A 72,089-nucleotide genomic window follows, 5' to 3' on the forward strand; every position below is an offset into this window, starting at 1 on the left:
ACCAGCTTCCAAACATTAAAGAAGTTAAAGCCACATAAAGGAGCCAGCCTTCTTTCAACTTTTATCTTTTTATTTTGGAGGTTCATTTCAGATATAAAAAGTCAAAATTCTTACATCAGTCTTTAAAAGAAAGCCATGCACACAGTTCAAACTGTTTACAACTTAAATTGTTGCTTTCCTTCAATTCTTCTCCCCCAACTTCTCAGAAGCATGTTAAGCAATTGTTTCCAACATTTTGGCAACAAGTGTAGGTTAGCTTCCAATAAGCATCCAAGATTGGCTCTTCGCTCCTATAACCTACGTAAATACTCTTGCTGTGTTTGTATGTCATGTTCCCAATTTTAACTGTAACAAGATTCTACTGGAAAGTCAAGACTTGTCTGTACTTGGCTGACAATGACCCTCTGACCTTGCAAACTATGTCTAGCGAGTCCAAAACATCTGGTCCAAAACATTTATCCCTATGCATTTGGAAAGCCAGCTACACATTCAAAGGTCACTTAGAGGAAAATCAGTCCTAATTTCTACTGCCACAAGAGTGCTTCACGACATGCCTAACTCCTCTACACTTTACTGCTAAATTGAATCTCTTACTGCAGCTATATAGCTGTGCAGTTTTAACTTGGTAGAAGAGGTTCTGGCTGTTATATTACTCACCCTATGCTTCTATACGATGGAAATGAGCAGTGTTCACTTTCCTGGGTCCATTGTCGACTAATGAAATGCAACAACGGTAGCAAGAGCATAGTCATTCCAGTGTTTTGTCACAAGACAGACTTCAGAAATAAATTTGAGCTAAGGGGCTTCACTTCAAGTTGCATAGGCTGAAGAGATCTGTACACCCATATATAACACTGTATGTGGCACAGCAAGTCTAGAGTATTTATAAACTATTGCCTCTGATTTGGTGAGCTTTGACAACTGTACATTTTTACACATTTTACAAATGACAGAAACCCAAGTAACCATGTAGTACCAGTATGTGGCTTCTAAAAGCCTGGCTTGTTTTTAGGTTCCAAAAGCATGAGTTGAGATGAAAGCAACAAACAGAAACCATCAAATCATTCACGCTTGTTCCATCACTGTGACCAACAGCACACTGTTCCATGTTGTTACCATAGGGTTGGTGTGTTAAGAGTGACAACTGGATATTGCATGGGTCTGTAGGGCTGATACACCAACTAAGACCTCATGCTCTGCTTCAGGGAGGAGTGTGTATTTGTTAGGACCCAGCTATCTGATTAGTGTAAAGTTTCACATTTGATGGATCTGCTATCACCAGGGGTGGGCAAACTTTGAACTTTAGGGATCCTTCACCTCTAACAATTGTGTAGGAGAGAGAATTTCAGCAGGCGCAGCTTGTCATCTGTGAGATGACAAGCTGCACCTGCTGAAATTCCCTCTTCCATACAATTGTTAAAGGTCCAGGATTCCTAAAGTTCAAAGTTTGCCCATCCCTGGTCTATAATATGAACTTTTGAATTCAGCCAAACCAGAATATGGAAATTAAGGCTCTTCAAGCACAAAACTGACCTATTGCTTCATTCAGATCTGAAGCCAGTATCACCTGGACCTAAACTCATGGTAAAAGTCTCTCTCATGGCTCTGAAAGAACTTTTGGCTCTAAAGCAATACAACCATTCAAATCTTACTGGCATTCTTTTGTTTAAATATATTTCTATGGCACAATAATTTATATTCCCATGTAGGAAATATGGAAAAGCTAATGGCATCAATGTTTTCTTTAAATTGTAACAGTGCATGGATCAAATTTATAGCGGCACTTTTACACTGTGTTAGAAGTTAGTGTAGATTTGTCACCTTCTCTTTCCCTGACAGGGCTGTGCGAAAGTGGAATTTCCTTAATAGCTGTGTGAAAAGCAGAAAATCTACAGGTGAAGTTCAATTAGGAACAAGTTCCACTTTTTAACATTCTGTCCATTCTGTAGTTAAGACACTAAAGTCCTGGATGGTAACCTAGTTGTGTCAGCAACAAAGTATTTACATTACATTTACTTTCCACTTTACACTATACACTAGTTGGGTTATTTACAGTGGGTTTATGTTACAAAGAAGAGACAGCCTTTGCAATAGAAGCAGTTTCTTTACCTCAACCACAGTTCTGACTCCAGGGAGAAGAGGAAGTTCATGTTTTCAGAGACTTCTGAAACTAGAACTTGTACCATTTTAGCAAGTTTGTGTCCATGTTTTAATGGCAAAGAGTAAAACTGACTTGGAACCCATTTAAGCTTGGAATCTGCCATTTCCTGAAAGCTCAGGACCCTTCTTTTCTAAATACCAATACAATTTGTGTGTTTAAGAAACAGCATGGAAGAAGCACAGATGTCTCCAAAAGTGACACATGCACCACTTCCTGGTATGGCAAAGCAACCCTGACTTTGGTGAGAAAAAGGGCAGGCAGGTTAAGGAACAGGCACATGTGCATTTTTCAGGAATCTGCCCATGTGTCTCAATGATTTTGAGAAAAAGCAGTAAGTATGAAAGATTTGGCAAAGGCAGATAAACTGGCACCTATTCAGGCAAGGACTGCCATGTGAAATACTCAAAGGGACGATTGACACTTCTTGAAGTAGCAGAAGGCACTTGCTGTTGGTTTCCACAGCCTTGAACTCCTCCAGTTAACTCTGTACTGTCAGACTATGCTAAAGCAACATCACACCCATCTATCAGTTTGATTTTTAGAACATTTACAATAAACTTATGCTAAACTCAAATGCCAGATTACAAATTCACTTATCAGGTATTTAAACTTTGAAAAATGAGAGGGCCATTTAAGGCATCTTTAAGAATTCCCTGTATGGCTTTGGTTTGCTGAATTATACACTGCTAAAAAAGGAAAAGGTTTGTTTGAACATATGAAAAGCATTCACACACTCAGGGCACCGCTGAATATACACATAGCATGTGGAAGAGACATCTCCCCTTTGATGGTGTACAAGAAATGAATTCAGAGTTTATCTTACAGTAGAGGGCAGCCCAGAAGTCTGTGCTGAAGTGACATATAGAGAATTGTTATCAGAATGGGAAGAGACCACAGAATTTCCATTGGTTGGCGAGCACCCCAGTTTCAATTTTTCCAAGTACTCTGCATGAACAGGCTTGTGACACTGAAGGACTTTGATTGCATCCTCAACTTTAAACCATTCTCTCTTCCTTCCTAAAGAGAAAAAGTGGGAGAATAGATAGCTTGAACCATGTAATCTATCAACCTGAAGAATCAGTAGTTGCAACAAACACTCATAGTTATATATCTAAAAAGACTAACGGCCCAATCCTAAGCTGTGCTGGTACAGTAAGGTCACATATCTCACGCGATATCCTGTGCTGGATATTTATCCCCTTACCCTGTATAGTGCTCCAGCCTGCCCAATAGGGCTACTCAATTCTGCACCTGCCAAATGGCTGGTGAAAGTCCAAGAAGCCCAATGTAGGAGCCTAGGGTTTGGGGGAGACCTCCTCTCCTGACTCAGCCTTTCCTAGGCTCAATCCATTCCCCCCCCCCATTCCCAACCCTGCACCATACGAAGCAGCTCTTACCTGCTCCAGATTCAGTGCCTGTGGGATGGCACAGGCCTTCCCGATGGCACAACTTGCCGTAAATGTGCTTTACAGCATGTTTGCGGCATCCTAGGCCAGTGCAGCACTAGCTGTGCTGGGTGTAAGGTTAGAATTGTGTTGTAAGCTGGACAAAGTGTGATCTGTTAATATATTCTGGATATTATTCGACTCCTTGGTTGGATTCTTGCCACAAACCTGATAGTTATTTTACTAGTACTTAACTGGAATTAAACACAAAGGACTGTAAGGGGAGATTTTTCCCAGGCTCTCCTCCCTCTCTATAGTCCCTGTATATACTCAAGGGTTAAGGAACAGAAGATGATTTTTTGATACAACCCCAAAACAAGCTACTTCCACTAACTATTCTAAAAATGCCCAATTAGTGTTAAAATAACTGAACTTCACTTTTGAAAAATTCTGAGTACATGTATTCCTTGAGTAGCAGAACAGTCTAAGACAGTTACCAGTTATGTGAAGGCTAAAAATAGCATTACAGAACTATAGAATATTTAGGAAAAAAACCAGCTTGCCTATATTTACAGAATCCTCCCAGTCTTCCAGGACTTCAGTCACTGTGAGAACATAAACATAAGTCCTATGCTTTCGGTCTTGATTCTGCTTCAGTATGGAGAAAAGAGAAAAGTCTTTTAATTCACACACAATCATTAGAAAAACCAAGACAAAACCAAGTATGAATGTTCATCAACCCTACAGAACTACCTCTCATATGCCTGACAAGGTAACAACTAGCTGATACGAGTTCCAGGTAACAAGAAGCAGATAGGGTGGATAAATACAGAAAACAAAAGATCCGAGTTTAAAAGATTATTAATTCCCCATACAGGAAACTTCCTTCACTCCTCTTTGACAGCAGCCTTCCAAAATGCTGGAGGGTTAGGAAAACTGAAGCAAGATGAAATTCAATGTGAGGGAGAGAAACTGGCAAAGTCCCTTCAAGCTTATACTTAGTATGGTCAGGTTATACACTCGGTGTGCACCTAAATGTGCACCTTTATTTGGAAAGTTGAATCTGAATAAACGATTCAAGATCAGCCTCTCTAGGGATTTATGTAGGTAATTTAAGCCAATCCAACCTGCTCTACTGAATGGGTTCTTTTTATTTTTCCTCATACCTCTTAAGCCATTTGCACACAGCAGCATTTTCCTGATCTTAAGTCCCAGTTTGGCTTTGTTCATCACAATGCCTCCAAATGTACATTTGTGATTCAAGCACCTGTTTTCCAGGTACTCTCCCCTTCTGCCTTGTATTGGCACATGTATAAACTAAATTTCACAGACCACACATCTAACATGACATTTTTAGACAGCTCACCTCAAATATTCCAAGCAGCCTGCCTAGTTTTCCTTTCACTCCAGCCTGTTGGGAGAAAGAGATGGTTAGAGTTCCACTTCCTTCTCACAGATGACTCTTTGCTCTTAATTACTAGATTATAAAATCGGAGTTATCAGTATCAAGTGCATGAGATAATGGCTTCATGATTTAACTCTGTGTGCGTCCTGGAATAATCCTCAAGTTTCTTTGCAACTAAAGAACTGCATCTTTTTTCTTGACAATCACTCCCTTATCAACCCTTCCCTAGCTGTGCACAGGAGTGGGTGGCTTGCCCCAGAACTGTCCTTGAGGAAAGAGGCTTCCTCAGCTACTCCTGCCTCCTAATCTCTCCTTCCCCAAATTGTGCTCTTGACCAGCAAGGCAGCTGCACAGCCACGCAGCCCACTGGTGAACCTCTGCCCCCCTGCATTTCCACTTCCAGTAAGGCCAGGTGAAATGCATCAGCTCATCATCAAGAGGACTTCACTTATATTGTGAAGTGCTACTAGTGGTACCAAAATTTCTGCTTGAAGAGGACTGCTCCAGTCATGTGGTTTCGATGCACTGTCCACCTGCAAATCTACAGGGATATTTTCATCTGCGGTTTGATTTTTCACACAGTTGATAAGGTTTCCCCACCCAAACTGCAATTACTCTTTTACGCATGGTTCAATTAACATTTGACAGAAATAGTGCATGGCAATGCATTGTATGAGTTCAGAGGTAGACCTGAGTACCTCCACAAGGTGACAGATACAGACAGGACCCAACTAAGATTTATCATGGATAACACAAATCAAGTCTCTGAACATTTGATTGTACTTTTGAGTTGAAACCTACCATGACACTAATCCCAAGTACATTCTCCAACCAACAACTGAACATTTGTTCTGGCTCTTAAGTCTCTGCTTAAGAACTAGTTGTGTTCTCCCTGAGCATTGAGAGTCACACTAAACACAACACTTCTGTCTTATGTGTTAAGTGATACTTAAATATTACATCCTGATGATTTCAGGCATGGGGCAAGTAAGAGCCCATAAAAGTCGGAGCCTGCAACAGAGTGGGCAGCTATTACATATTGCTTTAAACTCAGAACCACTTTTCTGACCCAGAGCATTTGATTGAGCCATTAAAGACAGGCAGTGGTTCTCATTCAAGTAAGAGACAATCTAGATCTCTTTCAATATGCTACTGCTAGACTTTGCAACCAATACCTCATTAACACTACAGGTTGATTGCCACTGCACGATTTTATGTCCATATACCTGCCTATGGACAGTAGCAATGGTTCATAGGGTAACATGGCTAGTTATCCCAAGTCTACATATCTGACCAAGCACTATCATGTTGCACAGTGAACCCCTGGGGAAATTACTGGACTTTGCAACAGACATTGCCACTAGATACCTGTAAATGAATTCTTAAGTTCTTTTTTTTTTAAAAGCTTGAGAAGTGATGTGAATGGGAAATGAATCACTCATCAGCAATGGGCTGCAAGCGTCACATACTAGCTAACGTGTCTAGGACACATGCATAACTACTGCCTGCACAACACCATCGTTGGCCCTAGGAATCTTATTTGTCTCTTGTCTGAGTACTGTCCACATCCATCTGAAACCCTGGAGAGCTGCTGCTATTCATTGTAGACAATACTGAGCCAGATAGGACAGGGCAGCTTCATATCCTTATTGGAATGTACACACTTTCAGCAGTTTATAGCACCTGGCAGACATGATTCTCCCTGGACTTGCATGTTCTCTCTCTCTCTCTCTCTCTGGCTTCTTCTGCCTAGAGATTTTCCCTTCCTTCCCCAAATCACCCCAGGGTTGTTGTGCACTCCGTCAGGCACGTTTTAGCAACAAACAGTCAGTGCTTCTTGGGTACTGCTGAAGCTGCCACTGCTTGCTGACGTGCAGTACAAGATACCCCACTAAGGGTGCAATCCTAACCCCTTATGTGAGTGCTTTCCAGCACTGACATAAGGGCAATGCAGCTCTGAGGTTAGGGATTCCCTTACTTTGAAGAGGCCTCCGTGAGTGACCCCCAACTGCAGGATGCACCGCACGGCCCATTGGCACTGCTATGCCAGTGCTGGAAAGCACTGGCGTAAGAGGTTAGGATTGAGCCCTAACAAGGCTAGGCCCCTGACCCAGCCACACCCCCCCCAAAAAAACTCAGACCAATAATGTTGGTGGGAGACTGGGAGCTTAACAGAACTGAGCTCAAATCTAGAAAGGGAACATCCACGCATTGTTTCAAGCCAAGAGCAATGGAGTCATGTACCTCTTCATAAACTTCTCTGACCGCAGCACCACCTGGTTCCTCTTCTGGCTCCATTCCTCCACCTGGAACTATCCACTGATCTGGATACCGGCTGCTGCTTACCAACAGTACCTGCAAACATATGTAGTGCCTTTTAACAACCAACTATAAAACCCAACGATACTTTATGAAACCAGATTTGCATTTCCCAAGAACAAATGTTAGCATTTGGAATAAGCTGTGCCTTGATGATATATACCTAATTGATCCAAATCAAAGACTGCAAGGCATTCTATTGATACAGGCATCCTATTCGTAAAGTATTAAAATTTTTGCCTCTAAATATAAGACAATATCAACACACAAATCAAGTGACATTTTCTTCCCCATGACATTTATGTGTTGTTTTAGGTGCCTCCTCAGCAAATCATTCAACCACTAAAAGAATGTTCATCTCGCTGCACTTTTGCCACCAATCTTTACTGTTTCAATCAAATGTGTTGATAAAAGCAGCACATCAATACATTTTCTGGGGTGCATAGAAGCCTTCAAGTATTATGTACTTTCCCATCATAAATGACAGTGGTTCCTAACCTTTAAGAAGCCTGCAGATCACTGAAACAAAAACTGAAATTGTTGTGGACCACATGCAATCCTTCATCCCCTCGCACACAAAAAATCTGATTGAAATGAGAATTGGAATGATTACTTGGCAGAAATTTCACATACTATATGCGGGTATCTACGGTAGATTTGGTAGTCCACAGGGGAGCACTTGGCAAGACACTGAAACTTCCAGTAGCAGATATGGGCAGTTTGTTCTCCAGCCTCCCTGGTGGTCTTTGCCTTCTTGCTGAGTCAGTGCTCCCCCACAGACCACCAGAAAAAGCAGACAGCCCACAGCCAACACCTCAGTGGTCCTTAGGAGACTGTTTGCTCAGCAAGATGCTGGAAGTGATAAAGGCAATCATCTTTTTTCCTGAGACCTCACAGACCACTTTCCAGAGTCCCACGGATCACAGGGTGGGAACCATTGATATATGAGCACGCATTTATTCAGGTTCCAAATAGACATTCCTATACATTTATTATTTCATGGGAATATCACAGCATAACAACTTAAGAACTGATATCAAACTTTTTGCTGCTTCTTTGCTAGCACCAATCCATGTATTATATAAAAATTCTTCAATTTCCCCTTCAGTCCCATCTACTGGCTCTAGATGTGTTAAAATACCCTACATACTTTTGATAAAGTTTTTTTGTTTGTTTTTTATCCATCCATTGTTCAAAAGGAGCTAATATTCTAGAGACATTATACCGTGTCTTAACTACAGATCTGCAAATCCCAACAAAAAAACTGAATAGCTAGATATCTTTGATTTTCACAGTTCGCATAGGTTTCAGACACAAATGCATCATGTTTCAAGTAGGTTATCCAAAATATCTATGTTGTTCATAGTTACCAGATTACAAGATGTCAGCTTTTATAGCACAAACATCCTAATCCTAAAGCATAAAAAAAGTTTATTCAAACATATCTCCTTTTTTGAGAGCTGGATTGTCCTGCACTTTTCAGACATCATTTATTGAACATTAGGCAGCAACACCAGCTACTCCAAACTGCATGGGGATTTTTCTTTACAGAGAAATGCATGTTGGGTCCAATATCCCCATGGTGTCCAATAAATAAAGCTCTGCAAATGAGATCGAGTTCCAAGTTATACGACTGTAACCACAGAAGTCAAACCCAATTCAGATAATCTGAGTTTCCACCAGGAAGTTTAAGAAAGCTACTTATGCAAGCCAAGCAGAAACTATACTACACATTTCTCTTCACCGGCAATCATATGCAGAAAGACTTTCCGTTATATTATTATTATTATTAACAGTATTTATATACCGCTTTTCAACAAAAAGTTCACAGAGTGGTGTACAGAGAAAATCAAATAACTAATGGCTCCCTGTCCCAAAAGGGCTCACAATCTAAAAAGGTGCAAAAGAACACCAGCAGAGAGCCACTAGAAAAGACACTGCTGGGGTATATCAAGGTCTGCTTAGACCAGTGATTTTCAACCTTTTTCAGCTCATCCAAGGCAATAAAATTGTCAAGGCACACCATCAGGTTTTTGACAATTGACAAGGTACACCATGCTCCCATTGGGGGCTCACATCCCCACTGACCTTACTAATAAATGATCTTCCCCCAAATTCCTGTGGCCCACTCACGGCACACTAGTGTGCCATGGCACAGTGGTTGAAAATGGCTGGTTTAGACAATCTATGGCAGCAAAAACTTTCCATTTTCCTTTGTAAGAAGAAAATGCTTTTTATGTGTTTTAGAGTCACATTACAGGTTGAGCCTCATCCAAGCATTCCGTTCCAAGACTGATTTAAAAACAGCCTTGCTGACCTTTGTGATGTAAGATAAGAGTCATTAAGAAGACAATCCATCAATCAGTCCTCCTCCAAGCGCTTACAAAGGCGCTTCACTCAGTTCCTCCCTTCACCAACCAGAAAGTGATCACCTTTCTTTCACCTGCTCAGGGGGAAGGGAGGGGCCGCTGGAGAGAGGAGGATTGATGGATTGTCAGCCAGCTGCCCCCCCTCTCATTAAGGAGGCTACTGTTAAAGGACTGTTCAGCTTTTCAAACTGATTTTAAAAAGGGTGCATCTCTTCCCTTCTCCAGGGATCAGCACATTCGTTCTCATTTGCAGTGGCCATTTGTGTTGAATCAAATCCGTGTACAAAAAAATCCATGTATAACAAGGCTGGACCTGTACTCAATACATTCTGACTTTGTTCAATTTGTTGGGAAAAAAGTTCAACAATGTAGGTGCTTTGGAATCATGCTGTGCTTTCGAGTTCAAGCTAGAGCTAATTACAAGCATTTTTAAAATAACCTTATACAGCTTAAGCTGCTGTCTGAACATCATCGAAGCAAAACTCTGAACATTTAGCTCTTGGAGGATGCTACTATACAATATACTACACACACACACACACACACACACACACACACACACACACACTGCAAATATAGTGCATTACTTTGTGCTGTGTACCAGGGATGGGAACTCAAGTCAAGTGACTCAGACTTGAGTCGCAAAAATGCACATTTTTCACAAGGACTCCTGAGTCATGCAATTGGAAGACTCAGAAAACACTCAAGTCAAGGGCCCCTGACTCAGCACTCATCCCCACACATACAGATTCAAGGCTTGCTCACTGTTTTTGTGGCGTTCAAAACCTCATGAGGAATGACCCTCATTCAGACCAGGCAGGCAGCAGGAAAGTTTCAGCCTGGAGGCAGGGAAGAGTGAATATTTGCTTTTGCATCTAAGCAGGAAGGGGAGGTGGGAGCAAGCTCTTTTGCCCATCTCTGATAGAAGGAACCAACAGGACAAAGGACAGGCATTCTGATAGTTTGGCTGAGGTACAGCAGGAGGAGGAGGCAAGGGTGTCCTTCCCCTATGATTAGCTGCAGAAGTCCAGGGAGGGAGATTTTTCCATAGACAAATGATGGGAGAAGGTAGTTCTTAGCCATCCTGGAGAAATTCATGGCATGGCTCTAGCAAGCTCACTGAATGGCATACTGGTAAGCCTCCCAGCTGCTGCGCATGACCTCTTCTTGCAGTTCATTCCATCCCACCTGCCCTGCTTACAGATGGGCAGGCACATCAGGGAAGTGTTTAAAGAGACCTCTGCCACACATACACAGGTAGCAGCCTTGTTTTTTTCCATGGCTAGTTTTTTAAGGGGGGGGGTGACTAGACTCTAGAGTAGTAAAATGGCAACTCAGAAAGTGCATCTGTTATGACTCATTTTCAAGTTGAGTCGTAGAGGGCCGAGACTAGACAAATCAAGCTATGCTGGGCTTTCCCATCCCTGTTGTGTACCTCTGAATTCCGTATCCATCCAGTTAAAAGAATCTGTTAAAATGCTTTCTGTAGTGCCAGGTACTCCAAGTCACTCATTTTAGCTTTCACATTTCCAATGCAGTGAGTCATTTGTTTTCATTTGCACATTGTTCTCATGTCACTTTCATCCTCATTTTGAGGGTCATGTCAGACACCTTGTTGGATGACTAGCTTTGCCTTACCATTTCCTAGAGAAAATAAGCTGCTGCATTTCTTGATAACGACAGAAGACAAAGTGATGATCAAGAGTTTCAGAGATACATTATAGAAGGGCAGAGCAACAAGATGCAGTTTAAAAGTTATGGAAGCACAAAGTGTCCCTGACATCCTCCAGCATACCTGAATTTTAGATACCTTGCATGTTACTGTAACCTTAAACTGAATGACACTTTCTATTTGCACTGAAGCAACTAGCACTTCACATGTCTAATCATGTGAATGGCCACTATTACAAACAGCATTATTCTTCTGTATCAAAACACACAGCTTAGCAAAATTGTTTCAATCAGCAGTTACCATTGATCACAAGCCTGGACAGAAATTCCAGTTACTAGCACAGGGAGGAAGCTTCAGTCATTGTTCAGTTTACCTGAAGCTTAACACACACCTTTGTATCATTACACAAGATTCAGATCCCACCCCAACATATCAAAACACACTATGTTTTGAGTGACTGTAGCATTAATGGTAGATGTATTTATGTTAGGAGTAGAAAACTGAATTTGAGTTTTGGTCATATGACCAAAAACCTTAATTTTGAAGAACATATTTGACATTCATTAGATGCAGACCAATTTAAACAAATGCATCATCCCATCACAGTTTTCCAATTATTCAGCTATATCAGAAATATAATTGCCAGCTTTTGCAGTTTTTAGGATGAGATAACTCTGTCTACAACCTCAGTATTTAAATGATTTATACCCTGCCTTTCCCTCCAGATAAGTGAAACACTGAAGGAAGAATCAGCACAAGATGAGATGAATATGTCCTTGTAGTTACTTTTCCTAAAGCTATGTCTAGGAATTCATAACTCTCCCAACAGCTTCACCTTCTTACAACTGATGGTAGGAATAACCCCCGCAAACATTTGGCCCAATCACACACATCGTAATTTTAGAACTGTGAATGAGATGTCAACAGCAAGTCATCCCAAATATATATCATCGAATATGTTAGCAATATTACAGTTCTCATACAATCTGTATTTGTTTGTATACACAGGTGCTCACTATATTTGAGTGGTTCTCCAACTGTGGATTGTGACCCATCAGGGGAACCGGAAATGGGTCATTCCCCCTTAAAGGGAGTAGCCCAGTAATGCGTACTCCAAAAGTACTGCAGCAATCACAGCTATTGCTTTTACAGGGGCTTTTACATTTACTGGGGGAGAGGAAAATCACACTGGCCTTTGGCAGGGTCCAAGAGTAGCTCTGTGCAGCCCCAGGGAGGCTCACAGTGGGGGCTGTGAGCCTCTTGAACCTGGCCAGAGGCAAGTGCAATCTCCCCCAGCTAAGTGTAAAAGCTCTTGAGTCACAGCCCCCACAAACACTTACCACAATCTCAAAGTTTGAGTAGGACTTTGGGAACAGCTGCTCTAACTTGTACATCAGTTGCCTACATCCCATTACTAGCCTTGACAGGTTGTCATTTTAACAGGTTGCAACATCACAGCAGAAGTATCTCACCCAGACATTTCTCTTCTGGCTCCGCAACTTTGAAATTCTTTGCGGGGGTGGACGGGTGGACACTCACTTTTTAACCCATACTTGCCATTTTTAAATAGGTCTGAAAAATAGACCTTGGCCCCGAATGAATTTATTCTGGTTTTAACTGATACTGTAGAATATAGTACTGCTGTTTTTTAATCTTTTCTGCTCTTTCAGTATGGATTTCTTGTGTAAAGTTTTATTCTTTTCACTGCAAGCCACTTTGGGAAAAGATGCTTTTAAGTAGCATATTAAATGCATAAGGGTCCTTCTTAAGAGTAAGTGATTGCCACAACTCTGTCTTTAGCTTCTTGAAATGAGGCAGCCTAATATGAGCATGTTCTCTTTGAAACAAACCTGAAAATTTCTGGGGGTGAAGGCGGATCTGAAGGCAAGCAGAATGCCAATGTTATCTCCAGTTATACTGGAGATAGTTTCCCCTTAAGGTGGCAAGGCTCCTGCGCTCTACTTTGGCAGACACCTTCATAATCCTTATGGAGGCCTCTGCCAGCTACTGGAGGTGACCATTGTACAGGCTCCAGCAATTATAAAAAGATCCATACAGCAATTCGGAAACTGAGATGTACCACTGAAAGACCCCATCTCTCCCGTTTTTCATGCATTTCCATGTGCAGATTGAATCAGCCAATTGTTACAAGCATCTCTGTGAGCCAAATTACCTCTAGCAAGTCAACTTGCTAGGTACTTCAATCTTTAATACATTGTCTTAAACCACAATTGTCTTTATGTCATGCCAGACTGGAACAGGCAACTATGACAAACCATATTAGCAGATAGCAGGCAATCAGCCACGGCCAACGTTGTCCTACTTCAGCCAAGGCAAAAGCAGTGCAGAAAGGCCAGGCATACTGCCCTGCATTATGCCATCAACTTGGCAAAGGCATGCACACAGTATGGTTGCTACTAGTCATAATTCAAGGTATAATTCTGGGTCAGAATAGAAGAAGTTTTAGCACAGTTCCAGTCCTCCTGTTGCTCCAGAAATCCACATGCATCACTGATTTTAAGACTCCAAGGAAATCCCTCTGCAAAGGGTCTGTCAACATTTAGGACATCACTCTCTCCTCTATTCCCATAGTCACCACAGGCTTATGCTAACTAGAACACAGCAAGACTCACCTGCAGGACAAACTATCGCTTATCACATAGCTTTGGTCCACTGAAATCAAGTGTCGTAATAAAAACCCAGCTAGATAAAGCCAAAAGCCCATCTAGTCCAGCCTTCTGCATCTCACAGTGGCCCACCAGATGCCTCAGGAAGCACACAAGACAACAGGAGACCTGCATCTTGGTGCCCTCCCTTATACCTGGCCTTCTGAGGTAGCCCACTTCTAAAACCAGGAGGCTGCAAATGTCCATCACAGCTTATAACCTGTGATGGACATTTCCTCCAGAAATTTGTCCCATTCCCTTTGAAAGGCATCCAGACAAGATGTCATCATCACATCACGTGGCAAGGAGTTCCACAGACTAAGTGTCATTTGTATTACACAGCAGCAGGACTCACAAGGCAATTTCTACCCATTACAATGCTTGAAGTCTCATGACAAGCCATGAGACTGAGTCACTGAAAGTATTGAGTACAATACCCACACTTGCCACAAATATTTTTTAAAAAGATGTTTTAATACTTGGGTACAGAAATGCCCGATTCCAGTGATGAGAAAGGAGCTGCATTTAATTCTGCTTAGCCCCGCAAAGGCCAACTGAAAGTCACAAGCAGTCTGCTACTCCACAACAAGGGAGGACAGCCTTGTTCACATGTATCTGTGCATCAATTTGATCAGTAGGTCTGCCAAGCTACTCACCCAGAGGAATGCAGTCTGGCCAAGCTGCAAGATAGCAACTGTCCTGCTGCTGGAAAGTATACTATTCTAGCCTACAACAATTAAGATTTTATGTTTTTGTATGGTTAGAGCTCCCTCTACAGACTCAAAGGTATGAGATAAGCTTAATACATGGAAAAACCATTACAGACCTACAACAGGCAAGATTACTCAAGGGTCCAACAGACTACAATAGAACAGTGTTTCTTCCATACCACTTCACTTGGTCTATCTATTGGAAGTACCACCAGAAGTAACTGGCAATGATATCACCAGCAACTTCTGAATTGGGAGGCCAGACACAACACAACAAAGATGCTCAGGGGATGGGAGGGTTTCTTCTAGCATGCAAAAAACACAAGCTGAAGCTGTGTTCACTGATCTGAGCTTCCTATTGCTGCTTGATGTGTTGCATTGCTGGTCTTGCTGCCAGGCAGTGGGGGTCTGTGGGTCCCACATATACTATCAGACACCAGTGGTACAGTGGTTCAAGTACCACTAGTTGAAAAATGCTGCAGTAGAATGTTCGCCTTCTCACAACACAACACGTATGGTCCAAACTGTCTGTATGACTGGAAGATGTTTTTGAACCAAAATGAAACCAGACTACAGGCACTTAACATCACAAGAGTTGAGCAGTAGCAGCCGATCCCCTGGATGAAAGCTGATAGAAGCTAGGCAGCATCTGGTCTGGACCAAGGCATCCCCAAGAGATGAGGTAGGAATGATCTAGAGCAGTTCTCAAACTGTGGATCACGACCCTATTTTTGGTGGGTCGCAAAACTGACAAGCTGCTAGCCAGCAAAGAGAGTGTATTGAGCCCTATGGAAACAGAAGTGAGCGGCACATGAGCAGGCAACTGAACCTTGGTTCACTTTGAAGGGAAAGCCAAGGGGAATGCAGCAGCACCAGTATGGCCCTGATAGAATAAACACAGCCCCCAACAAAATCTTGAGGGAACCCCCCCCCCCAAATTGATAAGGAAAATGTTTTGAGCCCCATGGAAACAGTCACACTCATGTTTACTCATGAGTAGGCAAACATGCCTCAGGTCTTATCAAAGGCCAGGTGAAGGGGAATGCAAGGCCACCAGAATAGCCCCAATTTGATGATAGCGGAGTTCAACAAATACTCCAGAAGGCAGCACCCCACCCTACTGAAAGGACAAAAAAGGACGAAGACAGATTTGAGCCTCCTGAGTGAAAATCTTTTTTGGTCTTGTAGAGCTAGGAGGGTCCTAATATAGGTGGGTCCTAATAGTGTGTCATTTTTAAAAAGTGGGTCCCAGTGCTAAAACGTTTAGGAACCACTGTCCTAGAGCATCTAGGAGGAGGAAAGATACAATCTGAAAAGTGAGCATGCAGTAGGACAGAATAGGGCAAGAAGTCACATGGGGAGGGGGAAAAGAACATATATAGGTATTGATATGTGTATAAATACCTATATATATGTATACTAAAAGCCTCTGAGCTAAGCTGGGGGGGAAGTAGGAGTGCTTGGCTGCAAAGGAGAACACAGATATAGTAGGCATAATGGAAAGAACCTGTGGAATACAGTTACTCCAGGATACAAATTCTATAGAAATGACAGAACAGGACATACTGGGGTTGGTGTAGCTCTGTATATAAAGTTATAGAATCCAACAAGTTTGAAAGCTGGGAAGGAGCCAACTCCACTGCAGAATCACTGTGGGTGGAAATACCAAATAAAGTTCAAATAATACTGAAGACATGCTACTTCCGTCCTGATCAAAATGCTGAGAATGATCATGACTTGGAAAAGCAAACCAGGGAGACATCCAAAGAAGCAAGTATTGTACTAATGGAGACTTCCATTTCATATTCAGGCCATGACAAAAAGAGAAAATACCTGTGTTCCAAGACAGCTAGTATTGGAACCATTTCTAGACTTAATCCTATGTAGAGCCCAGGTCCTACTGCAAGATGCAACTGTTGTTGAATCAACAGTGAACAGCCACCATAGTACTATCTAGTTCAATATCTGTACCTGGGATGTTTCCAGGGAAGTCAAACATAAATGTGCCTTTAAAAAAAAAAAAGACATCAAAAGTGAGGGAACTACTAAAAATGGATCTGAATGGGAAAGTCAAGAGGGTAAAATCTCTTGAGTGCATAGTGATTTAAAACCACCACACAGAAGCTCAACTAAAAATGTCTACCACCAAGCAGGAAAGGCACCACCAGATCCAGAAGAATGGCAGCATGGCTTACAAACCAAATCAAAGAAGCTGTTAAAGGGTTGCCTACAACAAGACAACAAAAAGGAACAGTCTGACTTAAGATATGCTTGTTGACAATAAAGGGTGCAAAAATATAAGGAACACATATGTAAGACTTAAAGGCAGACCACAAAAAAGAAAAAAGAAAAACCCAGCACAGAGGCACTTAGACAAGTGAATAAAAGGCAAGGTTAAAAAGGACAACAAGAGTGTCCTACGGAAGATGTAGAGCAGATACTCATGCCTCTAGGGGAGGAGTCTGAAATAGTGAGTGAAATAAGAACAAGGTTCTAGAGGATATTCACAAGTGAAACATTAACAAGTCACTGGGTCCATATGGCATCCATCCAAGAACTCCAATGTGAAATTGCTTCACAAAAATACTGTATGTAACTTGTCCTTTAAGTCAGGCCAGAGAACTGGCAGGTGGCCAATGTGACACCAATATAGTTGCAAGCAACCAATGACGAAAGACAATTATGCTATGCTCCCAGCTTATAGACGTCTTAGAGACAACCTGTATGAGAAAGGAGCCAAGATCAGATGGGTCTTCAGCCTGATCCAACAGGAATTTTCTTAGATGCATGAGGATCCACATGAACTCGGTGGATGATCCTAGCAAGGGACAGGACAGCATCTCACAGACCATACGTAGTACCTGTAATGACTGGCTAGTCACTGGGTCCAGAAGGAAACCCACACTGTGCAGCTCTGGGCTTTGTACTGCTCAGTTTCAGCAGTCATATTTTCACCCATTGTTTATTCTCCTTAAGATTGTTTGATAGATAGTCATAATTCAGTTTCAAGAGATTTTAAGTCTAGGCTCCAACAAGTCTGTTTACTTCAACAGTAAATCCAGATTTTCCTTTAAAAGTAACCAAGTTTTACAAAGATGTTTAGTACAGCTGAAGTTAACAAATAAATTGGATTCTCCCTTAATATCAATATGCAGTAAATTTAACAGCTGGAGGCCAAGCAATATTTTGCTACATTTCTTACCACCTGGCAACAACAAGGCTAGTATTCTGAATGCAGGTTTTTCTTTTAATTGGATGGAAGTGGTTTTAAGGCCTGCTAACATTCTAGTCAGATGCCAGAAAAAATCCAATTTTACAAGTGATGGTGGGCCAGGTATGATATAGCACAGGGGTCTCCAAACTTTTTGGCCAGAGGGCCGCATCAAATATCTGGTGTGGTGTGGAGGGCTGGGAAAAAAATTTAAATATAAAATTTAAATAAATAAATTAGAGATGGAACTTAGATGAGTGGATAAATGAATGAATGGGCTCATTCATTCAACCTCTCTGGCCCTCAGAACACCCTCCAGACACAATCAAAGCACAGTTCTGGTCATGTTCAGTTGAGTAGGCCAGAGGCTTTCAAGGGATAAGAGGCTTGCTGCGGGTTACATCTGGCCCCTGGGCCGGGGTTTGGAGACCCCTGATATAGCATATTAATCTGATTGAACTTATGTCAGCTGCTATTACCAATGCTGGGCAGCAGTGAGGGAGAAGACTCTCTTAAGACAGACCTAAAGCTCTGTGTTGGCAGACATCATTCATGGTCACTTCAGTTATGAGTTCTGATCAGGTTGTATGCTACAATTGTCCTGGATACAGTTTTACAACATGGAGCTTGCCATTTAAGTCATTTCTGCCCAACACTGCATATTTGCATCAGGGATCAAATGTGTACACCTGTGGGATGGGCAGAAATGAGTTAATCCTATCCACTTCCAACAACAACAAGATCCAACTGTGCCAAATCACATCACATAATATAGGAGGTTTTAACCGCCTCTGGGTTGTACAAAAGGACTGTCATGTGCTACGGTTGGCGATGTTAAAGCTGAAGATGCTGTGTCATGAAGGCAGGACTGTTGCTTGGTTTTGCCCTTCCAATAGCCACAGCATCTCTGAACAGGAGCAGGCATGCACGCAACTTCTCAAACACTTCACTGCCGGACGTCAACAAGATCCAGACTTCTGTTTATAACCACTACCGGAACAAACCTTGGGGAAAGAGTAATTGCATTCTGTATTCAACTCTGAAGTACCCAGCAATTCTCAGTTATTAATTCTTTCCTTAAAAACCCTTATCCTTATGGACATCAATAGACAGAAAGTCACTATGAACATCTAAAGCCATTTCTGCTCAACATTGCATGTACACAACAGGGATCAAATGTGTACACCTGTGGGCTGGGCAGAAATGAGTTAAGATGCACAAGTTGAAGTCTCAGCAGTGGACTGACAGATCCCTAAAGCGACCGTTAATCCTAACTTATTTCAGTGAATAATTCATTACAATATGAACCTTTGCTACCTTGCTTTGAAGTGCAGGAATCAAATGCAAAAATAAATACCCAACAATAGAAACCCTTTTGTGCTATTAAGGAGTTTCTACAGAAAAGTAGTAGCCAAAGCAGGGTTCTAGTGAAACTCATTTTAAACACTAGTATGGACCTTTCCTCCATTTCAACATTAAAAAAAAAATCAACAATCCTATTAAAAGACACAATTCCATAAATATTTTACTTTTCCAGAGACAAGTATGTGGCATTTCAAAAACCTGTATAGTGCCACCTCCAACAGAACAAAAATTGTTGTTCCAGCCAATGTCGAGATGTCTTAATGTATCCATTTCTGTGTGTACTTTGCCCTACTGTCAATTCCACACCAGACACTTGCTTAAGCACATCATATACAACAGTGGTTCCCAAACTGGGTCATGACCCACTGGTGGGTCACAAGCTGATTTTTGGTGGGTCAACAAAAGGTGAAGGAAAGGTCAGATAACTAATTGCCTCAAGCCCTGTGGCTACTGAAAAATCAGATATAATACTATCTGATACTATAATCAGATACTATAACTGCTAATTACCCTGAACATAAGAACCACCCCACAGATCAGGCCAAAGGCCCATCTAGTCCAGCTTCCTGTATCTCACAGTGGCCCACCAAATGCTTCTGGGAGCACCCAAGACACAGTTTGGGTCCTGGCGCCCTCCCTTGCATCTGGATCTCAGCTTCTGCAGTTGAAAATCTTTAGAGAGGTCAGAGGGCCTTTCCTGGTTATTACTTTTAAAAAAAAGGAGACCTAGAAAGAAATATTAATAAGTCTGGTAAATCCAGGTGGGTCCCTGGAAAACAGTGTTGTTTTCAAAAGTGGGCCTTGGCGCTGAAAAGTTTGGGAACCACCAATACACAATCAAGTTCCAAAAGGGCTTCCTTCCACAGCGGAGCTGTCAGGATTGGAACGCACTAGGCAGACGACTACTACCAGGTGGAGATGCAGAGAGTCATTCCGCACACCCCATCAGGATGAGGCCTCAGCAAGAGCGCGCGCGCAACCAATGGTGTGGAGATGGTTGTTGCAGAGAGGAGCCACAGCAGCAGCCCACACTCCGCCAGCTGGGTGTGTGGCTCTCTTGAGCAGACAAAGTCCCAACACATGGCGAGAGCAACTCGATCTCCGGCGCGCAGGGCGGGGAGGGAGGGCGGGCAGGCAAGCAGCCCACTCGGCTTGCGGAAAGAGCCGGCTCAGTCCGGCTGGCCACCGAGGATGCGCAATGCTCCCTAGAAGGCGCACCTGGCAGGCTTCTCGCCTCACACGCGCCGTTTTCAGGGCGCCGTTTTCAGGCCGCGGCGATGGAGCCCCCTTCAGGCCCCCACCACAAGCAGCCCTCCGGCTCGGGGCCCCCCAGCCTCTCGCCACGCCCAGCCCCGAGGGAGGGCGCGCGTCCCCCCCAACCAAGGAGGCCGTTCGTGTGGGGGCCCCCAGTCCCTCTCCGCGCCCCGGGCCAGCCATGGGGAGCGCGCATGCTCCCCACCCAAGGCAGCTAATGTGGGGGGGGACCCCAGTCCCTCTCCATGCCCCGGGCCAACCTAGAGGGAGCGCGCATGCCCCTCCCCTTCCCTTGGGGGAAGGAAAGGAAAGCGCGCGTCCTGCCCAGCCAAGAAGGAGGCGCTCCACGCCAGCCCCCCCCAGCAGCCTGTGTGGGCTGGGGAGGGAGGCGCGGGAGCAGGTCAGGCCGGCAAGGGGGCGCCCAGCCGCGGCACAAAGGGGTCGGGTCAGGCGAGGCTGGGGGCGGGGGCCTCCCTCCCCCCCCCGTTTCCAGCCAGCCCCTCCGCGCGCCACCCACACCCTGCGCAGCCCGGGCCCGGCTCGGCTCACCTCGTCCTCCCTCTCGCTGCGGAAGCAGAGGCAGGCGGCGCGCTTCTTGAAGCCCTCGCGGTCGTAGGTGCGGGTCTGGTTCGGCTTGAACTTCATCCTCGAGGCGCGAGCGGCGCCGCCGCCGCCGCCGCCCAGCCCGGGCTCCGCCGGCACGCCCGTCTGGGAGGCGGGGAGGGAAGGGGAAGAGCCGGAGGCAACCAAGGAGGCTCCCAGCGCAGGGCGCACGGCCGGGGCGCACGCTCCAGCCAGCCGCGTCAGGGGAAGGCAGCGAGCAGAGCCAGGCGCGCACTCAGGGCAGCCCAGCGCCGCTCAGAGCCCGGGCAGGGAGGCCGTCGCTGCCGGAGGAGGTGCCGGTGCTGCTGCAGCCCTCGCCGCCGCCCAGAGGTCGGCGCCTCCGCGCCATGGAGCCCCCTCTGCGCTGCCCAGCGGGCGCACTCTCCTCTCCCGCCGCTCCACAGGCTGGGCTCCCCTCTCCACCCAGCAGCCTGGCTCAGCCCGTCTCCAGCATCCAGCCCGGGCAGCGCCGCTCCTGCCGGCCGCTGTAGCCACTATTTAACTGGGGCTCACATTCCTCCACCCACCCGCAGCGTCCCGGCCTCTCTGCGGCGCTGCGCAGGCGCTGGGGCCGCCTCTGGGGCTGGGCGAGGAGGGGGAAGGAGGAGGACTGGGCAGCCAGCCAGCCGGCCAGCCAGGGTCGTCTCCGGAGCAGACCGACTGCACAAGCCTCTGCCTGTCTACTCAGAAGTAGGTCCCACGATGTTCAATGGGGCTTACTCCCAGGAAAGTGTGGAGAGGATGACATTCGGAGCCGCCTCTTCCCCCCCACACCTCCCGCAGCGCTGCCCAGACGGAGGCGGCGGCCAAGGCAGCAATCCTAGCCACTCTTTCCTGGGAGTAAGCCCCATTGACTAGAATGGGACTTACTTCTGAGTAGACAGGAATGGGTTTGGGCTCTTCGGCTGCAAGCCTATGCACATTTTCTTGGGAGTAAGTCCCATTGATTATAATGGGACTTACTTCTGAGTAGAGAGGCATAGGCTTGGGCTCTAAGGCTGCAATCCTATGCACATTTTCTTGGGAGTCAGCTCCACTGATTATAATGGGACTACTGAGTAGACAGGCATAGGTTTGGACTCTGACAGCCCAATCCTATGCATGTCTACTCAGAAGTAAGTCCCATTGGAGTCAATGGGGCTTGCTCCCAGGAAAGTGGATAGGATTGGGCTGTCTGGCTGCAATCCTATGCACACTTTCCTGAGAGGAAGCCCCATTGAAGAAATGGGAGTTGCAGTCAGTTCTCTTAATATGCAAATTGACTTACCTGTGAGGTGTAGACTTGCCACCTATGGGCCAAATGCTATCCAATTTTCCAGTAGCTGTGCTAATGGGAGTGCGCTGCTTCCTGTGGTGGGAAGGCTGTAACAGAGGCCTTTTCAAGGTATGGGAACATTTGTTCCTTTGCATTGGGGCTGCACCAGACAGCAACTGTTACCCTGCACATGCCCAATCTCGTCTGATCTTGGAAGCTAAGCAGGGTCAGGCCTGGTTAGTACTTGGATGGGAGACCGCCTGGGAATACCGGGTGCTGTAGGCTTATACCATAGTCTGTCGAGACTGAAGGTTGCCAACCATCTCCCTATACTGAACACTATCTCCTGATCTCATCTGATCTTGGAAGCTAAGCAGGGTCAGGCCCGGTTAGTACTTGGATGGGAGACCGCCTGGGAATACCGGGTGCTGTAGGCTTATACCATAGTCTTTCGAGACTGAAGATTGCCAACCAGTGCTGGAAAGTTGGATAGGATTGGGCTCTATCTCTCTTTGTTCTCATTATCAGCAAATACTGTGCTGGTGCCACATCAAACCAGCATTGGTATTAGCCTGTGGAGAGTCATCAGGCACATTTGTATCCACTTCCAGAATTGTGGCACCATCTTGGGTGCTCCAGCTGAACCTTCACAACCCTGGCAATGATCTGAGACCAATGAAAAGAGGTCCCTGGAAGTACCTGCAGGCTGTCCTGGGGCTGGGTCAAGCCCAAGGAAGGAGCCAAGAAACCAGTGAAGAAGGGTGAAGCAAACCCCCCTCCCCATACTGAACTTTGAGACATCATTGTTGGGCTAGCAACCTTCAACACATCAAGGGATATCCAGCACAGAGAAGGAAGCCTTCGATGTTGGAGACAGGGCCCATGGGGAAGTAAAGGGGATTATTTGTACCCAGGCCCAACAGCCAAAGGAGGAGGTCCAGAAATTTCCTGGGATCTTACACTTTCCATTCTCACCCGCACTCGCTGCCTGTGCTGGATGTGGGGGTGTTACTGCCACAAGCCATATGCACCAGGCCAAATAATGCATATATGACACTCCTTGACACAGTGTCAAAGCTGGCCTGCTACAGTATCTCTTTGACTTGTGGATAAACTTACCTAGGAACTCAGGAACATCTGTGGGGCTACAGCTAAATACAATGATGCTGATTTTTTTGCAATGGAAGGATTTTAGAGAGAAACTTAAAAGATTCCTGAGGGGCCCTGGTTGGAGATATAGATGAGCCCTTGCTATCACCCAGCCCCATAGATTTCAAGTTAAGGTTCAGGTTCATAAAGTTCATAGAGTGTAGGGTGAAGAGGGTCCCCTTGAACCTAACCCCATTTTTCCCATAGGCTCAGTGATTCAGTATCTGCTAATTTGGTATCCATTAGGTGTTCTGGGAACCTAACCCTAGTGGATAACAAAAACTGACTACTTCTAAGTAGACAAACATAGGTCTTCCTGAGTGCCCAAGGAAGCCATCTGTGGCGCATCTTGCAAGGAGCACGAAAGGCAGGTGCAACCACCACCTTTCTGACTAGTTGCTCACCTTACCTCTCTTTCTTTCCCCGGGCAGTGAAGAGGATTGGGTCTGCTCAGAGAGAGCATAGAGCCTAATGTTCATAGGGAAAGTCACAGCTTTGAGATGCAAGTCTGCATATGAGTTGGGTGTGCTGCATTCTCCCGACCATGACTGAACAAATGTGGCTTCAGTATAGAGATACTACACATAATCCAATATGCAACAATGATGTAATGAAGATTTAGAACCCTCTATAGTCAAACAAATCTGTAAACCCTACAAGTTTTTATTGCAATATGAGTGAAGCAACATTTGTCTTGGTGCCACTATCATCAAGCTTTTTTTTTTTTCTCTAGACTCCGAAGATACAGAGTTTAAACATTTACAGACTTAAAAAAAGATCTCGACTGACTTTTGGCACTGAGATAAGTACAGGGTTGAGCATGTATTGGAATTTTAAAAATTCATGTTGCTTTATTGCCATATCATAGGTGGAACATAGTGGAACAGGTAAATATAGTTTGTTCATTTTTTTTTACTAGCTATCCTGGTAAAGAATATATATGCTGTAGTATATATTTCAAATACTGTACATATTTCATTCTGATCATTAAAAGCAGAAATTTGTTTGCTGTTTATATTGTATCTCCACCCAAACACCAAAGGTTGATATCGCATTTCTACACAATGAATCAGATTAATCAATGAGACAAAAGTTCATGAGGCTAAAGTTAGATTTGTATTAATGCAATTTCTTTTAGTCCACAATCTGCAAAGTGTCAAGAATGGAAATGGAGGTTCCCATTCAAATGTGTGTGGGGAGAGATGTCCTCTGAAGGCTGGGCTACCCCATCTCATCCCCATTTTCCTGTTTCATTCTAGACTGTGTTATTCATTATGGGCCAATCCAACTTTCCAGCACTGGTGCAGCCTCAATGCAACCCTGAGGTAAGGGAACACATGTTGTCATACCTTGAGAAGGCCTCAGTGACTGCCTCCCTGCCACAGGAAAAGTGGATCTGATTTGACTCTATATCAGTCTTCTTGGCACAGCACTTACTGAAATGATCTATGCTACCTCAGACAAATATTCCTTTGGAAAGCATTCCACAGCTGGGGGCTTGTCCAGATGTTCGTTTCCTAAGGAGTGATGACAGTGGCAGATAAAGAAAAACCACCTGGAAGAAAGATCCCATTTTGTCCTTGATATTGCTTCCTACACTCAGCTGGGACTGTGGCAAGCCCCTGCCTTAACACGCTTTCAGATGAATGCAGTGATAATGTTTTACAAACTCTAAAGACAAAATTTTGCTTTCAAGCCTCCATAATAAATGTTAGCATCTGTCTTCTGCTTGCATTTTATTGTACATGGGTAGTTCTCCCGGGCATAGTTGTACAAGAGCCAAGACTCACCCTGCAAATCTAATTTTGCTGTCAGTTCAGAACAAGAAGGCACCATTCTTTCTGGATTTCAGCCAAATCATTAAGTGCGCGCGCTCGCTCTCTCTCTCTCTCTCTCTCTCTCTCTCTCTCTCACACACACACACACACACACACACACACACACACACACACAGAGAGAGAGAGAGAGAACACAATGTTTTAAGATAATTAAGTGGCTGTGTTTAAAAACCAAAATTTCTTGCCTGATGGAGAAATTATTTTTCAGGGATTCCGGAGCTGTATAACTACTAGGAGCTGTAGTTAAATTTCACATGACAGGTTATTATGAGTAAATAAAAATCTAAAACTGAAAAACTGGCCAGAAACAATTTTCTGCTATCCATTTCTGATGGTTCTTCACCTCTTCTTTTTCAGACTTTGAGCATTGAGGCAACTTTCCAGCATTGAGGCAATGCAGCTCTGAGGTAAGGGAACAAACATTCCTTTACCTTGAAGAGGCCTTCATGACTGTTACCCAACTGCAAGATGCAGCTCATGCCCCATTGGCACAGTTGTGTCAGTGCGGAAAAGTTGGTTAGGATTTGGGCCTGTGTCTCTGATGATGTTCAGCTTGTGATCAACTAGGCACCTAGACCTTTTTCGCATGCACTGCCAAGCAATCCTGTACTTGTGTCTGTAATTTTTTTGTACCTACATGCAGTACTTTACATTTGTCTCTGCTGAACTCTGTCTCCTTCATATGGACCCGATGACCAAGCCTGTCAAGTTTGTTTTGAATTCCAGTTAGGTCTTCTATTGCCCATAGCTTTGTGTCATATGCAGATTTGGTAAGCATTTCCTCTACCCTGCTAATTGGGTAAGAGGCACTTTTTCAAGTGGGTGCTCCTTTTTTTAGCAGGGGGAGAGTAACTGGCCCACCTCACCCCAGCACTGTCTGTTCTAGTGGCTGTCTGCTGGTATTCATTTGTATCTTTTTAGATTGTGAGCCCTTTTGGGACAGGGAGCCATTTAGTTATGTTATTTTATTTTTCTCTGTAAACCGCTTTGTGAACTTTTAGTTGAAAAGCGGTATATAAATACTGTTAATAATTAATAATAATAATACCCCCTCATCCAGGTGATTTATAAAAATGTTGGAGAGCACAAGGCAGAAACCTGTGGCAGCCCACTTGATACCTCAAGGATATCAGCAGAAACTTTGTCAAATGCTTTGCTGAAATCTAGTTACATTACATCCATCCATTCCTACTATCTATCAGGTTAGTCACTCTTGTCTAAGAAGGAAATGAGATTCATCTGGCATGATTTATTCTTGACAAAACCATACTGGGTCCTAGAAACTGCCCCCTTTCCCAAGCACTCACAGACATTCCTCTTAAAATAATCTGTTCCAGGATCTTTCCATTCTTGGAAAGATTATATTTGTTACATTCTCCTTTTTGTTGCTTATGCCTCTGGGTATTTTAAGTGCTGTTGTGTTTTTACAACATTTTTGTCTTGACTTGATTATATTGTAAGCCACCTTAAGTCCCCAAGGGAGAAAGGCAGGATTTTGAAATAACAATTGATCAAATACACCCATTTGTTTCAGATAAAGTCTGGAATCTCATGGGCATTTACTTGGGAGTAACCCCTATTAAGCTCAGTAACCCCAGCATTAAACCAGCATTCTGTTTCCCACAGTGGCCCACCAGCTGCTTTAGGAAAGCCCACAAAAGAAGAGGAAGCCATTCTTCTCTCCTTCAATTGCTCCCCTGCAATTGGTATTTGAGGCAGCCTGCCTCAGAAGTAGCAATAGGATTCTCTCATGGAAGGCATCCATGAGAGACTTGCTTGAGAACAATTCCTCCTCCTGGATACAGAATTCTGGGCAGGGTTGTCATCACCATGTTCAGTGTTGCTCTTTATCTTCACAGGAACAAGATTTTTCTGCTTTAATTCTTTATTTTCAGATGGTGAAGCCTTGTAGAGACATTCAAAAGATTAGGCGCTACAAGCAAGACTGAGCTCCTGCTGAATGGCATCCAGTTTTCCTTGAGGCTAGTTTCCATTGCAAAGAATTGGGTGTTTTTTTTTTCTTGGAGACTATTCTAATTTTAGAATACACTGTGTGATGATAGGTTTGCCCTTTTTTCCTATGACACCCTTAGACAGCTGTGTGACAGGCAGAGATTCAACAGGTGCAGCTTTTCTTGCCAGTACAGGGAATACATTTGTTGAATTTCTGCCTGTCCTGTGGTGCAGCTATTAACTGCATGGGAGTCATGAGTGACAACCCTAATCATTAATAGAATTCTGTCGCTAAGCAAAAACTGAGGCTTCCAGTTCATGAGCGAAGACAGAGGCATGAAGGTAATTCAGAGGCAGCGGGTACCTCTGATGGAATGTGGAGGACTTTCTACTGGCTGTTGTGAGAGATGTGCAATATTTCCCCAAGCTTCTTACATCAGCACAAATGTGTGTTCTTAGGCTTACCACATGTCAACTTAGACCAAGGTCCCTCAACTTCTCAGTTTCCCAGGGCAAGGAGCAAAAGGTGTGTCCTCTTGATGCCAAACAACATGGAGAAACACAAATCCTGACTGTTCTCCTTGCTCCTGGAGACAATCTTTATAAAGTAAGGCTGCAATCCTAACCACACTTTCCGGAGAGTAAGCCCCATTGAACAAAATAGGACTTACTTCTGAGTAGACCTGGTTAGGATTGTGCCCCAAGTCGTGTATACCTTCTGCAGACCATCGTTGCCATCATCATCACCAGCACCCCACCACCAGAAACACACGCAGTCAGGAAATTTGAAAAGAGGCAGGGGGAAGTGCATCAAGAGGGCCATGGTAGTCAGATAGTTGCACAGTTTCATTCTAAATGGTAGTAGGGTCAGCAATGAGAGTGCTGTTTGGTGGGTAGCAATGTCACTAGGGTCTGCATCACTTGGTGCAGGAGGTCGGAGTGTCACCCCCACAATGGACCTCCTCCCATGCAGTGGGCAGGGCAACACTCCAGGCGGTGATGCACCATTGCCCCGCCCCTCTGGTTTTTTGGCTATAACTTTTGACAGAATAGAGTTATTTCAATGTGATTTATTTCATTGCATTCTGCATGAAATTATGCATCGAATTATGCGATGGTATTTTTCAAAAATACCAAGATTTTAAAAATTTTGGCCAGTAGTTGTGTCACACACATACCTGTGCGTGTCACCGGGTGCAGTCAGCATCCCCTGCACCCCCGCCCCAGCGATGCCACTGTTGGTGGGAGAATCACATTTCTCTAGGCACTGTAGTTGGCACATGTTCCTGGTTTTTCATAGAGCAGAATCATAGAGTTGGAACGGGCCTAATAGGTCATCTAGTCAACCCTCTTCCTTAGGCAGGAAATCTTCTTGGAGTATCTCCAACAGGTGCTTGTCGAGCCTCTGCTTGAGTATTTCTAGTGAGAGAGAGTCTACCACCTCTCTCGGCAATCTGTTCCACTGCTGAACTGCCCTGACTGTCAGGAATTTTTTCCTGATGTTTAATTGAAATCTCCACTCTCGTGGTTTGTCCCCAATGGTTCTAGTTCTATAGTCCTTCTGGGTTTTACTGATTGATTGTCTGTGGAGTTGTGCGACTGTGCTTTTGCTCATCCATGACCAACGAGACTGCCAGGTGTCTGTGTCATTATTTCCATTGTTTGTCCTTTCTGCCACATCACATGACTCTTACCAGGACCACTGTCTCATCTAGTCCCTTGTAAGTCTTTTCTCTCTTAGATGCAGGGGTCTGCTACTATCCCTACTTTTATTTATACTAGAATACACTGTACCTTTAGCACTAAGTGGGAATGAGGCCACTCCAATCCTACACATCTGCAAAGGGCAGGGATCTCCTTCACCATGGGAGGGTTGCAGGAATGTGGTATCTCAGTTCCTTACACCAAAGGAGTGATAATTCCTCTTCTTCTATCAGGCAAAATGTGATTGTTTTTCCATGCCTCTAAGTACATAAGAAGAGCCCTGCTGGATCAGGCCAAAGCCCATCTAAGTCAAGTTCTTGTATCTCACAGTGGCCCACTAGATGCCTTAGGGAGCTCTGAATACAAGAGACCTGAATCCTGTGCCACTCCCTTGCACCTGGAATTCTGAGGTAGCCTACTTCTAAAACCAGGAGGTTGTACACACCCTTCACGGCTTGTAACCTGTAATGGACTTTTCCTCCATTGATCTGTCCAGTCCCCTTTTAAAGGCATCTAGGTCAGGTGCCGTTATCACATCCTGAGGCAAGGAGATCCACAGATTAATTACTGAGAAAATATTTTCTTTTGTCTATTCTAACTTCACCACCACCATGGTTCTGATGTTGTGCAAGAGAGAAAAGAACATCCCTCTATCCACTCTATCCGTCCCATGCATGATTTTATATATCTTAATCCTGTCCCCCCTCAGGCGCCTTTTTTCTAGACTGAAGAGCCTCAAATGCCATAGGAGGGAGGTGCCCCAGCCCAATAGTCATTTTGTTTGCTCTCTTCTGCACCTTTTCCAGTTCCACTATATCTTTCTTGAGCTGTGGCAACCAAAACCAGGCACAAGACTGAGTGGTGTAGTGGTTTGGGAGGTAGACTTAGACCTGGATGATCCAGGTTCAAATCCCCCCTCAGTCACAAAACTTCCTGGGTGACCTTGGGCCAGTCACTTTCTCTAAGCCTCACCTACCTTACAGCGTTGTTGAGAAAAATAAAAAAATAATAAATAAATTGACTGGACTGGGTAAAATGCCTCTGTAAGAAACACTCTGGGCATATTGCACAATTAGCTTCTTGCATGAGGGCTGCAGTCACACTTGATTGTACAAATCCAAACTCCTTTATGCACATTTGGGAAAATGTGAAACAGGTTGCCTTTAAAATTTTGATAGTTGGGGATTTTTGTTTCTTGATGCATTTGGGGATTTCCTCTAATGTTAGACAAATGTAACATGCATTTGAATACAGACTCTTTAGTGGTGATGTTTTACAACTAATTTGTCAGAATTTTTGTGAGAGAAACATGTGTTGTGTTATGCTCAGTATGTGCCATCTGGGTTTCAGATATCTTTGATTATTGTCCCACCTCCCCTGCCTCTCCATGTAATTTAGATCAATTCCAGTCTAAAAAGGTGTTCTTGAGGGCATTTGTGAAAATAGTCTGAGGTCTTTTGTGTTATGATGTAACCAAGGAAGAGGAGCTGGGGGCCAAGTGTAGCACCAAGTCTTCTGCTACAGCAGAAGCAAGGATATCCTTAGCAGGAGCGCTCAGCGGTTGCCTTTGAAATTCTTTTTCAAAGGAACTGAGCTGAAAAGGTGCTTTGGACTTAACAGAGGAAAACTGAGACATTTGCCTAGGGGCATATTGACCAGTTTGCCCTGTCCCCAGATACTGATGGATGGTAGGAAATAGGACTGAAGAGGATGGATGGAGGTTGGGAGAAGGTGAGGCAATCATGCCCCCCAAGGTGAAGGGAGTGAAAGCTTGCTTACTTCATTTCACTGGATGAGTGTTCCCAGAAGACTCAGAGGGTGGATGTAAGTAAAACTTCTGAATAAACGCACATAGAATGGCACTCCAATATACCTTTTACATTTATTTGCAAAATTTTAAACAATAATAATCATACTTATACATTGCTTTTCAACAAAAAGTGACCATCAGTGGTCATTTTGGGAGCACAGGCATATGAGGCAGTAGCACTCCCAGTCCACCAGCGTATTACCAGCCACCTTCCAGAGCAGGTAAGGTAGTGGTGGGGCAGGGAGGGGGCATGACTGGGTGTGGGGAGGCTGCAGGAGGGGGTGCATGTGGTGGCAATGGTGCATGCCAGATCCTATCCCTCTTTTCAGCAACCTCCTTGCACCCTTTCTCTCTTTGGATCATAGCTGGTGCAGGTTCACGGAGATACACTACTGGTTGGGAGGCTTACAGAGGTTTAAGGGGATTTAAATTCCCCCCCCCCCAACTGATACAGTGCACCTGTTTTTGGCTGCACTACTGGGGAGGAAGGGAGGGAGAGAAAGGATTGGACTCTGCATTTCAAAGTACAGGTGGTGCCTCAGTATCCTCAGGGGGTCTATTCCCAGATCCCCTGCAAATACTGAAATCTGTGGATAATGAAGTCCGCGGATTTGGCACCTTTAACCCTCTGAACGTGACTAGAGTAGAACTCTGGTAATGTCCAGAGGGCATTCTGAGGGCTGGGGAGGCCACACATGTCCCTCAGTATGACTTCCAAGGCCTTGGGGAGGCCTTAGAACATCACTTCCAGTTCTCGGTGGAAACTGGAAGTGACATTTAAAGGCCTTATAAGGCCTTTGGAGGGCTGGGATAGCCCTCACCAACTGTGACTAGAGCTCTCCCCAACCTTAACTGACCTTATAAGGCCTTTAAATGTCAATTCTGGTTCCTGCCCAGAATTGAAAGTGATGTTCAAAGGCCTCAAGGCCTTCATTCTGAGGGCTGCAGAGGCCATGCTCGGCCTCCCTGGCCCTCAGAATGCCCTCCGGACATGAACGGAGCTCTGCTCCAGTTGTATTTGGAAAGGTATAGGTCGCCCCTGATCGGGGCTCATTATGGATCAGTGGACCCACATTGAGCCAAATCAGATGATCAGACGCGACCAATAGAAGCAGGAGACTAACTCTTAAGACATTTTAAGATGATTTCTTTTGGTGTTCAAGTGGGGTGTGGCTATGGGGGTTGTCATGATGAATTCCTGTACTTCAAAATTTAACACCACACCAGATGTACGTATGCTGGATGTAACCCAGCTTGAAGGTAATTATGGAGAGTCAGAGTCCCTTAAAGAGCAACTGCAGAAGCTTCATTTTTGGAGCAGAAATTACCTTTTCCCATGCTATCATCAGAAAGGCTAGAGTACAAGCCACAGAGCAGACTCTGTTCCCTACCCTTCCCACAACTGCAGGATTGAATAAATTATGGCAGCTTATCTGGCAGGGACAACATTTGCACCCAATGCACTCTGCCCTTTGAGCAGATGCTGTTGCAATGCTGAGTATGTTAAAAACTTGTGATAGTAGAATGGAGATTATTTGGGCCAAATTCCTGTCTCAGTTACATCGGCCAACTCCCTGAACTCCAAAGAGTAGCTGAAACAGAAGTTTGATTCATAAATGATAGGGTTTGATGGCTGTCGCTGAACACCTTTTCTACACATTTTCCTTGGGATCAATACGGAAGTTAGTTAAGCCAAATTCTTCCGAAGGACTGGCAATAAACACGTTCTCTTTGGATGAAGACAGGCACGTGCATTCCAAAGGCCAAATGAGACGATGTGCCTGTTGCGTGATTGGGGACTGTGCATTTGTTTGCTAACGTGTCAACAGCAGCCATGTGCACTCCCAATCCTCAAGGTGGCAAATTCATGTTTTAAAGAATGGGCGCAGAGATATAGAAAGCACATGGCCAGTCAATGAAGTGCATTGAAAAGTCAAGCTGCAAGAGCTTCTTTCCCCTTCCCAGCTGAATTCTAGCAAGTAGAAAGAGTACAGTTTCCAAAACTAGGTATCTGAGTATTGTGGGAATGGGGATTTCCGGGTCTGTTAACCCATTTTCCTTTTACTGATTTGTTTGCAAGAAAGCTTACTTTGTATGGCTGAAAGTGAGAGCAGTGATGGAGGAACTGATCCACGGTAGCTAGCAAGATAACGAAGAATAGAGGCTTGTTGAAATGCACATCTCAAATAGCTTTGGCCTAGTTCTTACATTCGTTTTTTTGGATGTACTGTCCACACTATTCTTACCTTCCGTGACAGAGTAGCAGTGTGATGACTTTTCCATAGCACTTTCACATGATGAACCCATGCAGAGGAGCTAGTTTGGATTTGAGTCAGCATGATGGACTAGTTAGATTGTTGGGGCGCAATCCTAACCCCCGCAAGTCACTTGCGCCAACCTGGGGGTGTCACAAATGTGCCATAAGGCACATTTACACTGACTTAGGAGTCAGGGAGGCCAGCACAAGGAGTTGTGCTGGCCTCCCTACACCGGATCCAGGCCTGGTGGGGTTAAGTTTGTGTCAGTCGAGCTTGACCAACAGGGGTCTGGGGGGGGCGTGGGGAGGGCAGGGAAGAGGCGTTTTGGGGTGGGGGAGGGCGGCATTCCCGGGACAGGGTGGGTAGGCAGGGAGTGGGAAGCAGCGCCAGGATCTGGCAGTTATGCCGGATCCTGACCCTGTTCCCGGGCAGCATGGCGTGGCCCCTGGCTGGTGGCGCAGATCCAAGTAGACCCATTGGGGACAGTGCAGTGCAATACAGGGTAAGGGGAAAATTTTCCCCTTGCCTTGTGCTGTGATGCTTTTAGCCCCAAATTTGTGCTGGATGCAGCACATGCCTGCTGGCCTTCCTGCTCCAGTGCAAGTTAGGATTGGGCTGTCTGAGTAACAAAACTCTGGTCTCTGCTCTGCCATGAAGCTCCCTTGGAAAACTTGCTTTCTCTTGACTTAACCTACCTTATTGTGTGAGGGGGGGGCACTCCCTATGCAGCCCGGAGGTCCTTGGGGAATGGAGAGGAATGGATTAAAATACAGTCAGTTCTTGCTACCTGCAGATTGGCACCCTGTGGATTAGTTTATCTGCAGGGAGCAGGATTGACACGCACCTCGCTTTGTTCATTGTGTGCTCTCAGCTATCCACAGTCTCTGCTGCCTTCAGAAGGACTCTGCTGCATTCAGGAAGCCAGTACTGACCTTCAAAATGGTGTCCACCAGGATATTTTAAAGGGCTCTGCGCTAGTTGTGGGTGCCATTTTGGAAGGTCTCTGCTGCCTTCCTAACATCTCTGATGTCTTGCAATAGTCTCTGCTGGCTTCCTGAGGGTCTCTGTTACTGGTCACCACTGGAAATTGAGGTTCTCCTCTGCCTGCAGGTAAGCTTTCCCTCCCTAACCCCTCCCACTAACCCCATTGATCCCATTGGATCAATGGTTCACTATCCGTAGATTCACTAACTGCTGGGGTTTTTAGGAACCTTACCCCAGCGGTTAATGAGAACTGGTTGTATAGGAATAATTACTACATCATGGAGAATAGATTTTTGATCCCACCACAACAGGGACATGATACAAAAAAAAGATTCTCTACAAAAAAAGGGGGGAAGGATGATGCCTAGTGGTGGGTGTTTTACCATTACAAAAATAATTGTAGAGCTAAAGAGAAACTTTAGCTAATTTAGGTCCAAATCCTAACCCGTTTTCCAGCACTGTCATAGCTGTGCCAATGGGATGTGTGCTGCATCCTGCAGTTGGGGGACACTCATGGAGGTCACCTCAAAGCAAGGGAATGTTTATTTCCTTACCTAGGAGCTCTTGTTGGCATCCTTCAGTCTCGGAAGACTATGGTATCGCACTCTGAATAGTGTTCTGGAACATTGTCCTCTCCAGTGCTCGAACCCTGGGTAAAGTAGATATGGAGGATAGACTGTTACCCATGCAGCAAATCCCCCCTCTCCACGTCGCTGAGATGGTCCAGTGGAAAGACAGAAGCCAATACGGTTGGTTCCAGCGGCGTCGCAGGAGTTGCCAGAACGTGACTGTGTTCAGCCATGAACTGCCTCTGGATTTTGCCTTGAGGTTGACTCCTGAAGCCTTTTCCATAACTGGATGTAGCCGCAAGCCAGCGGAGGTTTGGGATCAGAGTTTTCCTTCTCACAGATGAGCTGCCTTCCCAGGCTAACGAGTCCCATCTACCCGGTACCTAAGGTATCTAGGTAGATAGATCTAGATCTACCTAGGGTATCTACAATGTACCTAGGAGCTACATTGCCCTTATGTCGGTGCTGGAACATGGATTAGGATTGTGCCTTTAATTGGAGTTCTTGCATCATTTCTCTTATTCTTCAAAAGGGAAATGTATTTGGATATATGATATGCACATTGCTCTTCCTGGGCAAAATATAACTGGCATCTCAAGAGGTCATAGTCCTATATGATCTGCATTGCTCTATGATCTCTCTGTTTTAAGGGTTTCCCACCTTTCATCTTCTCCAACTCACAGATCCCATGAAAATGGATTGCCAGAGGAGGAGGAGCCAACAGTGGATGAACAGACATGTCCCCAGGAGCTCCTGGGAGACAGTTTGTTTTCCCCCAAATACTGCAGGTCTGAAGAGGACCTGAAGATCTTTGTTAGGAGAGACAAGATCTTCATTGGTGCAGGTATATGTGAAACTGAAACTTGGGAGGGGGGTCTTTCTTCTCAGAGGAATCTAACTGTTTGTGAAAGTATTGGGGAGGTGCAGTGATCTGCAATCAAGCTGCTGGCTCCGTGCTGAGATGCCATATGGAGGGGGGAAAAAGCGTGAAGTGTAAAGTTTAAGCTGGACATTTAAGATAAGCAAGTGTTAGTATTGTCCCTGACTCTGATTGACTGATTTGGCTAAAAGCCCTGGATATATTGGAGACGTTAGCGAGAGACTTTTTAAGGAGGTTGAAAGTGCTCTTTTTCTCTGTCGTGGAATAAATTGGTGGTGGATTATAATTACAACTATAACTTGGGTGTGAACTAAAATCCAGAATTATTCTTGGACATAATTGGATATAAATATAATTCTCATTAGATTTGAAAGAGCTTTGTTTTCTCTGCACCAGAGACGGTGAGACTGTTTTCTTTCGTTTCATTTTTCTTTCCGTTAACCGCACTGGACTGTTATCTGCAAGAGGTATGTAAGGAATGCAGATGGCAGAGTCGTAATGATGTGGTAGAAGTGAGGAGAATAAAATGTTGTGGACATCTAGTGGACTAGAGAGAAATTGCAAAATGGACTCTGTTCCAGAAATGTGGATATAGAAAATCTTGATTAATATGGAGAGATTGCTTGTTATGGAGCGACAACAGCTGAATTGGTCCTTGCAGATTCAAGCCAGTCTGGAGACTCTTTCCCAACAGATAGATGTCTGTAAGGAACAATTGGAAGATGTGAAGAAACAAGCAGAAGATAAACAAGGGAGTGAAAAAGCGAACAAGGAGGAAAATCAACAGGATGATCAACAGGACGAAGAAGAGGCGCTGATGGAGATCAAGAAAGATATGATGGATAGAGTAACAGGAGTGCCCAAATCACAAAATTTGTTGGAACAAGAAGGAGAAAATATATCCCAGTTAACTGGAAGAATGAACACACCCTATATAAGAAAGTGTAGATCAATCAGATTCTGTTATAGAGATAAATTATTAAAGATATTACAGGAGAAAAAATGGAAAGTAAGAAAGAAAGAGAACCCTGAGGGGTAATCTGAGGGTTAATGAAAATTGGAGGATTTATTCAGCTAATAACAATGGTTCAAATTTATTTGAAGAAAAAAATATGTATGAAATTGATAAATATGAATTAGAATGTATTTTAAAAAATATAGCTGGAAATGTAAATGTGTAGAAGAATTGTTTTATATGTGGTTATTATGTCAAAGAAAAAAGTGTAATTAGATTGGAGAATTAGATTGGAGTTGAAATAGCTGAGGTGATAATTTTGGTAATTAGATTATTTTGTTTTAATATTAATGAGCAATCGAAGTTAGTTTACGCTTGGTAGAAAGTGAATATTTAGAAAATATAGTATAGGGAATTAGGGAAAAATTTATTGTATATTATATAAATAAATGGATAAATCAATAAGAGGTAGAAATAGATGAGTAAGTAGAGTAGGAGATATAGTATGATTAATTAGTAATGGTATATGGTATTTAGCACTCCTAAATGTATGTTATATGTTTGTATGTTTGTGTGTGTTTATTTATTTATTTATTTATTTATAAATTAATAAAAAGTAAATGGATTGCCATCTGCTTTCAGACCCATCTAGGTACAGGTTTTTTGTTGGTAACTAACTGCACACCTCACTGTTGTATTGTGGCAGGTTTAAAAGGAGACATCATGTTCTGTGTTCCTATTTAGCTTTGTAATACTGCACATGGAGAGGAAACAAGCCGGCCGATGAAAATTTTATAGTAATCTGTATTTGTAAATCCAGATTTAATGTGTCACCCTGTGTAAAAGAAACCTACTATTTTTAAAGCCTGCTTCAAACTCTTTCAAGTCTTAGCCAAGTGTGGGAGAGGTAAGATAGAGTGTGCGGTGTTCTGATTGGTCCTTTGCCAGCACACTGGTCCTCAAGAGAATGTGGCGGCCCAGGTTTTAAAGAGCAACTCCCAGCCTCTTTGAAAGGTTTGTGGCTTTTTGAAGATGGCACACAGAGCCACGTTTCCTTCGGACAAGAGTGCTGAGCAAAAGCAGGAGGCTATGGAGAATGTGCGCTTTACATAGAGAAGGAGGTTTACATGGCATCTTCAGTTAGGAATGTCTGGAAGCAGGCCTGGGAAAAAGCCCAGCCTTGAACCAGGGAGAGTGACTACCTATTAGGGTATACAGAACTGGAAGAGAGCAGCCAGTGATCTGTCTGCAAGAGGCAGCTTCACATGTTCATGTGACACAGAATTATGGAAAATAAGCAAATATGCATGTACCAGAACATCCGTCCTTACGTGGTCTCAAGACAAATACCTGAGAGATCAACAGCCCAACCCTAACTAAAATTCCCGTGCATCAATGCAGCAGCACTAGCACTGGCACTGTTGTACCTTACAGGGATATACTGGCTGCTGGAGTGACATTGTCCTTGGGGTGACATTCGTTCCCTTGTCCTAGGGTAAGTCCCAGCAGCTGAAACAGGTCAACTTGAACCTGCACCAGCGATATTGCTGGGGCAAGTCTGCAGGCAGATCAGTCCTGAGGGTAGCATATGGTACATGCCGGTTATCCCACCCCCTCCTGGGCCCGATCCACCTACCCTGCTTCATCTCCTCCCCATTCCGCCTCCTCCTCACTCTCCCCCACCCTTGCGCTGGACTTACCTGGTCCAGCAGGCATCCTGACGACCACTGGCATGCATAGGAAGACTCCGGCCTTCCCACCGGTGGACCAGCTACAAACGTGATCACAGAGTGCTTTACGGCACTTTTGCAACAGCTTGTGCCGGTGGTACATGGGTTCCTCCCGTGCAGCCCGATCATATTCAGATTAGGCTGTATGTTTAGTTGCAAGAAAGATCCATTCTTGTACTTGGAAAGTGGGACAAGGCGATAATGCTGGACGATTTTGTCAGTCGGGCTTAAATTTAACACAGAGCATCAGCCAGTTTCAAATGACAAATTGCTGGGTGAGAACAGCTGTTAACAGCTCTGTTCATCTTCCTAGGGCCAGAGAGTATAAGCACAACTGTACACAGTAGGCCTAGAAAAAATTGTGAAGTCTACATGTGATCTGAGCAAAGCTTCAAACTTTTGGCAGTTTTCTACATTTTCCCATGTAGCCATTTATTTAATATGATTTTTAGTAGGCACAGCTGTAAATATGCGGACAATGAAGTTTATGATGACTCTCCTCTTAAAAACTAAAAAAGTAAATATACAAACCATTCTTCTGGCATACCCAGAATAATATGTGGGCGTATAAAAATTAGGAATGGAAAATAATCTACTAGGAAAATATTTTATTGGACAGGGAGAGAAAAGGAGTGGATGTGATAATTAAATTAAACATACTGAGCTGTATCCTGAGCCACATAAACACTATAAATCTAGAGGTGAAAACTAAACACAGTTCACAGTCTTGGGTTCTGTGCATGCAAGAGCACTTTTGGATGGCAGTCTTCAGAATGTATTGTGACAACACACTTCCTCTCAGTGTTTAAAATAAGAAAAGGCAACTGGGAACTCTCAAGGATGTGTTTATCACGTGGCATCCTTGGTTTGGGCTTTTTATGTGAGGTCATCTATAAAGTCCTTGGCAGCTTTGGGCCACAATAGCCTGGAGACAGACCATCCGCTTCTCCAAGTTCCATCCTGATCTCTATGGCTAGCCAACAGTTGGGATGCCAAATATGTCCTGGCAGGATGCCCGTCCTGTTAACAGATGCATGCTGTTGAGAAAGTCAGCAGGTGAAGTAACAGGAAAACTTCACCCGTGGAATGTCTGCCTGTCATGTAACTGAAATGCACAAGAGGCCTTCTGCAAGAATTGTAGATCTTTTGGTGGTATCCTCCATCCAGCAAGCTTGTACAATACTTGGCACCATACGTAGAATGTCATAGACACACAGAGACCTGTGCTCCAAACAACTAACAACGAATCCTATCCACACTGGGAGTAAGCCCCATTGACTATAATGGAACTTACTTCTGAGTAGGCATGCATAGGATTGGGCTCTAAATGAATGTTTTATGCATTATGTTTTTTAACCCACCCTTTCTTTAACAGCTAAGGGCTGTGTTTCTGCTTTCCAGTCCATATTATCCATATGAGGTAGGTTAAACTAGGGGTGTGGCCCTGTGGTGTAACTAGAAGGGGTGCAAAGCACTAAGTTTTGCAGGGAGCCTCACCACAGTGTGCAAGCGGCCCCTCCCCCTCCCCTCTGGAGCCATTCCAGGTGGGGGAGCAAAATGGAGGTGAATGCCAGAGGAGACTCAGAGAAGGTGTGCACCATGCCATCACCACAGGATGGTGATGGCGTCTGACCTGGATGCCTTTAAAAGGGGATTGGACAAATTTATGGAGGAAAATTCCATTGCAGGTCACAAGCCTTGATGGATATGTGCAACCTCCTGGTTTTAGAAGTCATCTACCTCAGAATGCCAGATGCAAGGGAGGGCACCAGGATGCAGGTCTCTTGTCTTGTGTGCTCCCTGAGGCATCTGGTTGGCCACTGTGACATACAGGAAGCTAGACTAGATGGGCCTTGGCCTGATCCAACAGGGCTCTTCTTATGTTCTTATATCTGCAGTGGGGAGTATGCTGTGCATGCAGAAAATCCCAGGTCTAGTCTCAGACATGTGCAATTAAAGATCTCTGGTGGCAGAATCAGGAGAGGACCTGAAGACCTGCTGCCTATCAGCACAGACAACACTGCGCCAGCTGGACTAATGGTTTGACTCGGCAAAGGGTGACTTCGTATGTTAAAAGCCAAGGCACACTGAACTCATGTTCAAGCCATGTGAAAGTAAATGCCATCCATAACCCCGTCCGCAAATAACTAATTCCAACAGCACTTAGCAGATTCAATGTCGTCTATCCTGAAATTAGAGAAGGTGCCAAAGAAAATTGATTAGAGCAGTACTTTTAGAAACTGACCTATGGGGGGGGGGAGATATAAATAGTTGCATGATCAAGAACTGAAAGCAGGAGATGATGATGGTGGACTTTTCTGAAAAGAAGAAAAAGCCCTTGCGTATTAACATATTATCTTGGAACATCTTGATGAGAAAGACAGGAGGTAAATTTGTTAAAGCAAATGAATAAATGTGCTGTCAAACTTTTAAATAAAATCCATGAGCAAAAACATTCAGGATATGCCTTTTTCTGCATTGATGAAACAAGAGCCCTACTCAGGACTCCTGCACCTCCTAGTACCTGACACATGCTGGCCTCTGCCACTCATCCTCCTCCTCTGACAATGGAAAGAAAAGCAGAACAGAGTGAAAGAGGAAGTGCAAAGGAGAGGAGAAGGGTTGGCTAGATCAGTGGTTCTTTTTAGCCCAGGACCCACTTTTTTAGAATGACAGTCTCTTGGGACCCACCAGAAGTGATGTAGTTAACCTGTAAGTGATGTCATCCTGGAAATGACATCATCAAACAGGAAAAATTTCTAACAATCCTAGGCTGCAGTCCTATCCACACGTATCCAGGAGTAAGCCCCATTGACTATCATTGTTAAAAGCATATTCATAGTAGCCTGTTCAAAGTACAGATCTCCCCAAAGGCAGTCACATACCATGTTGGCATCAAGTCTAATGTACTCAAAATAAAAAATTGAAATGAATGAGGACCCACCTGAATTTGGCTCACGACCCACCTAGTGGATTCCAACCCACAAACAGTGGGCTAGATCAGGGGTGTGCAAACTTTTTGGCAGGAGGGCCACATCATCTCTCTGACACTGTGTTCGGGGGCAGGGAAAAATAATTAATTTACACTTAAAATTGGAATAAATTTACATAAAAGAATATATTAGAGAGGGAACTTATATGAATGAATGAAGATCTTGCAGTAGCTCAAGGCCTTGCACAATAATAATAATAATAATAATAATAATAATAATAATAATAATAATAACTTTATTTATACCCCGCCCTTCTCCCCAAAGGGACCCAGGGCGGCACAAAGCAAGGCCAGCCTTTCCTTGGCTGCCACTGCTGCATCACAGATGTGAAACAGCAAGTAGTGGAGGGAGCCCTCATCCCACAGCTCAGGTGGGAGGTCGAACAGTTGTCCTCACACTGAGAGCAGTTGCATCGGGCCACCACAGGCTCCAGCAAGTCTCCGGAGGGTCAGAAGCTCACTGGAGACTGGGAGCTTTCCGCGGGCCGGATTGGGAACCCCTGAGGGCTGCAAGTGGCCCCTGGGCCAGGGTTTGGGCACCCCTGGGCTAGATAGTGACTGACACTCTATCCCACCACTCTCCTATCTTCTATGATTCCTCTTCTTGTCTGCTCCCCTGTTCCTTTTTGAATTCATGGAGTGGAAGGAAGAAGAATGGTAAAGGCCTAGAAGGCCCCTCTTCCAGAGGCAACCACCTTAATCAGCCTCATAGACAGGCCAGCCTGTGCGCCAGTGCAATCCATTTCCGAATCCTTACTGTCAAGAACAATTGCCATCTTTAAATGCATTTTGCTGTCTCAGTAGAGCATACTTTCCCCCCTCTCTGATAGTCTCCCTGTTACTGATGCCAGAGAAGAGGAGAAGCAGATCATTGGAACCCCTTGTGACAAAGGGGAGTCAGGAGACACACACCTTTCCCCTCCAGACAAAAACTTAGTGGCACTTCTTTTTCCTTGTTACTTTAGGAATGGAAGCCTTTCCCAGGTAGTGGAGTTTCAAAGTAAACATAGATATCCTCTTTGAAGAACAACAGGCAGGTTAGAGTTGTTGATAAGATTGCCAACTTTTTAAAAAACTGGTACAGAGGCATTTTTCTTGGCATGGAGATATGCAAGAAAAGTCTCCCCTTCTACATGTTTAGCTGTTGTTAAAGGCACAGGATCAGGGCCAGTAAAAATGTAGGGCAAACTTGTTCTTAACATGGGTGGTAATCTGAGGTGGTGTCAGGATTCAGTGAGGTTGGGCATTCACCAAGGCCCCTTGCCCATCTGAGGGTCCAGCTGGCCAGGCCAACCTTGAAGTCTCAGCATGGTTGGAGTGATAATGCCCAGTACAACACCAGAGGGTGGGTGGGTAGGTGGGTGGTTCCAAGATAGGCCCATTGCAGGACTTTATCCCAAGAACCACAGCAACCTAATTTCCTAAAGGAGAATTGTGATGGTCTTCAGCCTAGTGTCTTCTGAGACTCTTCCAAAGACTCTTCCCAGGGTGGTGGTGGTGGTGGTGGTGGGGAGAATGGGCAGTGGGCGGCTCTGGGGGTGGGTGGGGTGTGGGAGGTGGGGCTGGGACCTGGCAGTTGACCCAGCTTCAAGTTGCTCTGCTCTCCTTGATCTTGCGCCACCTCAGGAGGTGGCGCAAGTCCGAGGAGATCCATAGAGGCTGCAGTGGCTTACCTGGGGGTAAGGGGAAGAGTTTTCCCATACCTTCAGCTGAGCCACTGTGGAGCCCTATCTCACACTGAATACAACACAAGCCTGTTCCAGGGCAAAATAGGATTGCACCCTTAGGGCACAATCCAAACCTGCGCTGGAGCAGGCAAGCCAGGAGGCTTGTGCTGCATCCAACACGGGTTTGCAGCGAGCAGCGGCTCAGCCAGGGGCAAGGGGAAGCTCTTCCCCTTACCCCTGGGTAAGGTCTGCATGCCCCATGGGTCTCCTCGGACCTGTGCCACCTCCGGAGGTGGCGCAAATCCGAGGAGAACAGAGCGGCTTGAAGCCGCTCCGTTAGCCCTGGGGACGGGGGTTGGGATCTGGCATAACCGCTGGGTCCCAGCCCCAACCTCGGCTTCCCACGTGCCCGCCCCTGGGCCTTCCCTCCCCTGCCCAGTAACGCTCCTCCTGCCCCCTCCCCATGCCCCCCACGCCTACCGTTGCTGCTTATGTTGGCACGCTTGCGCCGACACAAGCGGTGGCGCAGGAGCCTCAGCGGAGGCTTCTGCCTTCCTCCATGTGTCGGCGCATCTGGATGTGCCGACGCGGCTCCCACTCGCGGAGGCGCAAATGTGCTTTATGGCACATTTGCAGCCTTCCAGGGCCACCTATGCCGGCATAACTGCTGGTTAGGATTGCGCCCTTAGTTAGGTAAGGCTGATGTAACCTTGTTTGTTTGTTTCCAATTCTTTGTCCTTCATTTCTTTTTAAAAGTGAATGCAGTTGCCAGCCTGATGTGGGTAACTCAGGTTCAAATACCCACTCAAAAGCTTTCTTGGCTGATCTTGGGAAATCACTGTTTCTTAACCTACTTTTCAGGATTGTTGTGATGTCATAGTGAGCACCTTCTATCAGTGCTGGAGTGCATATTTCACAAAGAAAGGTACCGAAATCTTTCCACATCTTTGGAAGCCAAGTCAATAGCTTCCAAATTTTGCATGCAGGGGACACACCAATAATAGGTCCTCGTTGTGCAACACTGACCAGTTGATTCCGGCTTGTTGTGATCTAGAAGTTATGCATATATTCCTTCTGCATGTGCGATTATCTTCCTCTACACACAGCTGGAAACTTGGCAACACCCTTGAAGAGACACTCCTGAAACTGATGGACTTGAGAATATCAGTAGGTGGTTGTGGTGTGGACTGAAATGCTTATTCAACCTCAGGCACTTACTAATCATTTCCTTCTTCTAATGCTGACGAGTTCATCAGTTGATAACTCATGTGCGACCTGCTCCAGGCAACAAACAACCTTCTCCAAGGTCTATTGGCTAAACATCTAAGTTAAAATGGATGTTTGTATTGTACTTTTAATTAAAACAATTTAAAAGTCAGCCTGAGCTTTCTAGTGCTGAGGAGAGTTCTGTGTTCCTTCAGTATAAACCGCAGATCTTGAATGCAATTATGCATCACTGAGAGTACACCAGAGCGCACATTTGATAGTAAAGGCATTCAATTGCAATTCCCTCTTTTCCAATGCTTTATGTTGGGGTGAGTAAGGAAGGAGGGTTGGCAACCCTCTGGGCTTGGTCTGGAGTTGTCTGGAATCAGCATCAATTGTGGGGTAACTTTTGAGTGCGCACCCAGAGATTTCAACAGGGACTCCTTGGCTTAATGATATTAGGTTTTAATGTGTGTGTGTGTGTGTGTGTGTGTGTGAGAGAGAGAGAGAGAGAGAGAGAGAGAGAGAGAGAGAGATATCCAGGAATAGCTTCAATCAGGGTTGGCAGCCCTAGTAAGATGTTCAAAACCAGCGCTTCTGGATATACAAGTAATGCATGGCTGGTTGCATGGTTGTCCTGTCTTTTCATTGGTTTCCATCTGTGTCAAAGGTGGCCACACCTACCCTGCTGATAGTACCAAAAAAATGCATTGAATTCTTAAGTGCAGGTGTTAAGCTACATCAGCAGCAACACCATGATCGATATGTGCTACCTTGTGCTTTTAGAAGTAGGCTACCTCCAAATGCGAGGGATTGGCACCACGTTGCAGGTCTCTTGTTGTCACGTGTGCTCCCTGAGGCATCTGGTGGGCCACTCTGAGATACAGGAAGCTGGGCTAGATGGGCCTGATCCAGCAGGGCTCTTCTTAATAAAGAGCTATGGGAATAGGAGCAGCAAGGTTTGTCTGTGGGAGTATTAAGAAGGGCAAAGTAGTAGTCGTGGCAGTCTGGTCTGTGTGACTTGTGCACTCTTGGCCCTGTTGAGACTTTCTTTAGAATCTGGTGTGCTCCCTGGGGCATTTGGTGGGCCGCTGTGAGATACAGGAAGCTGGACTAGATGGGCCTATGGCCTGATCCAGTGGGGCTGTTCTTATGTTCTTAAGAATGTGCCTCTCAGGCTTAAGAACCTTGGCCAACGCCTTGTTCAGAAGGTAACTCAAGCTTACGGTTACCGTGGCTGTTGTGTACAGGTTGCTTGGTTACCTGGCACACTGTAAATGAAGAGACTTGAAGAGAGGACAGACTGGTCTCTCAAGGATTTTGACAAAGACGGCCTTTTTGAATAGGGTTCCAGAGGTAGCCATCATGATGCGGCGATAAAAAATGAAGTACCTGGATTCAGCAATTAAAATAAATGGATTCACACGTTGTGGTGTAGCTGGCAGCCCAGGTCCATGATTGGGTGGGCCTCTGAACCAGACCCCTGACAGTCCAAAACAGTTCATTAGGGACCAACCAGCTTCATCAAACATGGACCTGGGCCTGCCCCCCACTGAAGCAAACAGAATTACCTTTGCCTTGGGTATGAGCAGTTTTGGAACCTGTGTGTCCATGTAAGGTTTATGGACGGCAGGGCAATCTGGCGGCTTTCCACAAATCAAATTGCCTAATAGATCTTGTCATGTTGCTCTTGACAACAATATTTCAGTCCAGTAGCTGCCCAAGTTTTAAAGTGTAACTCTAGTCTCCTTATTTGGGAAACTTATATTTGGCCTCCAGACACTGACATCAACGCTGTAGGCTTAAGCATTAAATATGGCACTTTCTGACCTTTTACAATGTTTTATTTTAAATTTGAGAGATAACAGCAGCAGTACAAAACTCCCTAACCCTCAGATTGTTGAGACAGCAGTAGTTTCTTTTTCTTTTTTGCCTGGATCACTCTGCTTTATCTGTTAGAATATGGTGTATTTTCAACAACTTTGCTGTTTCTTGTTTTAAATTAATGGACACCTGGACCAGCAGAACCAATGAAGAATTCTGTTCAACCAATGTCTAGAAAATGACTATTTCACACTGGTAAAAAGACAACAGCTCAATTTGCAGCTGTATCGTTTTAAGGTGGAACTTCTGCCAACTTTCTGGAGCTCCAAGGGCACAGACTGTGCTACTACCCTGCAGTGGTATAGCTAAGGTGTGGCAAGTGGGGACATCTGTCTTGGGCACCACTTGAAGGAGAGCATCAGGCACGGACTTTCCCATATTCTACCGATGGTGCATTTCCACACCACAGCTAATGGTGTGTTTTTGCACCAGTTTCAGGGGACCTCCAAAAAGAGGTAAATGCCTGCAGAAAAAATTCAAGGCGTTTCCATTTACCAGAAACAGAGGTTTTGCAAATGAGCAACACTAGTGGGAAAGGAATTCGGTTTTTGCATTACTGTCCAGGGTGCTGACATATAGATCCTTATCCAAATCATAGTCAGAAGCTGACTTCACTCAAGTAAAATAGAAAAAAAAAACAAAAACCAACACCCCCTCCCCCTCAAAAAACACGGTTTTACACAGCTTAGCTGTTACAGGATCTTGTAGAGGAAGGCACCAGGGTGGGCTCTTGGAGTAAGGAGCACCCTGTTGAAAAACCTATTTGAAATTATGATCTCCCCTTCTCTGTTTGGACAGGGGACAATTTCAGTGCTTGCTGTGGGTGCCATTTTGGGACACCAAGCTTGTCACGCTTCACGCTGATACAATGCACCTAAAATTGCAATGACAGAGGGAAGATGGGATTGTGACACGAGAAAGCTTGAGGAACATGGAAATGGCAAGAGAGAGCAGAAATGCTGAGCTGTGCATGGAATCTTGGAAGGGCGCTTGAACCAAGGGCTAGGAAGTAGGGCTAGCATCAGTGAGTGCATGGAGGACTGGGCAACAAAACCTCCCACATGTGTATCCCACCCTCCAACTTGAATTCAAATCTAAGTTGAGTCTTTCCCCCGTTCCCCAATCTTGACCCACAGTTTGGCCATGGAACTCAAGGAGAAAATGTTTTGCCGAAATACACAGTAAAAAATATATAGCAGCAGCAAAATATATAGTAGGCATGCACACAGCCAGAGTTAACACGTATTCATCTTGGCTGGCCCCTTAATCAGTGGTCCACACCCAGAGCGACTGACACCACTTGTCACCTGGTGCACCACTGGTGCAGAAGAAGTTTTCTTGAGAATTGTAGTTTGGTCTTCTTGAGACTGTTCGTGTTTTCTCAGTCTTTAAGATTGTGTGGGCATTTCTGAACAATGTGTAGGACAGGCTCCTATTTTTGGCAATGCACTCCTGAGCTTAAATTTGTCACAGGCTCCAATCCAAAACCTGCACATGGCCACAAACCTCACGTGGCTCCGTCTCTGTTGTCAATTGATCGAGCGGAATGAATGCTAGCTTGTGCGGATGAAGATCGTGAGAATGAAGAAAGTGTAGCTTTTTCAAAGTACCTTTCCAAACAGTGCTATATTAGTTCCACTACAACTGCACTCAGGCACACAGAATCATAGGTATCTATGCCATCGAAGGCAGGACTCAACAGTTGCAGAGATTATGCATGTTAAACACCTCTATGCAGGCCCTAGGAGAGGGGGGTAAAGGGGGTAATTTGTACCCGGGCCCAGGGTAAAAGAGGGGGCCCAGAAATTTCCTGGGATCTTTCATTTTCCTATCTAATCAGACTTGCTGCCTGCATGGGATGCTGGGGACACCACCACAAGCGTGTGACTGCAGCTACTGGCAAGCCATATATGCTGGGCTGAGGAATGCATACATGACACTCCTTAACACAGTGTCAAATCCGGGAGGAAACTGGCCTGCTACAATAGATCTTTGGCTTGTCTGCTGACCATGAAGTGTATAGGAGCTCAGGGACAAGCTGCAAGACTACATCTGCTGCAGAAGCAAGTTTTGATACCCACAGGACATTTTCCATTATAGTATGAACCTAAATACGATTATGCTAATTTTCTGCATGATTTTCTATATTTAAAATTTTTTAGAGAGCCTTAGGAGCGTGTTTGGTTTCCCATATTACTGTATCTAGCTGCCAATGCCACATGGGTGGGTAGATCTGAACTCCAAAGACTTTTCTAGCTGTCTTCCCCTACCCTGTTTCGCCCTTCTGCCCCATTCTGCTCACCTGTCACCACCCTCCCCCGCTCTGTTTCACCCCTTCCACTTTGCAAAGGGGCCCCAAAGAAACTTTTTACCCCCTGATAAAATTCCTCTTAGAGACCCTGCCTCGATGTACGTATTTCTACAGAGTTATGCAACAGGCTTTAAAATACTCTCAGTGGGTTATTTGACATTGGCACAGTGACCTTCAGTCATTCAAGCTGAAGAGTCAGCTGTTCCCATCTATCAATGACCAGCTTAATAAATCCAATCATTAGATTGTGAATATATTTCAATTATTGCTTTAATTAGGTGTAGATTCTCTGAATATGGAATGGACTATATTTTATCTCTTACGGGAATATTTTAAACACACACACCACAAATGAGCGAAGGCAGTGGTTCTCAAACCTTTTAGAGGTCCTAGAGGCTACTACCTGATTTATAAATTCCAAGGGGTGTGGTTATAATGGTGATTGGGCAGTAGTGCTCTCCCCAAGTAGCAGCTTGTTTAACCTTTGATGCACATAGCCTAATCTGCCCTCTTGGTTTCATGAACCACCAAAAATTGGATCACGACCCACCTATTGCAAACCTGGCCCCAGTGCTCGCCAGGGGTAGGACTGCAAAATGCTGCCCCGTGCCCAAAAAGTCACTTCCAGTTTTCTGCAAAAACTGGAAGTGCTGTTTTTTAGCATTTTGAAGGATCCAGAAAGCCTTCTGGGCACCGGAAAGGCCTTTTAAGGCCTCGAAAACAGACCCAGAAAAAAATGGCGTGGGGGAAGGGTTGCGTCACCACTCCCCTGCGTTTTTTGGTCCAGCATGTGGGAACATTTTCATAATTGGATCTCCCTTTCTGGATAAGGGTAGATGTGGCTTAGAAAGTTGATGTAGGGAGCCCACTTACACGGTTAGGTGAATAGAATATTTACCATATCTTTTTTATCCTGCCTTTCTCCTTTATCCTGCGATTTTCAACCAGTGGGCCACAAATGGTCTGCAGGTGTGCCGTGGAAATTTGGGGGAGGGTCTTTTATAATTAGGTCCACTAAGGGATGTTAGCTCCTTACCAGCAGCATGGTGCTTATTTTTAAAACATGTCTTGCTGGAATATCCAGATGAGGAAAGGATTCCATTTCTTAGTGAAGTCTATTCTTTTCTAGCTGAGGGGGCACAATTATTTGTATTTTGGGCTCTGCTGTTGGACTTTTAAATGTCTGACTTCAGGACCATGCTATGGGTCCAATCTTATCCAACTTTCCAACTCTGGTGCAGTTGCAGTGAAGCCCAAGGTAAAGGAACAAACGTCCCATACCTTGAGGAGGCCTCTGTGACTGCCTTCCCACCACAGGATGCAGTGCACGTCCCAATGGCACTGGAAAATTGGATAGGATTGGGCCCTATACCCTCCTGGTAGGTAACGGAAACTTTTCCTGAACCCTTGGGAGGCAAACCGACATCGCTCATTCTTTCTAAAACTGCAGGACTTAGCTTGTTCCTGAAAAGTGAAGCTGGGTGTGCATTCTCCTTGGCTCACAGTAACTATTCGGAATTGCAACCAGTGCAATCAAATCTAATTAGATCACAGTATTCGGGGCCCATCCCAGCAATTAGGAAACTTCATTCTCTTAACAAACACAATAAACATGAAAATACAGTAAAAATGACTGTTATGGCCAGAAGCGAGATCACTTCCTGCTGAAACATGGGATCCCTCCCAAACCCTGTTTTCTACAAGCTCCATGTGATGGCAAATGTAATTAAGATTAAATTTAATTACTTTATCTCACATAAAGTGCACCAGAGCCAGCCTGAGTAGTTGGCATTTTGTTCGCACCAGTAGTTTTTGAGCACCCAGTAGGAGGTCTGCCTATTTGATTGTATAAAGCATTAACTGATTACAAGTAAGTGTTTGTCAGCCAAGTTCCTAAGTTACCCAGTCTATCAAGATCATCATCTGAGCTATGGATTCTTCCATGTGTGCCTGGGAATAGCTCCGTTCGTCAGTCACATTTTATATCCTGCCATTCCTTCAAGGAGTTCAGGTGCAACTATATACAGGTCCCCCCCACCATTATTAATGGATCTGGTGTCCATGTATAGATCCGCCCTCCACACCCCCACACCCATTAACATTGTTTTTAATTCTTACTGCTAGCACCAAGTTTGAATGTGTTACTTTTACTAGTGGCTATAAGCATGAGGCTTATAGGCAGACAAGCAGGCAGGAAGCCTGTGTGCTATAGGGGATGACCAGAGAACATTAAAAGGACGCACCCTCTCCCACACTCCCCCATCCCTCTGCTGTCTGGCGTGGAGCTTAGCACTGGCGCCGTAGAGATGGCACAGTTTCTCTCGCAGGTACTACTAACTTCTGTGCTGTTGCAATATGCTTTTTGGCACATTTGCAAGAATCTGTGTCAGTGAAGCGCGCACTCTGAAGGCACCAATGAAGGATAGGAATGTGCCATGCGTCTGCTATAATTGTATATAAAGCAAGGAATGGGGATTTTTCCAAGACTCAAGATCTGATTTTTAGGTCTAAAGAGAAAAGTCTGTAGGCTCCCCACATACCTTCATGTAGCTTTGTGTGAGCAAAATCTTTACAAAACTTAGATAGGAACATTCAACATGAGAATACTGTCAAATGGCACTATAAATGCTCCTAGCTGATTCCCTGCCCTCTCCCACCCTATAGTATCCTTCTGGGGCCTTTTTCAACACAGAATGGTGGTATGGACTTTAGCTTATTGTTAGGGCTACACCTGCCAGCTTGCCTCTCCTTCCAGCTCCTTGTAACCTCTCCAGGCACTGGAACCAGATTCTGCCAGTACTGAGTGCTTGACAGCTCTGAAACCCCAACTCTGGCCATCAGAATGTAGATGCTTCATCACTTGTTTTTAAACCTTTCCCCACAGTCATGAGATCTAGAAACATGCTTTTAAAAACATAGGAGGATAAAAATTGTCAGGTTGTCAAGTTTTATGCCAGATACCAGATTCTGCATTTGTTTGTATAGCAAATTCATAGCTGAACAAAACACACAGTAGAGAATGCAAGACGTCAGAATTCGGAAGGTATGAAGAGGGTAGAAAATTCTAGACTGTGGATGATTTGTTTTATTTTTGACTTCATAATTCTAAACTCTAACTGGAGGAATCTTGCATTTCCACCTTCACAACAACTGAAAACTCGAAAAGTATTTAAAATTCCTCTACCAAGCTTGGAAGTTTACTGTAAATAGTATAAAGCCGCTTAGGTTGCAACTTTGCCAACCCCACCTGGATCCAAAGGTGTCCAGCTGCTTTATATTTCAGACAATAATTAACTCATACGCTTGTACTGCTTTCCTCATGAATGAATTCTGCAGGGATTACAAGTGTAAGTACAGCCTTGGCGTGTACTTGAGTGAAATGTGCATGTGTTTGTTATGTGCAGCATACGTCATATGTGCTAAAATCTAAAACCGTAGCTTCCGTGATTTGAGTTCCTAGTGCAGTCTTTATGGATTGCATACTCTGGCAGGTGCCTGCTAAAGAAATGATTAGATAATACAAAATGTTAGGCCTAGGAAGTATTCTCATTAAACCTTGTTGAGCATCCCGACAAGTCATCTGTCTGATTTGTTTTAAGTATTTCTACCCTGTCTTTCCAAAAACTTGGCAGGGGGTTTACAAGACAAGTAAAAAAAAAAAAAAAAATAGAACAAAACCAAACAGAAAAGCAGAAGACAAAATAGGTGCCTACAATTATTTCTCAGTTCATTAGAGATTAAAATCAGTCCCTTTCTAAGAGTCTAGGAAAATAAAAATGGTGTTTGCCTGGTACAGAAATGAAATCAGGGGAGGTGCCAAATGAGTCCCTCTGGGGAATTCCACAAACAGGGCATCACCACCAAGAAGGTCTTTCCTCCCATTGCCCACAGGTAGTGGGATGCTGCTAGTGGAGGGCCTCTGAAGATCTCAGGCTCATGTGGAGATACGTGATCATCTCATTTAATTTTGATGCCACTTGCATCAATTGGATTGGGCCTTCTCTGCTGATGTCTTTTTTTTAAAACAACATAGAGATACTTTTGGTCCACATCCTATGTTAAATACATCTCTTAATTACCTCTCCGCAGTGGCGTCACTAGGATTTGCTTCACCCGGTGTGGGAGGCCTGTGCTTCACCCCATGTAGTGGGCAGGACAACGCCCCAGGTGGGTGTGGTGATGTACCATTGCCACGCCCCCACCGGTTTTTTTGTCTGTACCTTTTGTTATAACACAGATATTTCAATGTGGTTTGTTTCATTGCATTCTGCATGAAGTTACACATTGATTGATATATAACATGATGGTCTTATTCCTCCAAATTCTGATTTTAGTGATTTTGAAAACTTGTTGAGTCTCTCTCTCACACACACATACACTCACACACCCGTGTCAGCTTCCTAACACCTTATTGCAGCAGTTCTCAAACTTTTAGCACTGGGACCCACTTTTTAGAATGACAATCTATCCAGGACCCATTGGAAGTGATGTCATGGCCAGAAGTGACATCATCAAGCAAATTAAAATAAATAATTATAAATAATTAAATTAAAATAAAATAGTTAAATAAGGGGGAGCCAGTCCTGTTCCACCAAGTGAATCTACTCTGAAGTAAGTCCTATTGTGGTCAATGGGGCTTACTATCAGGAAAGTGTGGGTAGGATTGCAGCCTGTGAGCCCAAGCCTATGCACGTCTACTCTGAAGTAAGTCCCATAGTGGTCAATGGAGCTTACTCTAGTCTGCCTGCAATAACAACCCCCCAGAAAGAATCAGTGAGATTTCCAGCCCTCCCAGTGCCCAGTTCAAAGTTCTTCTATTTCAGGCACATCAGAATAAAGACCCAACTGGCTTCACTCATGCAAAATAGAAACCTTTCCTCTTACCATTCAAGCCTCTTTTTTGTTCTTTTTTTTTGGGGGGGGGGAGGCTGCCTTCTGTTGCACTCCAGCTCCATCGGATTAGGACCCTTCTGGTGTCCTCACATTCCCCTTTGCCTGGCCTGACCACCAACCAAGGCAGGTCTGCCTACTTGTGAGTAAACACGGCTGTGAGGCTGCTTTGCTTTCCATAGGACTCCATAGACTGGGAGGGAGGAACCTCCTTCTCTGGTGTTTTTGGGGGCTGCACTCATTGGATGAGGACCATTCTGACGTCCTTGGAGCCTCTCAGCCTGCCTTGACTAAGGCAAGTCCACCTACTCACGAGTAAACACGGCCACCTTGCTTCCTTTTGGGCTCAGACTCGCAGCTGGGAGGGGGGAGATTCTCGGGTGTTTTTGTGGGCCTGCATTCATTGGATTGGGAACATTCTGGTGTCCTTGGATTCCTCTCAGCCTGCCCTTTCCGACGGACTATGGCAAGTATGCCTGCTCGTGAGTAAACGCGTGATACGGCGCACTTCCACTTTCCATGGGGCTCCATGCATTTTTTCCTTCCGGTTTTTTGGCCATAACCTTTAGGCCAAAGGAAAGGAGCGATTTCAATTCCATTTTTTGCACTGCGCTCCGCTGGCCATTCCGCATCCAACGCCATATGGCATGATGCAGTAGCTCCTAACCCCATGATGTTAGTGCATCCCCCACGGCACGTCACCTCCCCGCGCGTCACCTGGTGGGGCCGCACCCCCCTAGAGACGCCAGTGCCTCTCCGTGACAGTGGCGGACCTGCCATTCACTTGATGGGGCCAATGCCCTGGGCGTGGTGCCTTGCACACCTTTAGACTCTGTGCAAGCCTCTCTGAGGCTCCCGAGGTGGTTGGAAACTATGCTTCCAGTTTGCTGGAAGCATCGTTTAAAGCTTCAGGAAACTTCAGAGGCTTTCCTGATGTGTTCTGGAGTCAGGCAAGGCTCTGTGTGCTCCAGGTAAGGGGGGGTGAATTTGTGCATGGGGCGGGTGACAGCATCCCACGGGAGGTGCCATTGCTGACTTTGCCCCAGGGCGCGGGGTTGGGGAGGTCCACTTCTGATAATCAAACATGACAGAACCCCTAGGTTCTGTCTCACCACACCATGAAGTGTACAATCAAATGCTAGCACTAGAGCACCTGGAAGGCCTTGAGTGCCCTTACCAGGAGAAGGGTGGGGTATAAATTCATTCATTCATTCATTCATTCAATAGATAGTCCCACAGCCCCAAATGCTTTCCACATGCGCTGCCTCCGACGCATTCTCGGCATCACCTGGCAGGACAAAGTTCCTAACAACACAGTCCTGGAACATGCTGGAATCCCTAGCATGTATGCACTGCTGAAACAGAGATGCCTGCGTTGGCTCGGTCATGTTGTGAGAATGGATGATGGCCCAAAGGATCTCCTCTATGGAGAACTTGTTCAGGGAAAGCACCCTACAGGTAGACCACAGCTGCGATACAAGGACATCTGCAAGAGGGATCTGAAGGCCTCAGGAATGGACCTCAACAAGTGGGAAACCCTGGCCTCTGAGCGGCCTACTTGGAGGCAGGCTGTGCAGCATGGCCTTTCCCAGTTTGAAGAGACACTTGGCCAACAGTCTGAGACTAAGAGGCAAAGAAGGAAGGCTCATAGCCAGGGAGACAGACCAGGAACAGACTGCACTTGCTCCCGGTGTGGAAGGGATTGTCACTCCCGGATTGGCCTTTTCAGCCACACTAGACGCTGTGCCAGAACCACCTTTCAGAGCGCGATACCATAGTCTTTCGAGACTGAAGGTTACCAATATAAAGCCCCAGATGATATAAGGAAGCAGTTGCATGGATGCCTCACCAGATGCCCAGTGTCCAACTCAGCTCAGATTTTCTGGGTAATAGTGAGGATGGGGGGGGGGGGGGTTGAACTCTGATCTAGATGCAATGGTGGCACAGTCATGTGATTACTTCTTCACGTGCCGAGTGAAGAAGTGGGTCAAGCCACGTTCCACTTGACCCATAGTCCAAATATAACAGTTAAGGGAACTGACGGAAGCTTCCTCTGTGATTACTGAAAGGCTGGTGACATGCTGCCTTTCAGAGTGTTGCTAAGGTACCTAAGTAACGTGATTCACTTGGTCATGAATGCTCACCCTTGCATGGGTGAGGTAAGTACCAGAAACCAGCGCATGAAGATCCTTTAGAAATCCTCCTAGCAGCTGTCACTCAAACAATGCTCCCTTTTTAGCCCTATGACTAATTGTTGAGCTTCTGACAGTAACCAACAAAACCAGTCCTTTCCACGCAAATGCAGCCTGTTGCATACCTGAGAAGACTCATCCATGAATGGTGTGCAAGTCATTCGGCTTAATATGCAACACTGCTTGTGTTTCCAACTCTGGCAAGCGGGTCTAACCTGTCATCTCTGGGAAAATAGTTCTGGCCAAAGGCAGGCTAAGAAGCTGCCTTAAACTGCACCAGACCTTGGGTCCATCTAGCTCAGTAGCGAGGCACAAACAGGTAGTAGCTCCACAGGGTTTGGGACTCCCTACCTGGAGAAGGCAGGCGTTGAAGCTGGGCCTTTTACATGTGCTCTACCACTGAGTCACAGCCCTTCCCCAAAGGCATGATGTTCTTTTCATCTCTTACCAGGGCCTATGTGGGGGGGGGGGGAATAAAGGGGGTAATTTGTAATTGGGTAAAAAAGAGGGCCCAGGAGCCAAAGAAGGAGGCCCAGCAATTTCCCGGGATCTTATATTTTCCAGTTTCACCTGGACTCATGGGATGCTGGATATGCAGCTTCTGCTGCTGCTGCTCCGGCTCCCAAAAGTCATTTGCGCTGGGCCAAGGAATGCACAACTGACACTCTTTGTTGGCTGGCAACCTTCAGTCTTGAAAGACTATGGTATAAGCCTACAGTACCTGGTATTCCCAGGCGGTCTCTCATCCAAGTACTAACCAGGCCTGACACTCTTTAACACAGTGTCAAATCAAATCTGGGAGGAAATTGGCCTGCAGCAATAGCTCTTTGGCTTGTGGAGCTGCTTGCCATGAAGGAATGTATAGGAGTCCAGGGACGCAGCTGTGGGTCTACAGCAGCAGCAGCTGCAGAAGGAAGTTTTGGGGTCCCCACCCTCCCCATGCCCTGTTTCACCACCATTCTGCCCACCCCTGTTGCCACCCTCCCCCACTCTGTTTCTCACCTTCCCTCTTTGGGAAGGGGCCCAAAAGAAACTTTGTATGCCCTGATAAAACCCCTTTCAGAGGCCCTGCTTCATACAACTTGTTTGGATGTAAGAAAACGTCCGCCTAGCACTATTTTAATGGTATATTCCCCAGAGAAGTGAAAAGCTATGAATAGGACTAGCTGGAATCCCACAGGGAACAATATATATACCAGTATCTTTGTGTTTAACACTAGTTCTTTCCAGTGCTAAAAAAAAATAAGCTAGGTTGTTAGCCTCTGATGAGAAGTGCAAGAGAAATGGATGGTAGGCGAGGATTAAAATGATTCAGAAGGACTTGTCACAGAGCAGGAAAAGGAACTAAAATGATGAAAGGGTTGGAGTAACTTCTCTGTTATGAAGGGCTAAAGAGTTTTGGGGAAACAGACTAGCAGCTGAAGTAGATGGGATGCAGGAGACCTGCGACTGGATCTCCTGTTGTTGTTTTTCTTTTAAAGCAACTTAACTCCAATTAGGATTGGAACAGAGGCACTGTAGGAGTGGGGGGGGGGAATTAACCCATTCCCCTGTCCTAGTTTCTGTATCTCCCTCTTCTATTAGTGGCATAGTGAAAAAATTATACTGGCAGGATACAGAGGTATGAATTTTTTTGTCTGTGTAACTGGTGATATCCTTAGCACTGAAATGCTGGGAAAATGAGTGGCTCTCCAGTTTCGATGCCACCATTTTTGAAGGCTATTTTACATGTCACATTTCCTTCTCGATGGAGCTATTGCCCAAGTAAGAATAATCCTGTTCACCACCAGCATTATGGACATTATTAATTTATCAGATATCCCAGAGTACCTGAGGGTTTCCTGTTTTGTCCTTGCAACAACCTGGCAAGGCAATTTAGATTACCGTATTTTTCGCTCCATAAGATGCACTCCCCCCCCAAAAAAAAGTGGGGGGAAAAGTGTGTGCGTCTTATGGAGCGAATACTGCAAAAAAGAGTGCACGTTGGGGACCTTAATGAAGGGGGGATCTTCATGCCAGTGTATGATCCCATTCACCCTAATAAAGGGAGGGATCTTCATGCCAGTTTATGATCCCATTCACCCTAATAAAGGGGGGATCTTCATGTCAGTTTATGATCCCATTCACCCTAATAAAGGGAGGGATCTTCATGCCAGTTTATGATGCCATTCACCCTAAGAAGGGGGGGATTTTCATGCCAGTTTATGATGCCATTCACCCTAAGAAGGGGGGGGATCTTCATGCCAGTTTATGATCCCATTCACCCTAATAAAGGGAGGGATCTTCATGCCAGTTTATGATCCCATTCACCCTAAGAAGGGGGGGATCTTCATGCCAGTTTATGATCCCATTCACCCTAAGAAGGGGGGATCTTCATGCCAGTTTATGCTCACATTCAGTGAAGACGGTATCTTATATGAAGACAGCGAAGAAAGTGATGTCAGTGATTGTGAGCAAATGAGCTTCATAAATTCTGACTCTAGCGATGATGAGTTCTTGGGGTTTCCAGATAACTAGAGTACTCAAACCTTTAAGTCTCTCCATTTGTTAATGACAGTGATAATGGTTCTTAATGCCATTGTTGACTGCTGTTCACTTTACATGGTTCAAATGTTATTCTGTTATAGTTTATTAAATATTTTATTACACTATTTGGTTCAGAATATTTCTTTTCCTGTTTTCCTCCTCTAAAAAATAGGTGTGTCTTATGTTCAGGTGCGTCTTATGGAGCGAAAAATACGGTAAATGAAAAGACACTGTGAAATAAAGACATGCTAGACTTTTACACATGAAAGTGCACCGATTTTTCCTATGTGAAAGTTATTTCTGGTTAGGAAAAATGAAATGTGTGAAACAGCCCTGAGATACTGGCTGGACTTCCAGTAGTGGGTAGGTCTAAGGGGAAGCTGGTGCTAATGGGCGAGTAGCAGATGAGGCCTGGGCTCATTATCTTATTTAAAGAAAAGAAAACCCATGGCTGCCATATGCAGTTGTTTTCAGAAGGGATTGCACAGTGTTACAGTGCAATCAGATGCATGTTTACTCAGAAGTAAGTCAAATTGAGTTCAGTGGAACTTACTCCCAGGTAAGTGTGTGTAGGATTGCAACCTTAGATTCGAATCTTATCCAACTTTGCAAGCAGCCACAATGCAGTCCCAAAGTAAGGGAACAAATGTTTTCTTACCTTGAGGAGGCCTCCGTGACCACAGGGCGAGATCAAAATTAACTATTTGACCCTAGATGGAAGCCTGGCACCATCTCTGCCACAGTTCTGATGGCAGCTGAAAATGGTATTGCTCCATTTTAGCCTTTGGGGCCCAAGTTTATGTTGATTTGCCCTGTCTCTTAGCTACACTCTTTAGATGGTGTTTTCTGTTGCTCTATATTGTTTAATGTTGTCAGAGTTGTTTTTTTTTTTTGCTAATACCACAGGCCTACAAAATTGAGGGTCAGAAAAGTTTTTCCCTTAAAAAATAATAAATTAAAAAAAAAGTTTTTCCCAAACTTTATGGTGATTTGATATGAATTTGGGGTGCCGATTCCAAAAATGGCATCCGTTTTGCCCTATCACGTCTAGTTTTGGAGATATAATATAACCTCATTAGTGAATGGTTCAAGCAGCTTTCTCATGAGGAAGCCATGGTGTAGGCTTCCTCATGAGGAAGCTGCTTGAACTATTCACTAATGAGGTTATATTATATCTCCAAAACTAGACGTGATAGGGCAAAACGGATGCCATTTTTGGAATTGGCATCCCAAGTATACCCAGGAATTGGTGTAACGTTTAAGGAAGCAAAATGTGTGTTGGCCTGTGTAATTATTTTTATAGTGTTATTTGAATAGGTTGTTAGCCACCTTGAGTGCCTCCCTTGTGACAAGGAAAGGTGAGATAGAAATATTTTAAGCATATAAGCCCACAACTTCAGGGAAAGTAAGTCAGGAACTCTGCTTCATGCGCAGACCAAGATAGCATAATACCAATGGAGTTTGGATATTTGCATGGTGCTAACTTCCCTACTAGTGTAGCATGGCACCCCTGTCAGCACTGGTATTGCTCATAAGTACTATAATTGTTGGCAAGGCAAGGTTGGTGCCAGGGTCTGGGAGGCTGTGGGACAAAGCCTCAGGGCTGCTGCAGGAAGAACGGGTCCTTTAGCCCCCCTTCTCAGGCCCCTATGCCCCACCAGTTTACCCATTACACTGGCACAAACAGAGCATGCTCTGCATCCTGTGGTGGAGAGTGACAAGATGACCCAGGAGGTAAGTAAAAATATATTTTACTTACCCCCTGGTAGGCTGTCTGGCCACCAGTGGGTCTCCTTCGACCTATACCAGTTAGCTGGTGTATGTCAGAGGACTCTCAGAGGGTGGATCTGGGCTGGGAAAGGGGTATGGGATCTTTCCCTGCCATCCCTTGCCCAGCCTGGCCTCTACCCCAATCCTCCAAATCTCCCATGACTCACTCCCCCCACCACATTACCTGTTCCAGCACGGCCTGGGTGGGCTGTTGGCATGTGTGCATGGGAGCTCTGGCAGGCTGAGGGGGGCAACCTGAAGCCTGATCCATGAAAATTTCCCTTCCATAGTATGTTTTCTCCCCTGGAGCCTTTCACAGCACCTCACCCTCAGACTGAGGGCATTTTGGTCCTAGGATCCTTTCACCTCACCTCAGACTGAGGGCATTTTGGTCCGAGCATTCTGATAGAAATGGGGAAAGGGGTTCAATAGATGTTCTGGTACTGAGGGAAGAACTAGGCACCCCCCCCACCACCCACTGTGTCACAGGTTTCACAGTGGCCTATCTGCAGAAGCAAGGGGCAGAAGGCAGCAACTGAGAGTGTCACTCCATTGCTGCCCTACATAAGGGTGCATACTAGAGTGCTTTGAGGCACTCATAGACCCTCAACAAGTGCCTAACCTGGCCAACCCATGACAAAAGCTTGCACCACTCACAACACTATATCCACAGGTTTTTTTTAAACTGTGGTACATGAGCTGTGAATATGAGCAGAGTGAGTCCGGATCAGAGTCTTGATGTCTCCATAACACACGTGGCCGGGCCATTTTCCTCTGAAAACCTTTCCGTGTGAGCCATTGTGGGAAGTACTGGCTACTTAGTTGTTTTGAAAATCTGCCCTTAATTATGGGTGTCTAACTAAATTAGTACTTAATTCATTGGGGGGAGGGGGGAAAAGCAGGCCCCGTGGCATTCAGTGTAATGTTACTTAAAATGGAAATAAATGGGACAGAAACCAGTGAACAAACAAGACAAGGAATGTAGAGCAGAGCGTCCTTGGCCCTTTTCCCAGAGCGAAAGGCCTAGGAAGAGTGCTGTGTAATTACAGAAGGTGATGCAACACAGCTAATGGTTGTCACGGTTATGTCATCATCTTTCTTGTCACCTCCGTTCATGGGGTGCTTGAGCCAAGTCCCTCCATGCTCAACAATGGCATATAATCTCTTTCCTTGCCGAATCGGACCAGGAATCTGTACGTCCAGGAATTCTCTTTTGCCGTTGTGGCAATAGCTGTTGACAGGTGTATCTGGCTTGAATTTGTCCGACCATGTTTTCAGAGCCATGTTTTCAGAGATATGGTGGCTATCACGGCACCTGTGGCAGCAGATTACATAAATAATTGTGAGGTGGAGAAGAATCCAGAAAGACATATTAACCCCCCCCTGTTGTATTTTATAAATATGTAGAAGAAATAATATAAGCCACCTTGAACGCCTCCAGAGCCAGCCCTTCCTAGAGGCAGCAGACAGCACATTGGTGAAGGGTGCCCATTTCTGTCCGCCTACTTGCCTCCACAGGAAAAGGAAGAGGAAATGTGGGAGGAGAGAGCTAGAACTTGGTGAGTCGGAAGAGCAGAGTCTGTCACATCATCAGGTAAGGGGAGGCAGCATTTGGCATGCCTCCTTAGGCATCAGAAGGTATTGAGCTGGCCCTGGGTCCCTCTTAATGGGGAGAGAAAGACTGGATATACAAGTTCTAAATGATTTGAATGAATGAATGAATGATGTGCTATGTGAAGTCCTTTTGTTTGAATCTAATGCCAATCCATTTCATTCAGTGATCCTGAGTTCTAATGATGAGAGAAGGGTGGGGGGCAAATGCCTCTTTCTCCACACCATATGTAATTATATAGCCCTCTTTCACTTTTCACTGTCCAGTTGTCTTTTACTTTTGAAACCAAAAAGCCCCAAACACGTACGCTTTTCCTGATAGAGAAGGCTTTCATTTTTGCTTTTCAAGCTCTTTGATATCCCCTTGGATAGGCAACCAGACCTGGACACAGTGTTCCAAAAGTATATGCACCCGAGATTTTAGATCAAAGCTTTATGGTACTGGCCTCTTTCCAATCCCTTTTCTATCTTCCCTAGCTTGGGCACAAGCTATTTGTCATGTTAGACCTGCCATTACATATGGGTTTAAAACTGGCAGTTGGCTTGTGCCACAAGGAATCAGTTAATTTCCAAGGTGCCACCAGGCTCTTTATTGTTCTTCTCTGTTGTTTTTATTATTTAAAATGTTGCCTGCTCAGAGGATTTGGGGATAGGACAAGCTTTAAAAAAAAAAAAAAATCCACCTGAAATTCAACACAAAAGTAACCTAGTTATATGCCTTTGGGTACAATCCTGACCCGGGTTTGGGCCAGCGCAAGTCCCTTGTGCCGGCCCAAGAGGGTAGCAAACATGCCGTAAGGCGCATTCACACCTCGTCAGGAGGAAGGCACATCAGTGCAAGGAGATGCACCCACACACAGCGGCTGAATCCAGCCTCTGTGGCCGCTTCCCCGCCAAGTCTTGCATCAGTCCGGCTTGTGTCAAGTCTTGTGTTGGCTGGAAGTGTTCCTGGGCAGGGAAAGGGTGGGCGGTGGGTGGCCCTGGGGGTGGGTGGGTAGGGAGCAGGAGGCGGGGCTGGGATCTGGCAGTTATGCCGGATCCCAACCCCCATTCCCAGGGAGAACAGAGCGGCTTCAAGCCACTCTTCTCTCCTTGAACTTGTGCCGCCTCAAGAGGTGGCGCAAATTCAAGGAGACCCATAGGTGCAAGTGTCCCTTACCTGGAGGCAAGGGGAAATGTTTGCCCTTGCCTCTGGCTGAGCTGCTTGTGGCCACAATCCTGCGCTGGATGCAGCGCAAGCCTCTTGGCTTGCCTGTTTCAGTGCAGGATAGGATTGCGCCCTTTTTGCGGATCTGTTCAGCAAGTTTTAAAAAAATAGTTGTCTATCCGCTTCTGTCCTGTGCCTGAACTTGTGAGTTAATGACAAATAAAATGCATCATGGCATCCAGGTCTACTATTGGGGTGGGGAAACCTGCTGGCATGCCTTCATTCTAATACCTGTTTGGGTGGATAGGCCAGGGATGTTGGGTCAATAGAGGCAGGAGAGGCAGTGCCTCACCTGACCCAGTGAGTCACCTGACCCAGGCAACCAAACTATGGTCACATCCAGCAGGCTGGAGAGGCAGACTTGTGAGGCTTCCAGGAGGCTTTAGAAAAGTACTTCTAGTTTTACAAAAAACTGGAAGTACCTTTTTAAGACCTTCTGGACGCGTTAGAAAAACTTCTGAGGGCCAGAAAGGCTTTGCATGGCCTCTCTGGTCTTCAAAATATCTCCAGACATGACCGGAGCAGCTGCGGTCAGAGGTGACCCGCAAGTGATGTCACTTTCAAATCACTGGGCTAGGTGACACTATGCCTCAGCAGCCCCGACAGCCACCACACATCCTTGGAACAGGCAAGGAAGCTTTTACTGTGAGGTTTCTTGGTAAGAAGAGACTGTTTAGAACAGTTTATGGCTGGTAAAATGATTCATTCTATAAAACTTTGACAACTTGTCAAGTACCCTAAAAGATGCAGGTGTCTCTTTTAAGTTGTGCAAAGAGCACTGGCAATCAGTAAGGTAATAGCTATTCAGTGAAATATTACCAGTAAAGTAATGTTAGCTGATTTTTCATCGTTAGACAACTGTGTCCCTTTAGGTCATTTCAGGTCATTGAAACTGGTACCAAGGCACTCTGTCCCAAAGCATGCTTAGAGTTTATAGTGGGTCTACCCTCTTGTGATAATTTGGTGTCAAAATCCAAATGGATGATGCCCATCTTGAAACAGGGAAGGAGAGCAAAAAGCATTTCAGTAAACAAGGTCAAGAACAGAAATGACAGATGCCAAGATGTAGACACAAGCTTGAGACTCAGTGACTGACAAATTAGCAGGGATTAAGGAACATGTTTTCTGTTATGGTGTTTTGAAGATTTACAATGTATGTAGCAACATGTTTTTTTTAAACCATTGGTCTGGTATGCAGAATAGTATGCACAGTGGGTACAGCGCAAACAGAAATATAAAATGTACAGTGTAGAAAGGAGCTTGATGTTGGCTGGAGAGACAAGATGCTGTGTCCATGGCATTCCCTGTGTAGAGAGCCCAGCAGCCAACTGCAAGAAACAGCTGCCTCTCTTCCGATCAGCATGTTGCATGCGCTCTCTCTCTCTCTCTCTCTCTCTCTCCCCCCCCCCCCCCGGTGGGCCTCCTCTTCCTGGGGAACTGCATAGGTTTCCCACCGAGGAAAACCTTTCCTGGGAGGATAGGGACGCCCATCCTAAGTTAGCTCTAGGCCAGGGATATCAATCTCATTTCATACAGAGGGCCAAAGTTAGCATTCATGATGCCATCTGAGGGCCAGAAGTGACATCATTAAGCAGAAAGTGACATCATCAAGTAGACGATGGCCAGAAATAAGCACATTGTTCTCACATAGAAACTCATTAGCTTCAAATGACAGAAGATGTGCAAATCTTATCCATATTTTCAAGCTATGAGAGAGCCCAAACTGGGAGAGCCCAACTGAGAGAGCCCATTATCAAACTGGGAGAACCCAATTATAATGGGGGGGGGGTGGATTAATTGCTTCCAGGGGGCACATTGGGCCTGCGGACCTTATGTTTGACACCTTTGCTTTAGACAATGGCCTGATTGGTATTATATACACAGAGCAATGATTTTCAACCTTTTTCATTTCATGGCACACTGACAAGTTGCTAAAAGTGTCACGGGACACCATCAGTTTTTCAAGGATATATTTCATCATTTAAAAATCAAGTATTAAGATATTGAAATAACCCACAAAATGCATTAGCACAGGCTTACATGGAATAACACACCCAATCCGAACAGCAGGTGATTGAAGGTGACATAGTTTCTGCCCTCCATTAAACTCCTCCAGCAGCCCTGCCAAGAAATGACGCTCCCCCAAACTTCTGTGGCACACCTGCGGACAATTTGTGGCACACCAATGTGCCACGGCACAGCTGTTGAAAATCACTGGCACGGAGGCTTAATTTTTCTAGTATGCCAAACTAGCTAAGGCTGGGCCTGGCTCTGTAAATGCTGCAACCATATGGCATGCTTGCGTTTTAGGTCTCCAGCAACATTGACAGATATCTCCGTAGTGTAACTGGATGTTCCCTGGATAAGCAGAGCAGAGTAACGGCGATGAATGAAGCATGTGCTTTACATTTCTACGCAAGCCGCGTGGAGGGGCCCTGAACTGAGATTTGGCAGCTGTGTGAGGGAGAACAAGCAAACTGAATCCAGACAAGATGGAGGTGCTACTAGCTGGGGGATAGCAGTGAACTTATCTCAAGGGACAAGTTCACAGTCTGAACTTGCTCCTTGATTCTGGACTTCTCCTGGGAACCCAGGTGACCTTGAGGACTGCATCATTCACGACAGTCTTTTCTGGAGGAGTCTCACCTGGCTACTGTTACCCACTTGGGTCACGCCCATGTTGGGAGTACCTTTATGCATTCTGCCCATGAAGAGTGCCAGAAACTTCAGTTGGTGCTTTTATCTGAAACTGCCTACCATGATGGCATCACTATCACCCCACCACAGGTCCAATGCTTAACCCATCTATCCCTCTGGTAATGGAGGAGAACATCTGCATCTTCATTCTTCCTAATAGTATGATGTAGGGTAGCAAATGTGAAGGCAGAAACTGTTGATTTTTTAAATATTGCCACTGACACCTTTCTATTTTTCCTGTTTTGTGCTCTGTCCTTTTTTTTTTTTCCAATAATATTTTTGTATAGTTTAAAAGCATCCTGCTTGTCTGGTACATGTCCAAACTCTGTAAGTCAGTGCTTCTCAAACTGTGGGTCAGGACATACCGGTGCCTTGCAACCAGATTTTTGATGGTCATGTAGGGCTGCGCAGAGCCTCCAAGGGAAACACAGCTAATGGCAAGATAAGAAAACCTTGCCTCAAGCCCTGAGGCTATTCAAAAATCAGATAGCTGCTAAGTACCTTGCAAAGAGTTCTGCTCCTGGGGTTTGCAAGGATGTGGGCTCCTGCAATTTACAAGCATGTGTAAATATAGGGAGATAAATGTGCCTCAGGGCACGATGCTAACCAACTTTCAAGTATTGAGATACGGGCAAAGCAGCTCCTAGGTAAAGGAACAGACATTCCCTTACCTTGAGGAGGCCACCCTGAGTGCCACCCACTTGCAGGATGTAACACATGCCCCATTGGCATAGTTGTATTAGTGCTAGAAAGTTGGTTAGGGTTTAGGCCTTAGATGATAAAGAATTTTAAAAAAAGATTTTATTTTATTTTTTTATATTTCTGGGGAGAAATGGGGGAAAGGAGGGAGAGCATTCATTAAAGTTTGTTAGGACTGCTTCATGATGAGAAATGGATCAAGTTTATTTTGCAAATGAATAAACAAAAACAAATTATTACTTGTAAGTAATAAAAGTATTATTTCTTTCTAGAACTTTTTAAAGTCTCGAAAACCTAGGTGGGTTCCGATAAGAGTGTCATTTTAAAAAGTGGGTCCCGATGCTAAAATGTTTGGGAACCACTGCTGTAAGGGCTTGGTGCATACTTGAGTGCACCTCAGATGCGTGGGCAGAGGAGCTAGAAGCCCCTGGATCAGTTGACATCCCTTTCCGTCCTCTAGCAACAGGCTTCAGTGCTGAGGGATGCCTAGGTTAATGAGCTACTCCAGGCTGGAGGAAAGATATGCAATGAAGCCTTAAAATCTTCATCTCTGGTGGCAGCAAATCTACCCCATAGAATCAGGCAAAAACAACAAACAGAATAGGTTGCCATAGTATGGGTCATTCTCTTCATGAACCCAATAATATATGGGAACTGTGATGCACAGGTGTGTGCATCTGTCTCTCCATTTACAGACCCTCCACTAATTGCATGGGAGTTGCATTGGGTTACAATTTGTTTCTGGGTTCAATCTAAGGTGCTGGTTTGGACCTTTAAAGCCCTCCATGGTTTGGGACCCGAATACCTTAAGAGCTCTCTTCACCAATATTGTGTCCCCATATGTTCCCGTCATCATCTGAGGCCTTGCTCTGGGTATCTTTGTCTTCTGTGGCATGTCAGACACCCAGTAGAGGCAGGGCCTTCTCAGTGGTGGCACCGATCACCACTGACTGATGCCCTACCTTATCCTCTTTGCATTAGATGTGCATTTCTACAGGATCCAGCTGTGGTCTTCAGATAACCTGTGCCTGTATCATTTGTTCATTTGGCATGTTCATTCGATTTCATCATCCAGTTGCCAAGTGTCTTATCTATCTATCTGACTAAACTTTGCCCTTAGTAAAAACATCAATTCTATCCAGTCAAAGCAGGACTGTTCTTGTTTCAGCAAGACAGTGGCAAAAAATATAGGATGTGCTGCAACAGTGCAAACAATCAGTCCAGCGTATATTGCCTTTTCTTGGAAAACTTGTAGGTTAAAACACCTAGAAAAAAAATTTCATTTCCTTTATTTCCCCTCTGCTGATATTTTTAGACTCTTGTCAGACTGTGTTTAAAACACTGAATTGCTCGTAGATTTCATGTAGAATGCAATAAAAAAATAACCACGTTGAAATATCTCTATTCTATCAAAAGTAGAGCCAAAAAACCAGTTGGGTGGGGCAATGGTGCATCATTATGCCCACTGCCTGCGGTATTGTCCCACCCACTGCATGGGAGGTGGTCCATCATGGGAGTGATGCACTGGCCTCCCGCACTGGGTGACGCCAACCCTAGTGATGTCACTGTTTGTTATGGTATGTTGCAGTGAGGTCAAACACACAGTTTTGACTTACAGGAGTTTTGGCAGCTGCAGGGAGAAAATTGCTTGGCTAAAGTTACTGGCAAACTTTTTGTCAACTTTAAGATGCCTTAGGTTTTCCTTTACCTTAAATGGAGCAGTCAGTCTGCTTACCGAGCATATGCCTTTTAACTTTCAGTTTGTTACTGAGAGCCATGTAAAAGATATGACTGCTCAGTCCTGTGCCAACCTGGAGATCTCGTCTTGGTGGGTTTGCCTTCAGTTCCTAAGAAGTGATGCATCACTCCAGTTCGTATGGATCTGATCTGGAGTTTGTTCCCCTGACAGTAGTGCTTATTGGGGCATCCCTCCTGAGAAGCACTGAGGGGTGCTTATTTACTGACATAAACCAAAACTCCCGTGCGTGAGTCCAACACATTACAGAAAAGGCTACGAATCCCTTAAAGCCATTTCCGGTTGGTGACCAACCAGCAACACAAAGAAATAACATGGCTAAGACTGAAAGAGGGCTTTCCATTAGGTTGAAGGAGTCAGATCAAAGCAAACATACTGGTTATTATCGGGATGGTGATAGTTTAATGAGTTTAATCCGGTGATGGCCAGATCCCAAAGGATCTCCTCTATGGAGAACTCGTGCAAGGAAAGCGCCCTACAAGTAGACCACAGCTGCGATACAAGGACATCTGCAAGAGGGATCTGAAGGCCTTAGGAGTGGACCTCAGCAAGTGGGAAACCCTGGCCTCTGAGCGGCCCGCTTGGAGGCAGGCTGTGCAGCATGGCCTTTCCCAGTTTGAAGAGACACTTGGCCAACAGTCTGAGGCAAAGAGGCAAAGAAGGAAGGCCCATAGCCAGGGAGACAGACCAGGGACAGACTGCACTTGCTCCCAGTGTGGAAGGGATTGTCACTCCCAGATTGGCCTTTTCAGCCACACTAGATGCTGTGCCAGAACCACCTTTCAGAGCACGATACCAGAGTCTTTCGAGACTGAAGGTTGCCAACTAACAGGTGATAGTTTAATTCAACAATCCACTGCAATTCTCATTAACAATGTAATTGATTTAATAATTTAATTCTAATTATATGAATAACTGACAAGAGTTGTGTCTGCAAGGCTATTTTGTTGGATGAGAGAAGGCACCATAATCCCATGAGACAGAATGACATGGATATTGTCCCAGAAATGTGACAGGTAGCACCCATGGCTACAGTCAAGGGTTTGATAGTTATGTTTGAATGATGGAAATTGTAATTCTAATTGTAATTGTAGCAGAAAATGGATGGCAACCTTCAGTCTCAAAAGACTATGGTATAAGCCTAAAGCACCCGGTATTCCCAGGCGGTCTCCCATCCAAGTACTAACCAGGCCTGACCCTGCTTAGCTTCCAAGATCTGGCATTCTCTTAGGTAGCGGTGTTAGGATGTGTCTCCCCATATCCTTCAGATTCCCTTGTATTGTTAAAACACACACACACACATGTGGGTATTGAATCTGCATCTGAAACCACACAGTCAGACAACAGTAGTTTCCTGGTTTTAAGAGAGGTTGTTATAGTGTTTAATGATGTAAAAATAATGATTATTTTGGGACTGTTTTAACTGGTCCTTTGACTTTCCTAATAGGAAAATATAATAATGAATATTATTGTAGGCGTGCCTTTTCCTCTCTCTTCCAAAACAGCCAGTACCACAAAGCTGCACATGGAAACATTTCTGAAAGGAAACAAACACACCATCCCATTCTCTGCACATTTGCACCGGCTTTCCACCGGCATGCACTGTCGCAAACGTGCCATAAGGCATATTTTCAAGTCTTACCGCTGGGCCAGCACCCATGTTTGCCCAGTGCTGGCTGGCGCTGGGCTAGCGCTGGGTGGGTGTCCGTCCTCCACTGCTTGGCAGTCACACAGATTGCCGAGCCACGGCTCAGTAAGCAGGGGCGGGGAGGGGGGGCTGGGAGGAGGTGTTCTGGGGAGGGGGAAGGCAAACGGAGGGTGGAGAGCAGGCAGGGAGGAGGCGTGACGGGGAGGCAGGAGGTGGGGAGAGGGCGGTTGGGAGGCGTGCTGAGCGGAGGGAGGGAGGCAGTCCGGTGGAGCTCCACTCCACTGGATTCTGCACATTTGTGTGGCGCTCGGTGCCCTACACGAACGCCTTTACCTTACTACCGACCTTTTGGTCAGTGGTAACTTGAGTAGCCCCATTGCGGGGCTACTTCCCTTACAAAGAAGAAGGAGAAGTCCCGTTCTCCTGAGGTGCCACCTGTGGTAGCCTGTGGTGCGCAGGATCCGGCGGCAGCCGTTTTCAGTGCCGCCTAAGCTGCGTGCCTCGGGAGCTCAGGATTGGGCTGTAAGGTTACGAAACAGAGTAAGGCTGCACCAGTACGTTAAATTGAATTCATAGCAAATTAGGAAGGAAGCCTATGCATCTCTACTCAGAAATAAGTCTCACTGAGTTCAGTGAGACTTGCTATCAGGTAAATGTGCATTGGATTGCAGCTTTACTTTCATGTAATTTTTTTTTCATATTATCACTTTCAACCGTATAACAGAATGGGTATACATGGATATAATGAGGCCATAAGATACACTGCAGTCTATGGAAATAAATGAGCTCTATAAAAAACTCACAGAAATTAGTCACAATTAAATCATACTGAAAATGACAAGATGTGTCTCACTCTAAGCATATTGACCTGGGTGCCAGCCCTATTGTGTTCAGTAGTACTTATTTCTGTATACATAAAATTGCAATCCTATGTTTGTTTAATTTCCACAGTATCCAATAAGGCTTACTTCCTAGTAAACGTGTTTAAAATTGGTTCCTTAGGCTGCAAGCATATCTACACTTATCTGGGTTTAAGCCCCATTGACTATAATGGGACTTACTTATGAGTAGAGTAACACAAGATTGGACTCTTACAGCCATATGAGAGTGTATGACTCCTCCCTCCCCCATGCAGCCACACCAAAAATGGGTACACTGTATCCAGTGGAAGGGAGAAGCTGGGAGACTTAAGCAGGTAAAGAGAATTTAGATTCCCTGACAACTGTGTAAACCTCCCAGCTACAATGAGTCTCCCTGGACCTGCACTAGTGAGTTCACTAGGCTGCTGATAGAGGCGATGGACATTCTCTTCATCAAGAAGTGCTTCTGCCCAATGTTAGCATTTCATTTCTTTTGTGCAGGTTAGAACAATAAAAAACTCAGGATGTATTTTATATCTCCTTTATTCTTATTCAACGACAATGAAATGTACATTTTCAATAGCGTAAGTTTAAATGGTCAAAGCAGTGGATCACAAATGTTTTTGACTGGCAGTCCCCTTGACCTACTGGGCCATTGGCCGCGATTCCCCATTAGGGCTACAATCCTATACATTGTATAAGGTGGTGGGTTTTTTTTTTTACAAGGATCCCGCTGTTCCCCAGCTGGTTTTCATGGCTCCCCAGGGAGCCACGGCACACAGTTTGGGAATCACTGGCTTAAAGTGATGTTATAAAAAAAAGTACACATACTATATAACAAAGATTTCTCAGTAAGATGCGTGCAATATGCCAAGTTCTTGGAAAGGTTCTTCAGGAAGCGTATACCCAGGAAGCAAGATTATACTGAGATTATTCAGTTACAGTTGCACTCTAAAATTGACAACCAACAAAGTTAGACTAGAACATATTTTAGGAAGCAAGTTGTACTAATGTACTCTGTGACATTATGGCCCGCAGAGGGGGGCATGGGTGACCTGGAAGGGTCATTAAGGGCAATTTAACTTACGAGGTCAACTATGTTTCCCTAACATATCTCACGGCAATAAAACATTTTAAACTCTCGGCCCTGCTGTCATAATATATCATCGTCTTTAGAGATGAAAATAACCTGATAGGTCACTGAGTTAGGACAAGAGCTCCTGCCTGTTTCATTAGCCTCTCTCTCCACCAGCTACGCATTCCTGTTGAAGGTGTCCAACTAATTCAGTGGCATAGCAGTCAATGGGCATTTTGCAATCTGTTCTGTGAAGAGGAGATAATTATATACGCAATGTAAACCTCTCTTAGCTGAAGAAAAAAGGCTAGTTCAGAGTCCGCCTTGTCACCCAGTCTCTAATTATGTTGTTGAATAGTAAGTTCTATTTTGGCATTGTACTGTAATGTTATGACCAACTGCTATGCAGAAGTACATTTATCTTTGGTGTTTTGAGTTTCTTTAGTTTTAATATAGATCAGGACTGTTTCCAACCTCCTTGGCTTTCAGAGGGCTGGAGAAAAAAAACAACTATCAAGTTGTAATGGAAATGCACAAGAAGGAATAGGGTGTGGTGTCAACAGTGGCCCCTTGCTCTGGTAGGCAAGTATGCGGTTAACACCAAAGAATTAAATTGCAGCATGTGTGCTGCACAGCTGCAGCCACTAGAGGCAACCAGGTCATTAAGGAATAAAAGCAGCCCCTGATGAAGGGAGAGTTTGGTGGGTGTAGATGGAAAGAGTTTGGAGAATTGAGAGAGTAGCAGGAAGGAGATTGGAGGCAAAACATAAGAACATAAGAACATAAGAACAGCCCCACTGGATCAGGCCATAGGCCCATCTAGTCCAGCTTCCTGTATCTCACAGCGGCCCACCAAATGCCCCAGGGAGCACACCAGATAACAAGAGACCTCA

General features: G+C 45.0%; 1 protein-coding gene and 2 pseudogenes across 2 annotated transcripts; 2 read left to right on the plus strand and 1 right to left on the minus strand.

Moving 5' to 3' along the window:
- Positions 1-1,374: 1,374 nt before the first annotated feature.
- On the minus strand, positions 1,375-21,634 carry NUDT4 (nudix hydrolase 4). Of its 2 annotated transcripts, none has more exons than XM_066633635.1 (5): positions 21,067-21,634; positions 7,196-7,306; positions 4,913-4,957; positions 4,110-4,197; positions 1,375-3,178 (listed from the first exon to the last, which is right to left on the minus strand). In XM_066633635.1, exons 1-5 carry the CDS (start codon positions 21,160-21,162, stop codon positions 2,976-2,978), a joined length of 543 nt encoding a protein of 180 aa, XP_066489732.1. In that variant the 5' UTR covers positions 21,163-21,634; the 3' UTR covers positions 1,375-2,975. The 2 variants fall into 2 exon arrangements, with proteins under 2 accessions (XP_066489732.1, XP_066489733.1); XM_066633636.1 differs by having other exon boundaries at positions 4,110-4,194; positions 21,067-21,633.
- A 909-nt stretch (positions 21,635-22,543) lies between these two features.
- Positions 22,544-22,660, plus strand: LOC136657788 (5S ribosomal RNA; annotated as a pseudogene).
- A 29-nt stretch (positions 22,661-22,689) lies between these two features.
- On the plus strand, positions 22,690-22,812 carry LOC136657669 (5S ribosomal RNA; annotated as a pseudogene).
- The last annotated feature ends 49,277 nt before the right edge of the window (positions 22,813-72,089 follow it).

This window comes from Tiliqua scincoides, chromosome 7, assembly GCF_035046505.1.
Source record: "Tiliqua scincoides isolate rTilSci1 chromosome 7, rTilSci1.hap2, whole genome shotgun sequence".
Lineage (NCBI taxonomy): Eukaryota > Metazoa > Chordata > Lepidosauria > Squamata > Scincidae > Tiliqua > Tiliqua scincoides.

Excerpts from the sequence above, each read along its gene's own strand:
- NUDT4 (XM_066633635.1), bottom strand. The coding sequence starts at position 21,162 with ATGAAGTTCAAGCCGAACCAGACCCGCACCTACGACCGCGAGGGCTTC. Across the intron at positions 7,307-21,066 it reads GCAGCGAGAGGGAGGACGAG|GTACTGTTGGTAAGCAGCAG; the intron begins GTGAGCCGAGCC and ends ATATGTTTGCAG. Across the intron at positions 4,958-7,195 it reads TCAGAGAAGTTTATGAAGAG|GCTGGAGTGAAAGGAAAACT; the intron begins GTACATGACTCC and ends TTCTCCCAACAG.